Consider the following 72,089-nt stretch of genomic DNA (forward strand, 5'->3'; position numbering starts at 1 on the left):
GTTCACTGTGAACCGGGGACTCTTGACAGCACTGGCAGAGAGGTGGCATAGTGACACGAACACCTTCCATTTTGCTACGGGGGAGATGACCGTGACACCAGAGGACTGCTATCGTATCTTGCATATTCCTGTGGTAGGGGCTATATTGCCCTATGAGCAGACAGAGGAGGGCGGCACGGAGGCACTGCGCCGGATTTTTCATGATGAGAGTGTCTGCGGGTATGAGATCCCGTGGCAGGAGTTCCTGGATCTTGATTACGCACCGCTGCCATCTGTATTGGCAGGATTTATTGGAGGATTCCTTTGTCCTGATCGCAGGTCAAAGGGATTTTCAGTGGGATGGGGGCTGGTTCTGGAGCAGATGGTCACACAGGGCCGGAGATTTGCATGGGGGTCAGCGATGCTGGCCCACCTTTACAGGAGCCTGCACGAGGTAGTATACCTCGGATATGGGAGTTTGTCAGCAGGGGTGACACTCTTACAGGTATGGTGCTGGGAGCACATTCCAGCAGCGAGGCCACTGGCAGACAGGGATAGGCCCGTGGGGGCAGCTTATGCATATGGTTATAGAGGCCTAGTTGTCCAGCGTAAGCTGGGCAAACTAGAGCACTGGAGGAGAGTTTTTGATGACATAGATACGGTCATCTGGAGACCGTACACAGGCTGCGAGGTATGGGCCGAGGATGGTATAGAGATGCCTTTTGTGTTTATGACGAGGCATTTGATTGGGAGGACCCCGTTCGTTATTGAGCGGTTTTTGGTTACCCGAGTTTTGAGGCAGTTCGGGAGGCAGCAGGGTGTTCCACAGGGGACGTGCTTATATGCACGGCGGCAGCAGGATGTGGCCGATTGGGGGCCGACTATTGACAGTGCCGTTGTGATTGAGGAGTTTACTGGTTTGGCTGGGCAGATCTGGGACTATGCCCCAGAGATACAGGATGCTGGTATGACTGACGAGTTCGCTCGTTTATTTGCTGCTCGGGCTGTGGCGAGGATCTCAGATCCAGAGGAGATGAGACCAGTTTTTGATTCAGATGGAGAGGAGGGAGACGGGGGAGATGAGGGGGATGATGGGGATGATGGGGGTGATGGAGGGAGGAGGAGAGGGAGAGGTGTGCAGAGGGCGGTGCGACAGGGTCGGATTGAGAGAGGGAGGGGAGGATTGGCTATTGGAGCCGGGAGAGAGGGCAGAGTCACAGAGGTACTAGCGGCAGTAGGAGGAGAGGAGGAGGTGGGGAGGCCAGTACAGAGGAGGAGGATAGATATTCTCCCACCTCCCGTACCCAGGACAGGCCGAGTGGGGGGAGTGGCGCCAGCACAGGTACCGTTACGGGTTCGAGTGCCGGGACACATAGAGGACGCCCATATCCGGACGCTTCAGATCACTGTGCAGCAGCTGCAGGCACAGATTTTGACGTATCAGAGACAGATCTCTTAGTTGATCACTGAGAGAGATACCAAGATGGAGCGGCGGGGGCGAGCAGAGGAGGCCTTGGCGACCGTTCAGAGAGCTGCGGCGGGTGGTCCCTTGAGAGACACCCTGAGAGAGCTGACACGGAGTGTGCAGGAGGCTGCATATTACAGGCAGCACTATGAGGAGGCGGTTCCCCGAGAGCGGCGTGTAGAGAGTTTTGCGCAGTCGAGATCGAGTCGATCTCGAACTGTCGGGACACGATCGGAGAGCCGTGGAGTGACAGGGCCAGCGGGACAGGACCCTCCTGCCGATCCGGGAGCAGGTGCCTCAGGGGCTAGACCATCTCCATCAGGGGATAGTCATACTTGAGAGACATGGTCTCTATTGTATTTTGAGCAGTGTATTCTTTGTACTGGACACAGTTGTGACACATTTTGTAGTTTTTGATCATGTTGAGAGATATATATATAGAGCACCATTTTTGACCGATGTGATGTGTTTATGGATGGATGTTGTATGTGTGCGTCTTCCTTTTTACATGATGATGTAATGCTTATATATGATGTAATGTAGAATGTGTGTTTTTATATGTTATGAGACGTATCTTAAAAATGAGATGTATGATGTTAACATGCTGCTTTATGTAAGATGATGTGTAATGATGTAATAATGATAGATGGGATAATAATGAGATGCAACTAATTGTAAAATGATATGCAACTTAATGTAAAATGATATGCAACTAATTGTGTTTGGATCATCTCTCATTCTGTATTTGCCATCCGATATAACCATTTGTTTGCTTTCTTTGTAAATATCATCATTTGAGCACTGATTTGTTTAGGATATGTTGAAAATTATACAAGCACAATGGTATAATTGAACCAGAATGACCTGAGTAAAATTTACATGATTTTTAATTTTGCAAGATAGCACAAGCGTCAAGGTATAATTGAACCAGGACGACCTGAGTGCGTATTGCGTAAACATACAAGAGTAGATCATTTATAATGCGTGAAATGGGATCAAGCCTTCAGTGATATGAATCACGTCTCGAGGCAAATATTCATACAATACAAGTGATCGCCTCCCAAACAGAAGACTAATAAAATGTTGGAAGTTTTCCATGATCTCTGGCTGTGAAGCTTTTGATGAGATACGGGAAAGATTCCAATTTATTAAAAAGTTCAAAATGCAAAATAATCAAGACCTTAATACGATAATGCAACATTGAGTACTTCAGAAAATCATCCATCCTTAAGTTTCTGGTGTATTGTTCGTGTTAGGTTGTTTTGATGTAGTGTAGTTGTGTTTGTTGGATGTCATATGTCTGAGTGTGGCAATAGTTGGTATGCCTTGAATGTTTGCAAGTTTTTTTTGAATAGTCTAATGTCCCTAGATGAGCGTTTCTGCTGGATATGAGTATGTACAGTGATTTCCAAGCCATGGTAAAATGTGGTAGATGAATAACCCAAGATAGTGACTACGCTAAGTATGTCCTGGAGAGATATATGCTAAGTGTCGGGCGATGGCCGAGAGTGTTTTGATGGATAAAATGGCATGGATATAGAGAAAGGAGCCGGCCTTTCACAAAGGCGCCTGTTTACCAGGTTTTCACCATTTGTGTTTATTGTACTTTGTATCTTGACTTTTTCTGGAGTTTTGTATCTTTTTGTTTGTTTTTGTCGTTTTCCGTGCACTAGGCTACTTTAAGTATAGTACTTTTTTAGATGAATGCTATTAGTTGGATCATCAAGCACATCTCCTTCAGAATTTGTTAGCTGATAAGCACCTGATCCATAGACTGAAATGATGACATAGGGACCCAACCAGTTAGGTTCAAATTTCCCTTTCTTTTCTCTATCTTGCTGGTTTCTTGGATTTTCTTTTAAGACTAGATCACCAACTTTGAAGTTACGAGGAATAACCTTATGATTGTAGCTCCGGCACATGCGTTGTTGATATGCTTTGAGATAAGTATAAGCATGTTGGCGTCTTTCATCTAATAGTTCCAATTCTTGCAGTCGATTTACCCGATACTCTTCATCTGGAATCAAGCCTTTCAAAGAGACTCTAAGAGATGGAATTTCTACCTCCAAGGGTAAAATAGCTTCTGATCCATATACCAAGGAATATGGTGTTGCCCCTGTAGGTGTGCGGATGCTAGTCCTGTAGGCCCAAAGAGCTGGATTGAGTTGTATATGCCAATCTTTGCCTGCATCATTCACTGTTTTCTTAAGGATTTTTAGGATCGTTTTGTTAGATGCTTCTGCCTGACCATTTCCTTGTGGATAGTATGGTGTAGAAAATCGATGCTGGATTTTGAATTTTTCACATAGTTCCTGCACATCTTGGTTTTTGAAAGGTCGTCCATTATCTGTGACAATTGAACTTGGAATACCATATCTGCAGATTAGATAATTTAAGATAAAAGAAGCAATTTGTTTCCCAGTTACTGTGGTCATGGGAACTGCTTCAATCCATTTGGTAAAGTATTCTGTGGCAGTTATAATGAACTTGTGTCCATTTGAAGATGAAGGATGTATTTTGCCTACCAGATCCAATCCCCACTGACAAAAGGGCCAAGATGTGGTAAATGGTTGCAGTTCCTGTGCTGGTGCATGTATCAGATTGCCATGGATTTGGCATTTAGGACATTTCTTGGCGAAATGATATGAGTCTTTTTCCATGGTAGGCCAGTAGTATCCCATTCGTAGAAGCTTTTTAGCAACAGTAGTGCCACTCGAATGTGTACCACAAATACCTTCGTGAAGCTCGTGTAAAGCCGAATCAGAATTATTACGATCAAGACAACGAAGAAGAGTACCATCTAGACCTCGACGATATAAGGTATCAGCGGTAAGGGTGTAACGGGCAGCTTGTCGGATAAAGTTACGTTTTTGGTTGCGGGATTGGTCAATGGGTAATATATTATGCTTGAGGTAGTCATATATTGGTCCATATAACGGAGAATCTGAACCGGTTAAGGCATATATAACATGAGATTCAGAATGGTCATAGGCGGGAGAGAACAGTTGCTCTACCAGGAACTCATAACGACTCTGTTGTTCTGGAATTTGTAGTAATGAAGCGATCGTAGCCATTGCATCGGCTGCTTTGTTATTTAACCTTGGTATTTGCTCAAAAGTGATGTGCACAAAATACTGTTTGAAATCATCCACCATCCGTTTGTAGGGTAGTAGCTTATCATCCTTTGTCTGATAATTGTTGTTGATTTGATTGATGACCAATTGTGAGTCTCCATAGACTTTTAATTCTGTGATCTTCCATTCGACGGCCATTTTGATGCCTATGACCAATGCTTCATATTCAGCCATATTATTTGTACATGGAAACATAAGCCTGTATGATCTTGGCATAGTGTGTCCTTCAGGGGTGATGAATAGAATGCCGGCCCCTGAACCATGTTGAGTATAGGACCCATCAAAGTATAGGATCCATTGTTTGGAGGAAAGAGCAAAAACGTCCCTGTCTGGAAATTCAATGTCCATGGTTTGTTTTCCGGGTAGCGGCGCTTCAGCCAACTGATCTGCAATTGCTTGTCCTTTGATGGCTCGTCTTTCTGTGTAGTGGATGTCAAATTCACTGAGAATCATAACCCATTTAGCCAATCGGCCTGTGAGAGCTGCCTTGCTGAGTAAATACTTGAGAGGATCAATTTTGGCTACTAGCTTGATAGTGTGTGCTAGCATATAATGTCGGAACTTTTGAGATGCAAAAACAACTGTTAGGCAAGCCTTTTCAATGAATGTATAATTGAGCTCATATCCATTCAATGTTCTACTGATATAATATATGGCGTGTTCTTTGCCTTGTTGATCTTCTTGTGCCAATAATGCCCCCAGTGAAACATCTGTCGTTGATATATACAATATAAGAGGCTTTCCTGCAATTGGTGGTACTAGAACCGGTGGATTCATAAGGTACTGTTTAATTTGGTGAAAAGATTCTGCACATTTAGTCTCCCATTTGAATGGCACATTTTTGTGTAACAAGTGGTTAAATGGCAGACTTTTATCTGCTAATTGAGCGATGAATCGTCGGATTGATTGAAGTCGTCCTTGGAGAGATCGAAGTTGACTGATATTCTTTGGTGGTGGCATATCCATGATGGCTTGTACCTTTGCTGGATCCACTTCAATACCTTTGGCTGAGACGATGTAACCTAGTAACTTGCCTGATGTAACCCCGAAGACACACTTCTTAGGGTTGAGTCGGACTTTGAATTTCTGCAATCGATCAAAGATCTTTGTTAGGATGCCAAGATGTTCAGTTCTGGTGAAGGATTTAGCTAGCAAATCATCCACATAGTCTTCCATAAATGTGTGCATCATATCATGGAATATGGTTGTCATTGCTCTTTGGTAAGTGGCTCCGGCATTCTTTAAGCCAAAAGGCATTACATTCCAACAGTATGTTCCCCAAGGACAGGTGAATGCTGTTTTGTCTTGATCTTCAGGAGCTATTTTGATTTGATTATAGCCTGAGAAACCGTCCATTAATGAGAGCATTGCATGGCCTGCTGTGAGATCTACAATTATATCAATACTTGGTAGAGGAAAGTCATCCTTTGGGCAAGCTTTATTGACATCTCTGAAGTCGGTGCATATTCTGATACTACCATCTGGTTTTGAGACTGGAACAATGTTAGAAATCCATTCTGCATAGTCAATAGGTTGAATGAATCCGACATCTAATAATTTCTTTAATTCTGTTTTAACCATGAGTGCTATCTGTGGATTCATCTTTCGTAGTTTCTGCTTGACTGGCTTGACCCCTGTAGAGATGGACAAGTGATGCATGATTAAGTGTGGATCCACCCCAGGCATATCAGCATATGACCAGGCAAAGTTAATTTGCTGTCCTTTAAAGAAGATGATGAATGCCAATCTTTCCTCTTCGGTCAGAGATTCTGCAAGGTGAATGTTTCTGACAGCTTCAGGGGTACCAATGTTGATTGATTGAGTGGGCTCAATCAATATGGGTGATCGTTCATGAAAATGTTCAGGAAGAGTGTCAAGTCTCCCATCATTAGGTGCCTTAAAAAGGTTTTCACCCTCAGATGCGTCCTTTATTTTTACTTTTTTGGGATCCATTGCTGCCATTGACTGGTTTTCAGCATTAGTTTCATTATTTGATTCATTTTTGCGACTGAGAGACTTGGCACTCCCTGAAGAACAGACGTCGGTATGCGGTTCACTGGTAGAGCCTGTTCCGGGAATTACGGTGCATAGGTAGTGGATAATAGATTTATCATCTGGAAAAATTGGGATACCATGAGTCTCAGATTCAGTCCAGTCGATGAGATCAGGGAAGACAAGTGGTAAGGAATCATGGGGTGGGTCAAGTTCAGCTACTGTAAGTGTTAGAATAGAGTTATCATCGTGATGGGTCTTATTTTTAAAGAAATTTAGGGTTTCATCGAGGTCTTCGATGGTATCATCTTCTACATAGACTTGTTCGTAATATTGCTGTTCGCTTTCCTGAACGTCATAGATATGTTGTGGTCCAAATTCAAGAGGTCTATCTTCTGCGTTATGTTCTTCTTGAGAAATGGATATGAAATCAGTATCATCTGGGATATTTGTAGTAGTATCTGAACAGGTACCCCATTCATATTCATTTGAATCAGTCTCATAGGCATCATCCCAAATTCTATCTGTGTTGTAGACAGGTATGTTGTATGGCGAAAATAAATCCTTGATGATAGATACTATTTTGACATTTTGTGTGGATTCTGTATCTGATCCATCTTCTACATTCTGGATTTGTTCATATATTGTGCTTCCTCGGGGAGGAATGATGGGTGCTTGTGATGATAGGATTGGTTCTTGAGCCACTGGTGTGTGAATATGAACCACTGCTGCAGATATGGCCTTCTTATGATTCAGAAGCTTTCCCTGATGTATCTTCTGATCTTGACGTTCTCTTGCCTTACAGATTGTTTCTGCTGATTCAAAGAGAGCTTCCTGCCATGATTCTTCCTTGTATTTCTTCTTTGCTTTCCATTGAGGTTTTGTATTTGTATGTGGCGGCCTTTTTAATAGGAAAGTGAATTTAAAACCTAATCCTGCCTTATTTCTACTAGGTTGTGAAGGAAGATCTATAGGTTCAGTGACTCCTTCTTGGCGTTTCCCAATAGGTCCTTTACCGCCATATCCCATTTGTTTCATGATCAGGTAGCCTTTTCCATACAAGTGTGTTGGTAGAACAATGTCTAGAGCGGCCGCTCTATTAGCTTCTTCTTCATCTTTGTATAGCCAGTTAAGAACATCTTTATCTTCTGATTCATGTGCTAGAGTCCCCAATTGTATGAAGGTACCATTAAATTTAGTTATGGGCTGAGTTGCCTGATGTATTGATAGAGTAGGTAAACCATGTGATCTAGGTGATGTTGGCAATTTGGTTAAACACAAAGGCTCCATAGAGTATTCGCCCATGCCTTGGGCTTTGATTTGCATTTTCTGTTTGAAATCTCCCCATAAGGAGTTGGATTTTGCTATTGGTGGATCAGGTGTCGAAGACTGTTGCTTTTCTCTGTTATAAGGAACCAAACTGTCTTGGGCTGCCCCCATGGTATTGCAATGTTGAAATGGATTGTGATCAGCTGATATGGAGATTTCCTGTCCATCATAAGGAAATTTGACACACTGGTGGTATGTAGAAGGTACTGCTTGCATTTCATGTATCCAGGGTCGGCCTAGTAAGATATTATAAGTGAGATCAATATCTAAAACTTGACATATAGTATCCTTTTGCACGGGGCCTACCTGAATAGGTAATATCACTGTTCCTTTAGAGGACCGTTCCTCATCATCATATGCCTTTATGGTAATCTTTTTACAAGGATCAATAGATTCTTCTGAGAAACCTAGTGCACGGAGAAGCTTTAAAGTACATATATTAAGTCCGGCTCCTCCATCTATTAAGACTCTTTTGACACGGTGTTTGCAAACAATGACTTCAATATGTAAAGGAGTATTATGCGGATGACTCAATGAAGTATTGTCATGCTCTGAGAAAGTGAGGTTATGAGACTCTGTCATGTGGGCCACCATAGCTTGGAATTTGTCTATATCCAGATTTTGAGGTACATTTGTTTCTAAGAGCGCTTGCTCTAATATGTCTTTGTGTCTTGGAGATAGTTTTAACAATTCCAGGATAGATATCTGAGCCGGAGTTTTTCGCAGTTGAGTAACTAAGTCGTATTGGATTTTGGGTGTGGTGGTTGGAGGTGCAGTATGTCCCTTTAAGACATATTTCTGGGTCCGGGTTGTTACATTGACAGATTCATGATCACGTTTATCTCGAATGGTTATAACATTGACTTGATGGTCTTCAGCTGATATGTGATTGATTGTGTTGTTGTAGATGTGATTGATACGAGCTCCGCGGGTATCGTTTGAAGTCGATGCTCCATCTTTATAATTTGGTAAAGGATCTTTGAAGGCTTCGTGATCATTATTTGTTTTGAGACCATCCACTGTTAAGTCCCCTCGATCAATCATGTCTTGGATTATGTGTTTCAATCTCATGCACTCGTTTGTTCTATGACCTTTGTTTCGATGAAAATCACAATAATGGGAATCATTCCACCAAGGTGGTTTGATCGGGGGTTCATAATTGTTGATTGGAGGTAAAGAAAGAACCTTGTTTGTTAACAGCTCTCTAAATGCGGACTCTAATGATTGGCCCAATGGTGTGAAAATACGCTTATGGAAATTGTTGGTGTTGTTGCGTGAATTGTTGTTAGGCCCTGGATTCAGGTTTTTGTTTTGATTATCGTTGGCATTGTTGGTGTTGAGTTGTCCTTGAGTATTGTTGGGTGTATTGGGAGTAGCATTTTTAGGATTTTTCGTATTCTGAGTATTTCCTGATAAAGCAAGCACTGGCTGTTTAGATTTAGGATCATAGGATTCATTGTTGCCGTCGTTTTTATTTCGAGTCCAAAATCGGGTTTTGTCTAGGTTGGTATTGTTTTGGTTATTGTAGTTTGATGAGTTCGTTCCTTCTTTGTAGAATTTGAGTGTTCCCTTTTTGACACAAGCTTCCTCTACTTGGATGCCATTTTCAATTAACTTGTCAAAAGATGGGATGCATTGAAGTTTGAGTCTGTAACTCATTTCCCCATTCAAGTTATCAATGAAGATTTCCATTTTCTCTCTTTCAGGAATATCGCGAGGATATCTTGATACCATGCGTCGCCAACGTTGAAGGAATAACATGAATGTTTCATTGTTCTTTTGTTTGGTGTTGCAGATATCTAACATGGTTATGGCATGTTGGATGTTGTAAGAATAATGGGTGATGAATTTGTTGACTAATTCGTCAAATGATCTAACAGGTGGTGTAATCTTGGATAACCATTCCATTGTTTGTCCTCCTAGGCTTCTTGGGAATAACCTCATCAAATACGTGTCATTATGAGCAAATTCAAGACTCATAGTACAAAATTCTCGAACATGATCTCGAGGATCACCTTTCCCATCATATTTATCAAATTTAGGAATGTCTGAGTTTGGAGGAAAAGGTATCATGTTTAAGCTTCTGTCAAATGGATAAGGACAGATTTCGTTTATAGAATACCGCACAGTTGTCCCTTGTTGCATATCATGCATTTGTCTTTGCAACATTTGCATTTGTTGAGTAAGAGCAACCAAAGGCGCATTATCTTGCCGAGGGAAGAGTTCCTCCCTCGGATTTGTTCTCATTTGAAAAGGTGTAGCAAGTGGTATGTGTTGTTCGGGGGTTTCGAACATAGGTACTCGCATTTCTGGTATATGTTGTTCTGGAATACGTTGTTCAGGTATGCGAGTCTCTTCTTCCCTTTGTTGTTCCTGATATGTGTATTGTTGAGATCCTGTTGGAAAGACATTTGCGTCGAAATCTTCAGGAATTTTAACACCTTTGCTTGTAAGCATAAGCAGATATTTTTCTTTATCATTTTCCATGAGTTTTTCAATGAGTTTTTGGAATGAAGGATTTTCTTGGCATTCCTGAAGAATTGCATCAGTAATTTCAGGATCTTCTGAAGATGGAACTTCAAAAGGATTTGATAACCTGCGATTCATACTTGATTCCGCGGGTGTCTCGCTTTGTTTGTTTCGTTGAGAGCGAGTGACAGGCATTTCAATAGAAACTTTCAGTGATGAAAGGAACAAAGTCCTCGTTGATGTTTTGCTCTGGCGTTGGTGGTTCTGGTCTAGGTGTGTTATATGTGATGCACTCGTCGGGCAGGAATGCTGGATTGATTTTTCCTCCGCAGTTTATCTTTTGATTAAAAGCAGACTTTTGATAGTACGCTCTTGTTTTCAGGGGTTCTTTGTCAAATTCGCTGGATTTGTTTTGGATATAACGTTTGACGTGATAAAGAAATACCCGATGGGATTTGAAGAGTTGACGATTGATGTATAAAAATTTATTTCTCTTGATGAATTTGGAAAAGCTTGGTTGCTGTTTCTTTAACGTGATGTTGCGATAGAGGTTCTTCTTTCTCAGAATAAGGCGATTAGTCATGCATGAGTGATCAATGATTTCCTTTGATTGATTTGGACTCAGTTGATTCTTGTTTTGGAAATTTCAAATTTTACTTTATCAGAATGAAGGTTTAGCTATTCCTTCACGATAAAGCGTGCCAAATGATATGGATAAGAGTTTCCCGATCTGGAAACTGAATTTGACAATTTGGAAAATTTCTAGACAAGTGTTTTTGAGATGAGATCCGTAAGATATTTAAAGGATTGAATTAACACTGATGATGACAAGTTTCCGGATTATGATAGAAAAGACGTCCTCTAATACTTGATTCGTTTTCAGATTCAGACAACCTTGTTTGACGCAAATTTGACTTGAAAAATAGTTTTATGTCTTGTTTCTGTCACTCTGGTTTGATGAAAAACGTGTTTTGATAAAAAACTGTGTTTGAAACATTTTTGAGATTTTCAAAAATTTTGGTTTTTCCAACTCTCTGGTTTTCTCCTTTTTCTCACGCGCTAAAACAGTTGTTCGATGCGCTAGAAAATTACTTCAATGCGCTAAGAAAGAGGACCTACGCGCTACTCTGCCCCTGGTTACGCGCTAAACAATTGATTCTGGAAAATTTTGTGTGGTTGACTGTGAAATATGTACGCGCTAAACTGTACTTTCTACGCGCTACCTGATTTCTTGGATGCGCTAAAACAGAGATTCAAAGCGCTAAGATGTTTGTTATACGCGCTAAAACAGACTTTTCTGAAATTTGCTGTGAAGTTTTCCTGAGAATTGACGCGCTGCACTGTGACTTTGACGCGCTAACTGGTTTGGCTAATGCGCTAAAGAAGAGATTAAACGCGCTAAAATGTTTGTTATACGCGCTAAAACAGATTTCTTTGAATTTTGTTGTGAAATTTTCTTGGAATTGACGCGCTATACTGTGATTTTGACGCGCTAACTGGTTTATCTGATGCGCTAAAACAGAGTTTCAACGCGCTAAAAGGTTTGTTAGACGCGCTAAAACAGACCTTTCTGAAATTTGTTGCGAAATTTTCTTGTAATTGACGCGCTATACTGTGATTTTAACGCGCTAATTTGTTCTTCAGATGCGCTAAAATAACTGTTTGACGCGCTAATATGTTGTTCTGACGCGCTAGAATGCCTTGATTTTTCCTCTTGGTGTTTTTATGATGTTTTTGATTTTGTTGAGAGATTTATCAAGTAGGATGGATGATTTCCTAAAATACAAAATGTAAGCACGGCATACAAAGTATAATCATTTTACTTAATCTAACATAAAGTGTATGTTCTGTCGAGGATGTTTTCGAATCCCCAATGTTTTAACAGGTTGGATACAAGATAAACACTTCAAAAAGACTCTTTATTCAAGGGTCATAAGCAATATCATAGCTCACTAGTCTCGATACTCCGTCAGCTCAAACAGCCGTGTCACCCCCTAGAGGGCGCCCGTTTTTTTGCCTTTTGCCAGAAGTTAACCCAAAGTGAATTGCTTCACAGTTGAGTAGTTATCTTGGGAGATATATGGTGAGTAATCTTGTGGGCGGATTCTTCCCCACCCTTGCACTATGATGTTACAAATGTTTGGATACTGACTCAGCTCAAAGTTTCTAATGCTAAGGTTCTTAATCAGGCTTCCTGTTCGGCCGTCAGTGATAAACTCCCTCAGGAGGCTTCCCAACCTTTAGAACAAAGGCTTTACGTATCTCGAGGATACTGGGGGAAGGCTAATCGCTGCGCGTAACCGTTGAAAAGGACTTTCGTCACTTTCCACATTTGATTATAGTGGGTTGGAATTCTTGGCGTCAAAGCCGTTCCCCACTTAGGTCGTTCCCTTCACACCGGCCATAAACGGCTTTAAGAGTTGAGTGCAACTCCTCGGGAAGGCAGGCCTGCTAAAGGATTTATTGCTTGAATAAAAGAAAGCATAAGAGTGGTTTGGCTTTTTGGTCACCCAGTTAAGGGGAGAGCATATACCTTCCACTTTCGATACACGGCAGATAAGTTGTTCTTTTTAGCCTTCAAGACAATGGTTTGCTAACCTCTATTTGGAGATGTTGCTCCAATCAGCATGGTGTTGTTTTTAACCCTTTATAGCAATGATTATTTAATCTATGGAAAATAGATCGTCAACAAAGCAAATTTCGATATTCGAGGTCAACGAAAAGAAAAACGTTTTGCTTGTAAAACAAATCTCCTCGCCTTTCCTGCAAGAAATTTGTTAAAAATCCTGCAAAAGAAATTTGTTAGTTTGTTTCGGGGGACTTCCACAAGTCTAAAATTATTTGTTCGGTTACACAATCCTTTTGTGGGTTTTGTTGTTGATGCGCTACAGAACAAACTGTACGCGCTACAATATTCAGTTGATGCGCTACTGTCCCGTTTGTATGCGCTATCCTGTTTCCCCGAAGCGCTACTTTGTGGCTTTGATGCGCTAATTTATGGTCTGGTATTTCAGAGACCTGTTTTTCGGGAATTTTGGAATTTAATGCGCTAACTGTCCGTTCTAATGCGCTGGAAGATTTAGTCTAAGCGCTTCTATATTGGGCCGATGCGCTAATCTGTAAGGTAGAAGCGCTGATCTGTGTTTCGGGTTTTCTCGGAAAATGGTGGATTTCTATGCGCTAACTGTTTGCTGATACGCGCTAGTATAGGAAGGTGAAGCGCTAAATATGTGGGCGGATGCGCTACTCTGTTAAGTAGATGCGCTACTCTGTGTTTTGCCCGCGTCGATACCTACAGGACAAATTGTTAAATAGTGTCATGCGCTAAGGAAAAGGTTTAACGCGCTAAGACAGAGAGCCCACGTGCTAAACAGTAGGCTAGAAGCGCTAAACTGTTCGGCGGATGCGCTAACTTATGTCTTTGACGCGCTAATTCTAGTTTCCCGTGTACCTGCAAAACTCTTCAAATTCAAAAAACGATAGGTTATTGGGGTGCGTGCCCCACGGTGGGCGCCAGAAATGTATGTGGGAAAAATGGATTAATAAAACTAAATATGTGAAAAATTATGATAACTATACCAATCCACACACACACACAGGACTTCTTGATGCAAGCTATGGAGTAACGATGCGTTACTCAGCTTCCCAAGGAGGGTCCCATGGTTCTCTATCTCACAATGTCCCTCAAACCAATGTTTTGCTCTCAGATTACTGAGCAAAATGGTTTAGGGATGGCAAATATGAGAACGAGAGAGATTTTAACTGTTTTTAATATGAGATGTGTTATAAGCTAGATGAGATGCTTGAAATGCAATAAACTAAATGATAAGATGACGAGGTTAGTATGAATACTATCCTAGCATACTATATTTAATCTATGATTGAGTTAAAATGATAAATAAACTACTTTAGCATGCATGTTCATGATTAATTCTGATCTAAAAGAGGCTAAATGAAGAGCATAAGATGATATGAAAGCTTGAAACAATTTGAGCATAAGTGTGATGCTTCAAATTTGAAAGATGATTGTTAAGAATGGAGGAATGAGAGCTCTATTTATAGCACAAACAGGGCAATGGATGGTCAGGATTGAAAGGTTTAATCAAGGGCCAGGTTTGAAAGTTGGGGATCCATGTGCACAATTTGCACCAATGAAATGGTGACAAGTGTCAACATAGGATTGGGTTGAAAGAAGAGGTTGGAGGCATTAAAGGCCTGATGAGACCTCATGGTTATCTAAAGGCTAAGGGTCAAGTCTAAGTTAGGTTTACCCACTGAATTAGGATCTAATCCAAAGATAAACCTTTGTGCAAATGATTAAGAGATAATCATGGTCAAAGCATTAATAACCTGATGAGACCCTTGGGTTGGATAGAGGTTGAGTCAAAACAAATGTTTTAACCATGTGGGAAGGTTTGAAACAACCATTAATGGTTATTGGAGACTTTGTGGATTAAGTGGTTGAAGGTTGGAAGCCTTCAATGGTTTTCAAAGACTTTAGGGTTTTAGTGGTTGAAGGTTTGAAAACCTTCAATGGTTATCCAAGACTTTGGGCCATTTGAGAAGTGACCTCCCTTTGCTTAGGGATGTGACAAAGTTTAGAGAAGGGTTAGGTTAATTAGAATCGATTAGAAGATTCTAGAAGGGGTTAGGAAGGGGTTTGGGATTTTGCAAGTGGATGAGGGGATAATAGGATTTAATTGAATTATTTGATTTTCATTCAATTTGGTTGCAATTAAATAAATTTGATTTATTCAATTTAGGATAATTATTTAATTAAATTTGAATTTAATTAAAAGTGGCTAGGGGGATTTAATTGAATAAAATGATTTATTCATTAAATGGTATAGTGAATTTAATCAAGTGATTTACTCAATTAAATAGAAGAATGTGGATAATTTAATTAAATTGGGTTTAATCAAATAGAAAAATGAACATAAAATATTCATTTAGGAATATGGTCATTTTTATACGTCTACAGCTCTATTTCATTATTTCTGGAATAATAGGGTTAAGGGTGTCCCAATGTCAAACCCTTGGGATTTAAATATAGCAAAGTTAATTGTGCCAGATGTGTATGTTGATGTGGATTTGATCAAAGAGTTGGCCAAATGCTATTGCCCAGTATCTAGGGTAATCAGAAGAAAGAACCAGTCTACCCTAGTTTCAATTAACAGAGCTAGCTTTGTTGAAGCTTTCCAAATTACTAGTGTTGTATGTACAGATATAGATTTGGAGCAGGTTGCAGAGGATTGTGACAAATACAAAGGTGTTATCAAGAAGCATGCAATTCCTAGATACATGTCTAGGGTGAATAGGAAACTGGTTATAATTCCAGATAGTATCAAACCATCATTTGACATCACACCTTTCCACCATTATGTGCATTGTACAATCTATGGATTATGTAGAGTGTTGGGTTTTGATGGAGATTCAACACTGTCAACTGAATTACTGATGATGGCTATGGACATTCAACACCCAAATGTTAACAAAGATTAGGATTATGTGGGCTATGTGGTTGAACATATTCATAATGCTCTAGTTGAAATTTAGAGTGGTGCACTGAGCCCTACATTCAAGCATTATTCATTGCTCATGCATTTAATCTTGCTCTATAATGTTGAGTTCATGGATAAAGAATTGGAGCTTTTGAAAGAAGAATTGGGTGTCTTAATGCCAATACAAAGATGGACCCAAGCTTGGGACAATAGTTCTCCTCATTCTTCTTTCCTTTTCTTTGAAAATTGGATTGTTTTGCCAATTATGGAAATGCTAGAAATAAATAAGGAAAGACTGTCAGTTAATGTTAGGAGAGTTGTGAGACCTTACCAGTATGTTCCAAACTGGTCTATTTCACATAACTATGGGGACTTTTTCTTTTTTGATAACTTTACTATGATCAGAGTCTATGGGTGTCCTCAACCTCCCCATATTTTACCAAAATTTGTTCCAATTAGGATTGCTTTTATGGCGTTTATTTGGCAATTGACCCTAGTTGAAAAAGAATACCTTGATAAACACATGAAGGGTTCTCTTCTTCCTAGGCTTTGGGTTGTATCTGATTTTACCATTGGTAGGAGTTCCTTTGATGAAGTAAATAATTTCCTTAAACAGTATAGGTTGGTTAATGTTGTGTCTAGATTCTGTGATCTTGAACAATTTATTAAACGTGCATTGCCAAAAATGACACCTTGGGCCACAATAAAGGACCATGAACCATTGGATGATGAAGATGCGGTTAGAAATTTGCTGAGAAAAGAGGAAGTACAAGAAAGGTGAAGAAAATGGAAAATTTTGATGGGAGTTGAAGCAAAATTGAAGGTTTTTTACCATAGTTTCTCAAGTTTTTGCCCTGATAACCCATACCTAGAGAGGATTAATAGAATGCTGAGTTTATATGAAAATCTGATGGAACAAATGCCTCAAGTTCCAAAAGTGGCCGCTTAGCAGCAAGACCCCCAAGATGGACATTATTCACATGGAAAGAGGCCACTTAGCATGTCTGCTGATGATGTAGAGAGTGGGGATGAAGTTCAATATACCCGAGTGCTACCTGCAAAGAAACAAAAAACCAAAAAGGTCGGTACAATTGTGAGGAGAGACCCTGCTAAAAAAACTGTTACAGAACAATGACACTACTTTCATCAAATCAGGACACAGCTCAGAGAAGCAGGGCAAAATAAAGAATAGGGAGAAACAAATGAAGCCCTTTCTCAAGGCTTTGATGAGTGTGTGATGTTGTCAAATGAGTTCATAAAAGATGATGACTTTATTAAGTCAGATGAATTTAAAAGTTTTTTGACAAGGTTGAAATAAAATCAATTAAGACAAAATCTGATCATAGAGGAAGGAAATGTAGAAAAGAAAGAGGAGATCATCAAGGCACTCCAGGAATATGATCCTGATAGGGAGAAAATATCTGTAGAACAGGAAAGACAATTGATTAAGAGTATTGGTATGATTATGATGCCTGACTGGGATATCCAATCTATTTTTATTATTGATCAGATTAGGAAGCAAGAAGACCCAATGTTTAAAACTGAATTTGAAATTGGAGATGTAATAAGAGGATCAGGATTTAATCCTAAGTCAAAGACACTTCTTGCTTGGTCATTGGACCCTTCCACTCAAAAGCCCCACCTTCTAAATATCCAAGTAGAAAAGAAAGCTGACAGAATGATCTAGAATTTGGAGAACACAACTGACACGGAGATTGCCTCATTTTTTACTCAAGTTTCTTTCATGAATTTATCAAAAATAGAGGATTTGTCAATAAGATACACAAAAACATATAGCCAATTGATTGCTAGTAGAGTTGAAAGAAAAAATTGCAAATGAGCCCCCTCCAATACAGATTACATTAAAGTACAAGAAATACCAGCTGATGTTACAACAAAAATGGAGGAATACATAGAGAAAATTGAAAAGCTTGAAAAGGAACAAAATGTCAAGGTTATCTTTGTTGTGTCAGGAATTCTGAAACACAGGATTAATGTATTGAAAGAAAAATTGATGGTAGTGCATGATTTGCACATTTATTTGAAAGACGCAAGTAAAACATCCTCTGAGGTTGTCGCTTTTCTTGGACCTTTGTTCAATGTTTGGTCAGGAAGAAGCAAATTAATGGATAAGCTAGATACTGGAATGATGTATATTGACGAGTTCCCTCCCAAGATCAGTGACACTAAAGACATGGTGGAGGTAATGAATGCAGCTTATGCATTTTTCACAAGGAAGGATGTGCTTATAAATGAAAATTTGCAGACATTTGGGGAAGGTTATAGTAAATTGGTGTCTTCAATTTATTGTAGTAATAGAGATTTGAAATAAGTTTATGATTGGACTAGCAAATTTGATTTGATTCTGGAGGAAGAAGAAATAATCAAGCATATAGATGAACATGTTGATGCTAATTTCCTTAACGATATGCTTGATTCACTGTTCAAGGTTGAGTTTAACCATGCAAAGTTTATTGTTGAGGCCAGGGCAGTTACAAATGCCAGATGGACAAATTCAGTTGCAAAGTTGGAAAAGGTAAAGGCATTCAATTGGCCAATAGACAAAGAGGTGGACAAGTGGTAAGCCATGCTAAAGCAAAAGAAGAAATGTCAGGTTGCTACCCAAGATTCCTCACAGTAATTCTAAGCTTGTTTAATTCTCATCTTATAAAAGGATTCCAAGATTAATTTGAGAGGGATGGCCACTTTTTCTTTTTGATCGATAGAGAGGGATGGCCAGTTGGCCACTTTTATTGATGTTGAAAACTTTTATATAGTTATAATAGTTCAATTGTTCAAGAATTTGATAAGTGCATAGCTGAATCACATTTTGAATTTACTTTCTGATATCATTATGAATATAATATCAATATCATTTGTAGTTTGAGATCTTCACATAATTGTCTTTGTGTTGAATTTATGTTTTCACTGTGAATTGAATGGTCAAGGGTTTTTCAGTTTACGTGTGAATTTGGGTTGTGTATGTAATGGCATATTCATTCCTATTTATCTGTAAATGAATCTTATTATCAGGTTTTCTTTGAATTGTAAGTGACTCTATACCCTAGGATAAGGCACTGGTCTGTTGTCTTGATGTTGACTTGGTGAAGTGACCTTCCAATTATAATAGTTGATTCATTGTGGGTGAATATGTTTTCTTGTTTGCTTTGATTATGAAATTGTGATTTGTCTATAACATCTATCATGGAATTGGATCCTCAAAATATATTCCCTTTAATTGAGTTGCATGCATGTTTTACTAATTATGTTGTATTCCTACCTATTGTGGTGTTTGATACTTTCATTCTTAATACTCTTATGATTTTATATGCTATGGATGTTTATGTAATATATATGGAGGTGTAACAATGACTATCATGTACATGTTTTCCCTCCTCCATAAAGTTGGCATTTACTCATACCTATAATCCGCCCACCAATTACAATGAGGTGAATCCTTAATATGATTCCAGACTAACATAAATTTTGCATTCCTAGGCATAATAGGAAGCATTAAATGAAAAATTGCATACACCATAACAATGCAACAAATGAAAAAACTTAAAACTCATGATCCTGATCATTTGAAAGAGATAGAATTATACACTGGAGAGAAATAGACCAGAATTTAATTTCTATTGAATAAAATTACTACTTTAGTCAACCGTCACAAAATAAATTTATATATAACTCCTTCAAGAACCTGCACAAAGCTTGACACTAAATGCTTTTCATATGCTCTGTAAATGATTATACAACTTTCTCCCTTCACCTAGAGTCTAAAATCACTACTGGAACCAGAAAAGGAACCCCAATGACTATACAACTTGCAAAACTGCTTGAGCCATGCCATTATCACCCTAATGCCTTCAGATGGAATGTGAGATGTTACATTCTGTCCAATAGATCGTTTCCTTCTCAGAAGGGATACTGGGACCTGGCAAGAAGTAACTTAGTAAAGTCACCCCTAAAAATTAAAATAGAGGAGGAAGCCTTCATGCCCAGGAACAAAGAAAATGGAAAGAGGAGCTCGAGCCTTCATGTCCATGATTAGGGAAAGTGGAAAGAGGAGCTTTAGGGTAAATGTAATATGTTGGGGAGGGGTTGCAGCTTCCATGTCATCACAAAGATGAATGGCTGGCACTCCCCACCCAAACAAATCCTTATTTCATTCCTTTGTGGGATCCTTCTTCAAACCCCCTACCATCTTGTGGTAGAGTAGAAGCAGAGGATGTTCCATGCTTGGCCTTTCTTGATAAGAAAATGATTTCACACCCCCTCTGGCAATCCTTCTCACTTTCACAACCCCTCTAACAATAAACATACTCACATAGGAGAAAACAAAAATTCACCCATCCGGTATCACAAAGCACACAACAACTCTATGCACGATCCTGCTCAAACATCATCTTCCTTTCTGAGGAAAAAACCACTCTCAAAAAATGAAAAAGGTTTCTTTTCTCTTCTAACAATTAAGTCACCACTCCATTGTATTTATAACCTTTAACACTTCATTTGGTGATGCTCATTCACATGAAAAATAATCATTTTGGTGTTTTTCAACATGACTGTAGACTCTAGAAGTCATGCCTATCAAATCCACTGCATCATGCTAAGGCTCATCTATTGTGAATGATTTTGTTCTGATTTTATTCCTCCTTGATTGGACAAATTCTGCTTTAGAATCCTTGACAACAAGCAACCTAAGCTCTGATTTCTTGGAGAAATCCATGATCTCCCATCTCTAACTCAGAAGCTATCCAATCCTTTTATGCCTCTGAAACCATCGTCCTCGCTTGTCTAATCAACCTCGACTCAGGAGAAACCTTCAAACTAGTCCCTTAGGAATGAGTTGGCATCCAAGCCTTAAAAATTCCTTGTACATATTAACTTGCCACCACAGTTGTCGCTAGCTCTCATGTTTGTTTAATGTTAGCATTTTTAGGTTGCGAGCTAGCGAATAGATAGTTTGTGGTTAAGTTTTATGGTTATCGCTAGCTCGTGAGGTAAAATGTCTGAAGACGTGATCAAGTCGCGAGCTGGCGACAAGTTGGTTTGGGTTTACATCACGAGGTCTCTAGCTTTTTGGGTGTTAGCATTTTATGATACCGAGCTAGAGATTGTTAATGAAATTGCTTTGGTCACGAGGTCTCAAGTTGGTCTGATGTCATACATTATAGCCGCAAGAGTTACGAAGTAACTCATTTCATACAGTTGTCGCTAGCTCTCATGTTTGTTTAATGTTAGCATTTTTAGGTCTCGAGCTAGCGACTAGATAGTTTGTGGTTAAGTTTTATGGTTATCGCCAGCTCTTGAAGTTAAATGTCTAAAGACCTGATCAAGTCGCGAGCTTGTGAGTGAAGTGCTAGCAGTTGAGAGATAAACAGTTTTATGTTGGCAAGTACGCGACAAGGGTTAAAGTTACCACTATCTCCAAGTCGTTGCGGTGACGAGGACTTAACATTTTGTGGTCGAGAACTGGTGAGTGGCAGTTCAATTTCCCTCAATCGCTAGATCTCGAGGTTATGAAGGCTTAGCATTTTCAGCTTGCGAGTTGGAGATAGAGTCATAAGGGCTTGTCACTAGGTCATGATATTTTCTAATGGGTAGTCTTCCAAGCAGAGAGTTGATGATTGTGTGCTACGTGTTTTAATGACTTAATATCTTGAAATCGCCTATATTTTTTTTTTATGGTTTGAAAATAGCTTGAAATCGCCAATATTTTATTTTTATGGTTTGAAAATAGGTTGAAATCGCCAATATATTTTTTTAATGGTTTGAAAATAGGTTGAAATCGCCAATGCAAATATTTTTCTGGTTTTAAAAATATTACAATTCACCCATACAAATATTTTTTTGGTTTTAAAAACATTACAATTCGCTAGGATTTTTCACAAACTTTGAGCGATCACGACTAATTCGCCAATGGAGATTATTACTTTTTCTCCATAAACCACAAAAATTTGCCAAAAAAATAAAATTTTCCTCGGGAATTATACAACTTTCACCAGGTTTATACACCTTGTCCAAGGGGGGGGTTTCTTAAATTTTTCCCTGGTTAGAAACCTTTCATCAAACCTTTTAAAAGATTGATTCAGAATGTCTTCCCAAAACTCCTTATACGTAACACTTCTCAACACCACCACCCATCCTCCAAACATGAATATATATAATGTTCTTCTAAGTCATCAATGAAGAAATCTAATAAACAATCCATAACTTCCTTTTCAGTTATGAAGAAGTTAGTCAACTATTTCAAACTAACCAAAACTAAAAAAGGCTTTAAGTTCGATGCTTTTAGAAAAGAATATTCATTAATGACATGTTATCATTAATTTTTAAAAACTTCAAACCCGATTCCAACCAACTCAAACTCTAATTAATGATAGTTTTGTGTGTAGTCATATGTTTCGCCAATATGTAGATATTTTTCTGAAAGGTACCTTAATTTTGTATGCAATGGCAGATTAATTGAAAAATAATAGTAGACATCTTTCAGAAAATATGTTCATATTTCCATAGGTTACATAGTACGAGTTGAAGTCTAGTAAGAACTTAAATGGTTGCAAAGGATAGTTATTTCTTTATATTGTTGTAAGATAAATAATACAATTTGTGTATTTCTTAAATAGTAATGTTCAAAGTGTGGAAATACAGATCATTGTTTAACTCTCCAAAAGAATCCAACTTCAAAAACTATATTATTAGATCTATTGACATCAATGACAAATCCCAACACACACATCATCCATTTTTTACTTTTCTCAGTTCCCTAAATCAACACCTTATTTTTCCTCCATGTAATTCCTGACCCACTTGCAACACTAATGATATTTTGAAATAAAACATTCCAAAAATTACAATATTTCAAAAAACATTCACCCTCTACCAAGTCAATTTTGGTTTCTTGTAACATAAATTTATTGACCAATATATTTTCCAAATGACGATTGGTCGTGTGTCGCTTGTCAAGGACATTTAAACCCCTAACATTCACACCGACGATCTTCATTACCTTCCAAGTGAAGGTTTTCCTCCCTTGGATCTCAACCTATTGTAGCATCATGAAATTGTGACCCTTGCAATTGTTGACCACATTAGGGTCCTCATGCACACGATTCAAATCCCTAAGCCTGATCGAAGACCAGAGACTTGCTCGACACCTGAGAACTACATCTTGCTTGCCCTCTGCACTGCCTAAACTACATCCTGTCCTGGAAAAAAGGGCAGGACAGGGGCGTGGTGCCCTTGTCCGCCCTTGTCCCCTGCCCTATTTTGGGGTAAGACCCTTCAAATTATGCTTTGGTGGTTGTGCATTGAGAGGGAAAAATTCCCCGATGTTGGCCTACGATGGAAAATCAGTCAATTAACCCTAATTGACGAGTATATAAGTTGCATTTTCCCTCTCATTTGCATAAGTTCAACAAGTTGGATAAGTGACAAGATAGATACGAGAGATCATGCATTCAAGCATTCAAGAGCATTCAAGCATTCCTTTTCAATATTGAGCATTCTCAAGTCTCCTTTCAAGGTTAGGTGTTGCATTCAAGTCAAGGATTCAACCCTTGAAGAGGAGATTCATTGCGACATTCAACTTCATACAAGCAATTCTATCAACATTTCTATCACAACCTCCCTTGAGGTGATTTACAGTTCAGTCTTTCATTTAAATTTACTTGCAAATACTTTCTTTTATCATTTGGTTAATTCCAAAACTGGGGTTTGACCTAAAGGGAAACCCCCAATCCAAACATCTTTCCCTCTCTTTTTTGTGTGTAGGTTGCAGGTGTGCAGCTGTACTTTTGGATTCAGACTCCATTTGTAGAGGCAGAAAAACCCTTTTCATTTTGTGGATTTTTCGGAGGACCATGTACACTCTCGCCACGGTCCAAGCAACTTTTTCCCAAATTCGAAGGGTGGCTTCATCTCGACAGATTATTGTCAGATCCAGGTGCACAGATTCATCCTACGCTTCTATCTTGAGTTATAATCAGATCTTTGTCGCTTTTTTACTTGGTCATAAGTACACAATTCAAATCGCAATCTCAAAAGAGGGGATTCACTTACCATCACTCAGAATTCAATCACGTGTATTTTCCTCCCTCTTCTAATGTAATGCGTGAAAAGTGTTTGAAGGGGAATCCAAAGTGAAACTTTCATCTCTCCTCAGAGGGAAGAAAATTTTTCCTCTAAATCTCATTCATTCACCTTTTTCCAACACTACATTTTGGTGAACTTGACGTCTTACATGCTTTATTCTGAAAATCGTTGCATTTTTTTTCATTTGCAAGTTTAATTTTTATGCAAACTTAGTGGTTAATTCATTCAAAACCCTAGTTTTTAAAATTAAAATTGAACTTGTGTTTTATAAAAACTGCTTGTTATTGTCTTAGATCTGGAAATTGCTTTGTTTGTCAAATTCAATTTCTTCATTGTCTTGTTCGATTTGCAAATCAAATTCACAAAATTAAGAGGTTAATTGTTAAAACACTAATTTTTAAAAATCATCTTGAAATTATGCAAAAATTGAATTTCCATTTAATTTTCAAATTTGTGACTGTTTTCAGACTTATCTTCTATCCTACAATTCAAAATTTCAATTTCCCTCCTTTTTCAAAATTCAAAATTTCAAAAACTCAGTGGTTAGGTCATAAAACCCTAATTTTTAAATTTCATTGGATTTTGTACAAATTTCAGTCAGCTTCTTTCAAATTCAGATTTCTAAAACATTCTCCAAGGTGTCCCTCCCCTTTAGGTGTGACCCTTTTCAAATTTGTAGTCCAATTCCCTTTTTTCTTCAAAACCCTAATAGGGTCCTATTCTCACATTTGAAACTTAATTTTGCCTATCTCGAAATTGTAAAATTCACCAATTTTGGGGGGTTAGCTTTAAAATCATCATATTATTCATCCCTAAAAATTTCAAAAAAAGTTGGTTGAACCATGTACGTTCCCGCCATGCTCCTCGACTTTTTTCCCAAAATTTCGGGAGATTGTTATGACTGCATTCAATAACCTAAATCCAGAGGATTGGCTAATTTTGTCGATTTTTTATCCCTCTAACATCGAAAATACCTCCAAAATTCAACATTTTCAATTTCAAGAAATTTTTTTAAATTAAGAGGTTAATCATAATCTGCCCTGATTTTAAAAATTTTGTTTTTGTTAATTTTAAAATTAAGTTGTATCCCATTGGCCCTAATTTTAAATTTCAATTTCCTTTCATTTATCATAAAAAATTATTTTGGAAATTGTGTCATTTTCTTCTTCCAACAAAGTTCAAATTGTTTAAGCATTTTTCTCTTAAATTTTGCATTACTCAATTTTGTAAGCTTTGTTCAAAATTCAAAATTTCAATTTTCCCTCTAGTGCATGAGTTTCACCACTATTAGTCCTACCTACACTATCCCCATTAGATGAAGCATTAGAATCAAGGCTTCCCAATGTTTAATTACTGAGGACATGGAGCATAATTTGAGTGACTTCTTCAATGAGGATAATGCTAATTATTCTCATCTTAATAATGAGCCCATTTATCCAATTGATGAATCCCATGATGAACAAGAAGAAGCTTTAACTAGAGTTTCCATTGATCAAATTTCAAAATTGGACAATCAATTTGATAAATTTCAACAATGGATGTCCCAAGAATACCCTAATAGTGAAGCTCTTCCATTAATTGAAGGCCTTAAACGCATGATTCAAAGTGATAAGAATGGAATTGATATTGTGTGGCATTGCTCATATTGTTGATTCTAATGTCATGCCTATCACGAGTTGTGCTGAGAACTTAGGTTATTCACAACCTTCAAATCAAATCGATTCTTCTATTCCTTTGACCACTTCAATGGCTAGTATTCCTACTTTCACTTCAAACATCATGGCTACATCAACTCAAAATGTCATTCCTACAACCATTGGTCATGGGGGCAATCCCTCTTCTTCATTCCATCCTCCATCTTTACCTATGTCTTCCATAAGTATTCCTATTATCCCTCAACCAACCAATGTGACACAAGGGGGCAATTCATTCAACAGTTTTGTTCCTCCTTTAAGTGTCTCATTTCCTACGCAATCATCACATATGCCTACTTATCATAATGTCTCACCACCTTATTCTCAATCTATGCCATCCTTCAATAAAATCACACCACTTTCTCAACCAACCATTTCTAACATCAATTCTTCTACTGAAGCAACCATTCACAATCTTGCTCAAATCGTGTCTTCCTTACAACAACAAATTGCTTCTATGATTCAATCCAAGTTTATTGTGCCCACATTTGATGTTGCAAGCCCACTTTCTCTTGATATTGTTAAATTAGTGCAACCTAAGCATGTTGAGGTCCCTCAATTAGAACTCTATAATGGAAAAGGTGATCCTCTTACACATTTTATAACATTTCAAACCTTGTGTACTGATTTTGCTTGTGATCAAAGATTGCTTGCAAAACTGTTTACAAGAACATTAAGAGATAAGGCTTTACAATGGTATTTCTCTTTGCCTTCTTATTCCATCACTTCTTTCAACAACTAGCAAAATCTTTCATCCAACAATTTAAAAATAACATTGGTCCTAAAATCACTTTGACTGATTTAATGCATTGTAAACAAGGTGTTAAAGAAAAAATGTTTGATTTCACTGGTAGATATAAGCATTTGTGTGATCAAATTTCTTTTAATGTACCTGATAATTATATTCAATGATTTTTCATTTCTAATTTGCAAAAAGATATTAGGGAAAAGCTTATTTTGTCTGAGTTTACTTCATTTCCGCAATTGTACGCAAAACCCCACAATTATCAACTGGTTGTGAGTCAAATGGAGCAATCTACTCCTACGGGTCCAAGTGATAAAAGGGAGAGTGTTCAACAACCGTTTGCGAAGTTCAAACCAACAAAAATCTTCATCAAGTTCAATGATACAATCAACAACAACAATGTGAATGCTACAATAGGTGTGCCTTCTATTTCTAAATTTTTCAAAAGAGAAAGATAATTTACTCCTTTGAATGAATCTTTACATAGTATTATGTCTTAGTTGTTGTGAAGAAATGTTATCAAACTTCCTCCTATAAAACAAGTTAATCCTTCTAAACTTGCATCCCCTTATTTTGATAACAATTGGTTTTGTCAATTTCATCATCAGCCTGGTCATGATATTGAGAAATGTTTCACATTGAAAAGTAAGATTCAAGATTTGATTGATAACAATACTATATATGTGGAAGGTGTGAATGATAAGGGAAATAAATTAGTAGCTCCTCCTGATCAAAATCTTAAAATTTTTACTGATCCTTTGCGTTCTCATACCTCTAACGTGATTGAGACTGAGTATACTTCTTTCTCCTCTGAGGAATTCACTTCTATGGCTCAGAACTTGGTAAATATGGTAGAAAAACAAGATATGCCTAAGGATTCTTGTATTGCATTTGACCCTAGTGAGACCATTAGAGCACCCGATGGCCCTTTCTAAATAGTGGCGAAGGCTAAGGATATCCCTTGTTGTGGCGCTCTTGTTGATCCCTCTTGCATAGTTAACATCATCACTGAGGAATATCTTTTTACTTTATGATTGCATAAACCAATATATGATGCCTCTAATGTAGTTGTGAAGTTATTTGATGGCTTCTCTTGTCCTACCATTGGCTCTATCGCCCTTCCTGTTGAAGTTCATACTAAATCTATGGATGTTGACTTTGTTATCATACCCTCTTCTGAGAAATTCCGTGTGAAGTTGGACTATCCTTGGCTATCTTCCATGAATGCTATTACTTCTCCAATCCATAAGTGTTTGAAATTTCCTCAAAATGACAAAATCATAATTGTGAACCATAGCTTATTTCGTCCATTCGAAAAAATCCCTAGTGTTCCTATTGATTTCTTTTGGCCTAAGCAACTTCAATATCTTCCATCAAGGAGCGATGCTCTTTTTCAATCTTACCAAAAATGGAAGAAAGATATGATCTTATCCTTAAGTCAACCTAGATCCCCAACAATTGACATTCCTATCATACTTGAAGATGAAGTTCTTCCCCTCATGGATAGAACTAATCTCCCTCCTAAGAAAGATCTTCAATCTATTCCTATGGATGTGATTATGCCTTCTCCTAAGAAGAAGATCACTATTCCTCCTAAGGTTAGACCTATACCTCCTCCTCATGATGGACTTGGTCTTCTTCCTACACCTAACATTCCTCCTTTATATGGCACAGTTCCACCTCCTTCCTCTTATCAAGAGAAGAGACTCGATTCTCCTCTTGTCCAACCTAAAATACCTCAACCTAAAACTTCAACTATGAAAGAGAAAAACATTCCTAATTTTCAAATGTTCCTTCTCCTTCTCAGTCTTCTGGCAAGACTCGACAAAATTGTTGTGCACGAGACCGCCGACGAAGGTGTCGTGCTCGAGCTCGTGAAGTTGTTCATCACACTATTCCATCTCCTAAAACTCCAACAGTTGACATGATTCCCTTTTCTCCTAAGAAATATTTTCAACCTACATCTCCAAATCATAAGTTGCACAAAACCTGTGATGGTTTTACTCCTATTCGTGTTCTTGCTCCTCTTTCTCTAAATTTTGATGAAGAAATGAGTGAAAATGTTATTCATGATGGCAATACAACTCCTAATGCTTTTGATATTGTTTATGAATATGTTGATGTGGACAAGCATTTGTCAACTGAATTTTCACAAACCCTAATCCTAGCTCCTAGAATCAAACAAAGTGACTTACCACATGAGCATAGTCCTTGCTTGGATCTTGTGATAGATCCATCTGTTGTGCTCGATGTCGCTCCTTTGTCATGTTGCTCGCCTTCCCAAAATAGTGATCACAAGATCGGGAGGTGGATGTCGTGCTAGATTAGCAATATTAGCACTGTAGATCTTCTCTCTCTCTCTCTCTCTCTCTCTCTCTCTCTCTCTCTCCTTTCTTTCTCTTTTGTGACCATTCTTCTATGTGTATCCATGTTCTTCTATTTTTCCCTTAATGTCTACTTGAGGACGATGCAAAGCATTAAGATCTCTTTTGGTCTCTTTCATGTTGACTCGAAACACATCCTCTCTTCCCTTTCTTCTAAGGTAGCGTCTTTTCTTTGGGGAATGATGATTATTATATGCATATAAATACATGATATACATGAGTTATCATACAACATACTAACCCTGAGGAAAGTGAAACTACCTCGTGCTTTGTGTTTTGTGTTCGTTATCCTTGGGTTTATTGCTCACTTGGTGACTAAATCCTTGTGATAATGTGCTCCCTCTCTTCTCTCTCTCTTCAGTGTATCCTACATTAAAGCAATCGCTACCGATAAGGTGCACGTGATCGCTTTAACATGGGGGCATATGCTCCGCTCATATTTTCCTTTTTGATACTTAGAATTATTTAGTGAACTTGGATTTGCTTCATAATTTTGGTATCTTTTTTGTGACTCATAATGAGGGGAACCTTGCTACTTGCAGTCATAGTTTTCCCTTCTTGATCTTCCCTTTTAATTTTTCAATCAATGTCGTAAGATCCTTAGTCCACTGGGGGATTGGTGCATCTTGCCTCCTTGACGTGGTAGAAGTCTTTCAATCTTGTTCCCTTGTACTTTATCAGTAGTATTGGCATATGCTTATACTCCCGCTAAAGTGGGGGCAAAATGTAGTGTCATGAAATTGTGACCCTTGAAATTGTCAACCACATTAGGGTCCTCACACACATGATTCAAATCCCTGAGCTTGATCGGAGTCCGAAGACTTGCTCGCCACCTAAGAACTACATCTTGCTTGCCCTCCACACTACCTAAACTGCATCCTATCTTGGAAAAAAGGGCAAGACAGGGGTGTGGCACCCCTATCCCCTGTGCTATTTTGGGGCGAGACCCTTCAAATTGTGCTTTGGTGGTTGTGCATTGAGCGGAAAAACTCCCCCAGTGTCTACCTGCGGTGGAAAATCAGTCAATTAACCCTAATTGATGATTATATAAGTTGCATTTGCCCTCTCATTTGAATAAGTTCAACAAGTTGGATAAGCGATAAGATAGATACATGAGATCACACATTCAAGCATTCAAGAGAATTCAAGCATTCCTTTTCAACATTGAGCATTCTCAAGTCTCCTTTCAAGGCTAGGTGTTGCATTCAAGTCAAGGATTCAACCATTGAAGAGGAGATTCATTCCAACATTCAACTTAATACAAGAAATTCTATCAAAATTTCTATCACAACCTCCCTTGAGGTGATTTACAATTCAGTCTTTCATTTACATTTACTTGCAAGTAATTTCTTTCAACATTTGGTTAATTCCAAAACTGGGGTTTGACCTGAAGGCAAACCCCCAATCCCACCACCTTTCTGTCTATTTTATGTGTGTAGGTTGCAAGTGCGCAGCTGTACTTTTGGATTCAGACTCCATTTGCAGAGGTGGAAAAACCCTTTTCGTTTCACAGATTTTTCAGAGGACTGTGTACACTCCCACCACGGTCTGGGCAACTTTTTCCCAAATTCGTAGGGCGGCTTCGTCTCGACAGATTATTGAGATCTAGGTGCACAACTTCATCCTACGCTTCTATCTTGAGTTATAATCACATCTTTGTCTCTTTTCCACTTGGTCATAAGCACACAATTTAATCAATTCAAATCTCAATCTTAGGAGAGGGGATTCACTTACCATCACTCAAAATTCAATCTCTTTTTCTAGAGGTTGAATCTAGTGTATTTTCCTCCCTCTTATAATGTAATGCATGAAAAGTTTTTGAAGGGGAATCCGAAGTGAAACTTTCATCTCTCCTCGGAGGGAATAAAAGCTTTCCTGTAGATCTCATTCATTCACCATTTTCCAACATCACACCTATATTCCTTGATATTTTCTAAACCATTTTTTGAGGCCTCCTCCTCCCTCTTTTTCTTATTTACATCTTTTTGCCTTTCTTTCTCTCAACTTTACATGTTCGACCCATAGCCTTAGATGCAAACTAGCTAATACACTAAGGATCTATAATACCCAATTATTTAGAATCTGTGAATTTCTCTTCTAAACTAGAGTCCTTAGATCATCTACCCACCTCATCCTCATTGCAATCAAATTTGATAAATATGCATGTATCATCATTTTATTTGGCAACACAATCAATTATGGAACACGTGAAAAATGACTCGGAGCCTTTTCCTCATCAACTCCAATCACCAAACTTTTTTTTTTCAATCCTTGTTTTCTCCATCACATAATTTTTTGCTTGTCCAATGTTGGATCTAGACGGTGCTTCCAAAATTTTGTCCCAATCAATATCCCTAGCAGGATACACTTCACCATCATGATGGTGAAAATATTTTGTTTAAGAATCGTCAATGTTAAGGGAGGATGAATTCATTAATTCAGATCTCACACCCCTATGATTTATGTTTCTAACTTCATCCAAGTTGCCAACCCTAGTTTTCTCATCCAACACTACCAATACATACTATCGCATGGAGATTTTTTTTGTAGCCATCTTTTTATAGGAGGGAAAAAAACAACCATCTTTGTGAGACATGGACCAGCTCTGATACCATGTGAGATTTTGCCAAGATCAAGAGGCAATGGAAAGCACAAATAAGAGAGAACAAAATAGATGATAGGAATAAACTGTATTCTATCAAGATGAAAAATATGATCAATTGGATCATTAAGCATTCGTTGTTCAATGAAAATGAGCCTGCTTATATAGGCAAGGCTATATGGATATGTGAGCACACAAACATGACATGTGGCTCAATAAGAAACAAGGGTAGGTAGGAAATAGGTGTGGGTAGGTAGGAGAAATAATATAATATTCCACATGAGGTGGATCACCCACTAAATGTGGGGTGTAACAACAAGATCACGCCATAAAAGGTGGAAATTATCCTACACACACTATCCCAATGTGGCACAAACACCCAAGTGTCTCATACCCAAACTACTATGAAATGCATTTCCTAAGTAAACTTAAGTAAGTGTAATAATATCCAAGATGAATAATTATTTACACCAACACCCCCCCTTAAGCGCAACTTAGGGGAATGCACTAAAGCCTACAATTCAACTAAGAAATGCAAGATGAGTCCCGGCTACGAGGCCATGTTAGGTACCCATGTACAAATGCAAATGCATGAAAACCAATGCAAGGAAATCTCTCATAAAACGGGGAAAGAGAGAAAAACCCAATGGGAAAAAACCCTCCCCTAAAAGAGAGATGAAAACTAGATATAAAGAACTCTCATAGAAGTATGTGAAGGACAAAATCCCATGTGAGGAAAAAGTCCCCCCCCCCATATGAGAGAAGAAGAAGAAGAAGAAGAGAGACTAGGAAGCCCCCCCTCAATCTAGAATTTGCACCAATGATAGAAGCTCGAAGATAAATGAAGAAATTGCTCCATGAATGTCGAACAACATTCCTCCCCTTAGGAAGAAACAAAACCAAAGGTGTATCCATGAAGTCTCCCCAACCATGAAGGGAAGATGAAGCAAAAATAATCATGATGAAAGGAATCTCTGAAAACTGCTTAAGTGTCCCCATGTCGATGCTGAAAGATACCCCCTCCAAAGGTGGTAAATTGTGCCACACTGCTGAAAAAGGCACTCCAAGATCTAGTGGAGATGAATGTAGAACAATATCCAAAGACTCATATGTCTCCTCAAAAGATAAAGAGACCTCCTCCAAGTGTTGTACAAAAGTATCCACAATCATGTCAACCTCTAAAGATTGATCATGTAGAGAATGCACAAGAGGGTCAAAGTGATCCCTCACAACAATCAAAGAAGGATCATCTTCATCAAAGAGAAGATGAATGTCATCAATGGTATCTCCAAAATCTGTAATGTAGGACTCCATAAACAAACCTGCAATGTCTGTCAAGTAGGCATCCCAATCAACTGAAATTGGAAGACATGAAATATCCTGCTGCACTGAATCACAAGAAGGCAAAACTGTCGCACTAGCTGCATCATTAGGTGCAATAGGTGGTGTGATATCAATAGAAGGAGATGAAATGCAAGGCTCAAGAATGGGGTCACATGTGAGAATCCCCAAGTTCAAATGCCCAAAGTTCTCCTCAAAATCTGAATCATCAACATAGGAAGAATCAACCTTATCAATAGGCCCAAAATATGAAAAAGAGTACAACCGAGATGCATGATCAACCACCCCAGTCGCAATGATAGCTCCACTCTCCAAGTCTCTAATGATAACTGAATCAAGTGTGAACTCCACAGTTTTCCTAGTTGCCCCATGTGTGATTTGATAGATGGAAAGAAGATTATTTGTCAAGTGGGGTACACACAACACATCATTGAAGGAGTTGTCCCCAATGGAAATAGATCCTTTCCCAATCACATCCATGTATGTATGATTGCCCATCAAAATCTGTGGCATGTGGCAAGGCTCAAATGTAGAAAACATAGACTACGAAGATGCCATATGATGAGAAGCCCCTGAATCTAGAAGCCATCTCCCTGAATCATGACTTGTAGTGGCACAAAGAGCTTGTCCCTTTCCTTTATTTGTCCCAAAAGAGTGATCCTTTCCTTTATCCTTGGAAGAAGAATTCAATGTAGACATTCTAGAAGATAGGTTGATTCTATTCTTCTCAAGAAGATTCTTTAACTCATCAATATCCTTCTTATAACAATGATGTTCATCATGTCCTGACTTCTTGCAATATCCACAAAAAAGATTGTCCTTATATGATTTCCTCTTAGGTGAGAATGGTGAATCACCTTGTTGTGGAGAGGAATATTGTGCTCCATCTTGTTGTGGTTTAAACTTAGGTTGCTTTTGATTCTTTCCTTTTCCTTGATTACTTTAATTCCCTTTATTAGCCACCAAAGCTTGTGACTTTGAAGATTTGAGAATCCCCATCGTGGTCAACTTAGATTGCTCAAGTATCAACATCTCCGTGAATGAATCAAATGAGGGAGAAGTGTATGAGGAACCTTGAGCTAACCTATGGGTGTGAAAGCTAGATACAAAGGTTGCATACTCTAAAGGAAGCTTGTACAACAAGTTATAAGCCAATTGAGCATCCTTTCTATCAATTCCATAATCCTTTAGCTTTGCTCTTAGCTCAGTCGCTTTTGTGACATAATCTTGGATTGTATCAAAATCCTTGGGATCCAAAGTTGTGAGTTCACTATCAAGCTTGTAGCCCTTAATCTCATCAACTTGACCATACAATTTCTGAAAAATATCCCAAGCCTCTTTAATTGTTGTACATTTATCAATGTGAAAAATGAGGTCATCTAATACATATTTTCTAAGTGTTCCAAGTGCCATAGCATTCTTATTAAGCCATTCAATTTGAGCATTAGGATTAGTCTTAAGATCAGGTGGTGTTGTTATAGTTTCATTTACATAATGAATGAGTCCTTTTTCCATTAGTTTACTCCATGCCTTAATCTTCCATGATGTGTAATTATGAGGAGTTAAAAGTGGAAATTTATGAGAACCCATAGCACCAAAATGAAAAAACACAAGATAGAGAGAGGCACAATCACACAAGACACCCCCCCAAAATACTCAATCAAGAAATCCCTTCAAAATGGTGATTTTGGCACTTTATACTTAGTGTGTATACAATGGGCCATTTGCAAAACAAGGCAAAGTGGACTTCTGATTTCAATTTACAACTTCTCAAAATGAGATGTAAGAGACTTCAACAAATACTGCTAGTGATCTAAACTGAGATCCAAGCAAAATACAAGTACCAAATATACCAAAAATGGCCAAATATAGAAAGTACAATTTCTACTTAAAATCACTACAAACATATGGCAAATTATGAAAGTAGATGAAAAAATATGCACTTTAAAAAAAAACGACACCTGAAAAGGAGTCCATATGAGCCCAAACAAAGCCTCCAAAGTTGTAAAAAATCAGGATTTCATGATTTCCAAAAAACTTGTATCCGAAAATTAGAAAAGTCTTGCGCCATTGTATAGATCACGAAATTTTACCCCAAAAGAAAAAAAATTGCTCGAAAAAACGAGTCCGGATGAGTGAGATATCGCTATTTGAAAAATTGCCTGCAAAATTATAATTTCTGGAAAATTTCCGCTGCAACATCAAACTTCAAATGCCTCTAGATTTGGCTTCTGAAGTCTGATTTGGATGAAACAAAAGGCAAAAGTGCCTTTCTTGGACCTCCTCAATCCAATGGTAACCTCAGATTTGACCCATCAAGCTTCAATAATAACCTGCAATAGAAAACTCCAAAATACACAATACCAAATAGCATCAAATTTCTCTCAATTAGCAAACCAATGACACTCTAATGGCTCTGATACCATATGAGACATGGACCAGCTCTGATACCATGTGAGACATGGACCAGCTCTGATACCATGTGAGATTTTGCCAAGATCAAGAGGCAATGGAAAGCACAAATAAGAGAGAACAAAATAGATGATAGAAATAAATTGTATTCTATCAAGATGAAAAATATGATCAACTGGATCATTGAGCATTCGTTGTTCAATGAAAATGAGCCTGCTTATATAGGCAAGGCTATATGGATATGTGAGCACACAAACATGACATGTGGCTCAATAAGAAAAAAGGGTAGGTAGGAAATAGGTGTGGGTAGGTAGGAGAAATAATATAATATTCCACGTGAGGTGGATCACCCACTAAATGTGGGGTGTAACAACAAGATCACACCATAAAAGGTGGAAATTCTCCTACACACACTATCCCAATGTGGCACAAATACCCAAGTGTCTCATACCCAAACTACTATGAAATGCATTTCCTAAGTAAACTTAAGTAAGTGTAATAATATCCAAGATGAATAATTATTTACACCAACAATCTTTAAAGTGTGATATGCTTCCACATCTTAAGAAAAAGAATGTCTTTTCTTCCATTTTTCCAACTGATGTATGAAGCTAAATTATAGATGAAATCCTTTGGATAGAGATTAGCCCGATTCAAGCAAATAAGATCAAGTTAGACCTCCCCATGTCTATGTCTAGGGTATAACCTAGTTGGTCTCCAATTTGATTCTATCAGTTTCTAGATCAGTATTCAAATGGTAAATTGTATAACTCAATCTGAAAAGGTTCATTAGATGGAGCTATCTACCTTGGGTTGAAATTGGGAACCCATTTTTGCATGAAAACATAGTTGTCTCCAAAGCACTAGAGTGCCTTATCTAGAAGCTCATCTTTGTCTTTCTCATGGTCAAAATCTACTAAAAATTATTTTTTTGAAAGAAAATTTGTGACAATTACCATCTTCCAATTTTATTTGCACCTAGTCTTTGATCTCCTTCCTATTGCATAGCTTTCCAAACACCCTTCCAATTAATATTGTATGTTGAAGCACTTCTTATTCTTCATCCACCATTGAAGAAACATCAATATCGACAATTCTTTGCCAATTTGTATTTTGCTATGGGGCAGCAAAGAGTTTTTATTATCACCACCTTGCTTGTTATCAATTTTTTGCATCCACTCTACTTTGCTATGTCAAGAAATGTTTTCTTTCTATCCTTATTATAATTTTATTTCAGACATTATTTATTTTAATCTTAATTGAAATTTTATTTTTTTTAAACTATTTTTAAACATTAAATGGAAACACAATATTATTTTTAAAATTTCAACTATTACTTTGCTTGCCCCCTAAAAATTTACAAAAATAAGGTGAGCAATGATGGAGATGATAATCGACATTATGAAAAATGTGAATAGTTTCCCTAATTTGATTATAGATATATACTTTAATGCCAACTGCGAGACCATATTGGTTTGACTTGGGTTACTGCTTTTGAAAAAGTAGGGGAATAAATTGTGGGTGTTACGACAAATAAATTAATGAGCAACAAGATGATGACAAGTTTGATCAAATTATATGAGAAGTCTTATTCAATAAATAAATATTTAAACTAAAAGTAAAAGAAGAAACATATTGTGATAAACATAGAGTTTTAATTGCATTATCATAAGAACAAAAAAATCAGATGATTTATTGAAAGATAATTTTATTAGATTCAATTGCTAACCTCAAGGTTTTGTCACCAATATAGTTGTGAATGAATGATGTGTGACAACATGAAAATACATAGTCTCTCCATAAGATCAATTGTGGCTAGATAAAAAAAAAAATTGTAATTTGCAAATTTAAAAGAATTTGGAAAACTTTTCAACAAACTCTTTGGATATCTATCAACATATTTTTAGGTCAAGAGGCATTCCTATGTAGTCACAATACAAATGGTAGGAGTTTGTGTACAAAAAAAAGATTTTCTCAATAGTTACAAATGCATGCCAATAATCCTTTGGTTTAAATTGATGTCCTTGCTGGGAAATGAAATGGGAAATGGTTGATGATTCAAGTGGATTTCTTATCCATTTTGTTGCAAATTCTTTGGCTATACAATTTATAAATAATACTTTCCCCTTCTAATTTCCTCCATAGAGAGTGATCTTTGTTTTTTCTTTCCTCTCTACAAATGCCACACGTGTTTACATTCATAGAAGTTGTATTTAGTTGTTTGGAGTTTCATTGCGGAGGTAGATGCACCCATTCCATCTCTAATTAGAAGCATTGCTTATTTGACAACCATCTTTAGCAGTTTGTTTTATATAACAAGTTATTTGTATACCACGTTTGGATATTTATAGAATGAATATACACTTTACATTGTTGGGTTATTTGTATGAAACGTTTGGTGGATGTTTTTGGAATGAATTACATCCAACATTATTAGGTTATTTGTGCGACTTGTGCTAGAGTTTATTGTTCTACTTTCTACTCTTCTAAAACTCTTTATGACTATATTGTTACTTGTATATTGTTGTCAATTTGATGGCGTAATCTTTTTCCAGCTACTTAGTTGTGTGACTTGTGTTGTCAATGATTTTGCTATAGAAATCTTAAGTATGTCTGCTTTTGGGTAAAATTGGATTTTTCTAGTGCTATGGTTGTTGTTTATTGTTCTGTACAATTATTGTTGCTTAAGAGGAATAAAAAAAGATCAAATTTTTGAAGACCCACAATCTTCTTTACATTATTAAATACAGTTTATTTGATTGCCCATTAACTAATATTTAAATTCCCTTCTTATTTGTGAATCCAATTTAGGATGAAGAGTAGGCAAAATTAAGTCTATGGTTTTGAGAGAAAGAGCATACTATCAATAACTTTTTCATAAATAGATAATTTGAGTTTTAAAAATCTTTATGATCATGCAAGCCTTTAAGGTTTTTGAAAGTGCCAATTTATGTGGCGAGTGTATTTCCCCTTATGAATTAGACACTTTTATGTCATTAAATTTTAAATTTGATTATTGATATTTTTAGCATAATGGTAACAACCTCAAGTAGGTTAATTAGTAAAACTTTTAAACTATAGAGATTAAAACAAAATGTAGTTACAAAATTGGATGCAGGTTGGGATGTGATGGGTTGAATTGATTTTGGGTGTGGATTAGGATGGATTGGATGATGGTTGATTTAATATCAAATGATTTTAAGTCGATTTGGAAAAACTCTAATATTTATGGATATAAAGGGGATTAGAGGTGATTAGGGTTGGTTTTGGGTTTGATTTTTAATGGGGTGATAAGGGGATCAAGACTTTTAGATAATTCAATTTGATTGAATTTTTTTGAGATTATTTTATAATTATGTCAATAGGTGTTCTTATAATGGTAATTTTTTAATTTGAAGTTCCTTGTAGTTTCCTATTGTCCCATTGCATCAATGTATGAGTTGAGTGCAGTTCTTCTAACTTTCTGACCTCTATTGAGATTTGTTTTCATTAATCGTACCTATTTGGAATTGCAAAACCCTAATTTTTTATGTGGAATATTTCCATGTATTGATGTTCTCATCATTGAGGGATGAGGCTAACTGATTGTAGAACCCTAATTTTATTTTCTATTTTATACGTTTTCTATCATTTAATGATATATACACCATCTAAAGATATCTCTTAACATATTTTACATACTTTTTTTTAAAATATAGGTATGTTATAGTAGATAAACATTTTCATTGATTTTATTTTATGATAAGAAAAGGAGACAAAGATTCAATTTATGATAACATGAACCATTTTGTTCTTTACTCTCTTTTTGTTGTGATTTACAAGTCTTTTATTCTAGTAGGAGAAATTGTTTGTTTCCTTTCTACATGTATGAAAATATATACTTCTTTGGACATGAAGAATTGATAAATCGTCTTTTTGATAATAAGATAAAATGTTACATATATTTTAGTTAAGCTAATTCTTTTATTTAATTAAAATATTAAAATAAACATTGAGAATGCTCTCTTTCTACATATTCTACATATATTTCCTTAAATATAGATAAATTAATTAAAGATTAAATGAAAATAAATAATTATTTTTTAAAATTTGAAAAGCTTTTTAAAGAATATGATAAATAATACAATATATAAAAAATAATTAAATTAAATAAAGTGATAAAACCCTAATATGACTTTAACTTTGATGGGAACAATGCGACCACAACTTAATTAATTTTATTTTTAATTATAGAAAGTTACTTGTATTATATTTATTACTATATATTAATTTAACTGCCGTCAAATTTAAAATATATTTTTAAGCTCAGTGACATTGTTACAGTACCTTTGACAGCCATTGTTGGTATGCGTAAATACCTTACCAAAAATACATACTCAGTGTTTTTTGTCACACATTTAATCTCCTTATCCAGCCAAAGACAATATTCACCCTAACTGCACACTTGTCATAATTCAAAATTTTAACTATGGGCTTTTCTAACTGATATATCCCACCTTGCCTGCAAACAATATGATACTTAAATTTTTTTAATGCAGAACATGGCACATATAAGGCGAAAGATCTTTTTATCACGTTCATGTTTATCAACACACCCTCAAAGAATTTACCACCCGCAGAAAAATATTCCAGTTAAACAGATTCCAAAATTGCTGGGGATTATCTCAGGAACTCTAATTCTAGAGAATAGAGGAAGAACAAATTACAGCAACAACAGCAGAGTGCAAGATTTAGCGGCAATAAATAATAATAATACAAGGTACTTTTTTTCTTCCCTTCCTCCTCACCCACAAGGGCATGAACCAGTTTTCTCAGGTTCCTCTAATTTGCACTCAAAACCCTCTTCTTGGGTTTCTAGGGTTTTAGAAATTTTACTAAATCCTGATTCTAATTCTATTTTGGAGACTTCTCTGGAAGAGTTGTGCGCCGAAAGTTCCCTCAGACTGTCGCCACAATTCATTACACATGTACTTAGAACGCCCAAAGTTCAAAAATCTCCCAAAATTGCATTTAGGTTTTTCAACTGGGCCGGAAAACAACAGGGCTTTGATCATGAATTAGCCTCCTATGTTGCTGTGATCGATTCCTTGGGAGCCGTGAAGGATGTGGACAGTATTCGTGCTGTTGCGCCTGCATTGAAAGCTAAGATATTCGAGAACCATGAAAATGTGGAAGATACCAAAAATTCTGGAAACCTTGAAAACGGGGAAAACCCAAAATCTAAATTAGAGCTCTATGCGTGCAATATTTTGATGAAGAACTTTGGTAGGACGGGAATGGTGGAGGAAGCATGGGACATTTGGCATGCAATGAAGGAAAATGGGATTAAGCCCGAGATTTTTACTTACAACTGTTTAATTGATGCATTGGTGAACGGGGATTGTGTAGAGAGGGCTGAGAGAATTTTGGAAATGATGATCGAAGAAGGTAGAGTTGGGTGTAGGGTTGGACCAGATGTTGTCACCTATAATATGATTATCAAGGGGGTTTGTAAAGCTGGAAGACTTGAGGCAGCCATGGACTATTTGAGACAAATGGAGGTTAATCAGTGTTTTCCTGATCAGATCACATATTTAACCCTTATGCAGGCCTTTCATGCAGAGGGTAGGTTTGAGCAGACTTTGTCACTTTTCCAGGAGATGCCTGACAGAAAGTTAGCAATCCCTTCCCATGCATACAATTTAGTGATTTGTGGACTATGTAATGAAGGTAGGCCATACGAGGGCAATAAGCTTCTAGGTGATATGTTGAGGAAAGAGTGCAAGCCTAATTTGGCAATTTATACGACCCTCATTGATTCTTTTTTTAAAGTGGGTGACAAGGAGAATGCCCTGAAACTTTTGGAACAGGTGCAGGAAAGGGGATACAAATTGGACAAGTTTACATGCAGCACGGTTGTTAATGGACTTTGTAAAGTTGGTGAAGTGGAACAGGCTTGGGATTTTTTGGAACGGTCTCAGGTGCTTGGTCTTGATGTCAATGCATTTTCTTACAGTGCAATCATTGATGGGCTAAGTAAGGCTGGTAAAATAGGGGAAGCAGAAAAGGTTTTTAGGGCAATGTCTGAGAGGGGATGTGCTGGAGATGTATGCTGCTTCAATGCAATCATTGATGGGCTTTGCAAAGCTGCAGAATTACAGAAGGCTATGAGGATTTTGTGTCGCATGGAAAGGGAGGGCTGTGAACCAACAGTTTACACCTATACCATATTGATTGATGGACATTTCAAAGTACGCAATTCAGAGGCAGCTTTGAAACTGTGGGATGAGATGATTGACAGGGGTATTTCGCCAACTGCAGTGTCATTTAGGACCCTTTCGACTGGTCTTTGTCTCTCAGGTAACGTGACTAGAGCATGTAGAATATTGGATGAACTAGCAACAATGGGTGTGGTTCCTGATACAGCATATGCTGATATGATAAAAGTCCTATGCAAGGCTGGCCGTGTGAAACAAGCATGCAAGTTAGCAGATGGAATTATAGACAGGGGTCGTGAAGTTCCTGGAAAACTGCGCTGTGCATTCATCAATGCTTTGCGAAAAGCTGGAAAGGCAGACCTGGCCTTCAAAATGGTGCACAGCAGGATTGGCATTGGGTACAATAGATCAGGAAGAATAAAAAGGCGAATTAAGTTCCGAACACTTGTAGAACCTGACAGGTAGATGTGTTGGTCATATTCTCTAGTAGCAATCCAGATGCTTGGTGCAATGCAAAATTTCGAAGACTCGTTTTGAACAAAGGTGCCCAGGCATTTTGGCAATTTAATAAAAATAGTCGACTTCAACTTTTGGCCCTCTTCTTGCGATACTGAGGTGAGGTGCATGTAATTGAACAGTTAAAATTTTCTATTACTTTGTAGAAGCAAACTTTCAGGGATTGTCTATGGGATTAGTTGTCTGACTTGATTTCGGGAATTGAAAATTTCAAAGCAACATGCAATGGAGTAAAAACCATTCCCGGCCATCATAACTGATATCAGTAGTGACAAACACTTTTCATTGTTATTGCAGAACAGCAATACCCTCTTGGGAAGGTCAGACAATATTGTGCCATAAGTTAGCCCTTACATTTCATCCCAAAAGAAGGCTAGTTTGCATTGAGAGGCCAGTATCATCTAATCGAGCAAGTACATAGACATATGTGAAGTTACTTTGCAGGAATTCAATGCATTCAAATGCAAGCTGTAGTAATTTAAATAGTTATTTGATCTTTTCTTTTCTTTTGAATCAGCAAAGCAGTTCATGATTCAATTGCTGTATTAGCTCACTCATTGTAAGTTTACTCTGTTCTGGTTGGTAACTATTTTATGATTGTTTAGTTTGCTTATTGTGTCTCTTTTTATGGGTTATAGAGGCAATAAACCTCTAGCCCAACTTTGTTGGAGAATTGCTCAACGTCAACCTTTTTCAAATGCAATTTATTCCTCAAAGATGTTCCGGGAGGTCCTCTTGAGGTTACAGTGTGCCTTTAAAGGCATGCTATTCTTGTTGGTAAGGTTATGTACTGAGTTGTTTGATTCATCAATTCACCTTTTATGATCTTTTGTCTGTTTGTCGTATTTATTTTAAGTTATGTATCCCTCTTGATGCTAGAGATATCCGGCTATATACCGTTGGTGACCAACAATGCTTTATGGTATGAAGATCTGGGAATCATCTCGTTGACAAAGAATTATCATATTTGAAGATCATCAATGATCATGCTCCAGCACATTTAAAGCTTTTTGGATTGATCATTGGCATGACAGCGAGTACATACAGAAAGAGTAAGAGGATTATTTTTGTATGTTTATTGTCTGCAAGCTAATTCATCTTACAGCCATTTGGTCCAAATCACGTATTCTTGAAGGATATATCTCTTATCTTGATAAGGACTTATGCTTGAAATAACTTGAAGGGATAAAAAGCCCTATCTTGCTCCTTGATTTTAGAAGAAATAGCTGCCTTGTATCAAATTGTTTATACTTTATAGATCCAATTGGTACTCACATGTTTATACTTTGTGCAAATTCATAAGCATCTTGATATATACAGCCTTAAGCTATTTTCTTATAGCAATGCTTTTCTTTTCCCCCCTGCTGCTGGGGTTCCAAGGGTCACCTTCCAAACTATTAGCTGTTCTCACACAATGGAGCAAGTGCTAAGCAGCTACAGTTGACTCTGAGATAAGGTGATTAGAGACAAGATTTACTTTCTAATAGCAAATGGCTTCTTACCTTCAGAATTGTTATCATCTTAACGCCTCTCACAGCTCCACCACAAGTTTTATGTGATAAAAGTTACTTGATTTTGTAAAGAAATTTATATAGGTTGATAAAATCATTTCCTAATTCCTACACAACCCCATGAGATCAAAGACATATGCAAAGATCAAAGATCAAAGACAAGCTTACAGAATAACCATATGCAAAGATCAAAGACATCACAAGATAGCACAAAATATGCCTTGGGAAAACTCTCAAAAGGGAAAAATTCAGCTTCCAAACGCATCCGCACTCAACGTGTTATTCAGCAATGAAAATGTTACAATGCACTTATAGAGTCTCTATGGAAACATCTGAAACACCAAGCTCCTCCAATGCATCTTCCATGTGTCCAAGCATGTATCCACACATCCCATGCCATGCTTCATATACGTATTCTTTAGAAGAGGGCTCAATACAATGACAACCATGCCCAACATTCTAACCGGCCAATCTCAACCATTAAACATGTGCTTGTTCTTAGAGTCAAGCTCACACAAAACAACCAAATGATAAGGTAATTCCATGTGCCTCAAAAACACTAGTACACAAAACCATTGGGAAAATTTGAGAAAAAATCGAATTTAAAAAAAAAAGTAAAATTTATAGAAAAGAGTCAATAACTACTTGCTTTTTAAATTTAAAGGCATTTCCATAGCATAGAGATACGAGTAAATAAAATAGAGAGTTTAACCCATGAATTGTAGAAATAGATATTTGTTGTCTATATTTATATCTCTGATTGCGTTGCTTTGCACAAAGCTGTTCGCAAAACATTGTCATTTATGTTAAATACATTTCATTGTTATTCAGATTTCATATGAGTAAAGTTGAAGTTCACATTGCTGCACCTTGCTATGATCCTTTCCAGAATGCTTATCTTTGGCTGAAGGACGAAATGTTGTATTTTGCATTTCCAGATTCATTATGGTTATCGTCTGGTTTTAGATATGATCACGAGATTTCTGAAATCTGTCTTTTCACTGCCTAAAGAAGCCTTTATAACTTCTTTCTTCCACGATTTTGATTAAGATTCAGTTGTGATTTTGTTTAAGCACGACCCATTCTGTTGAAACTTGAAACCAAAATGCTATAAAAGCAAATTAATTTCTATCTCCAAACAGTGATCAAGTTTATAGGAAAATAATTGTTAGTTGACAGTTGATAACTAATGGTTAGTTGACAGTTGATAACTATTGGTTAGTTGACAATTTTCAACTACCACTCATAACTATCACCAAAGCAGTAAGCAGTTAAGAGTTTGAACTGACTCATACAACTTCTTTGGAGATAACTTATTATATATGGTGTCATTGATGTGTTTTTAGGCACATGCGAACACAAAATAAAATACCATAAGTATCTTATTCTCTCTTGAACAAAATCTTTTGGATGCTGAAGATTTGCTTAAGGTTCATCCAAGAAAGACTCCAAGGTTCATGAATGTAGGGTCTCTATGTGTGGATAAGCTTAGTTGGTTTGATGTGATTATGTTGGAATCACAAGGGGACTTACATTCGAATGCCTGAATGCTTGATTTGCTGGACTTGATCATCTGATGTTTCGATTGGGCGATGCTCTTTGTCCTAGACTAACTTGAATTGAAAAAATGGCAAAAGACAAAGGGTTGAGAGAATCTATTCTAATGTAGGAAGATGAGTGAATGATCAAATGAAATCCCACTGAGCGAGGTCTCACCATCAAACTAAACAATTTGACACAAGCTCAGTGCAATCTTCTAAGGATATTTCAAATATGTTCGAATCAATACCATCAAACATTGATCACCATTTAAGTTAATTCATAAACAATGAGTGTAGAACGATTCGAAGTTAGGCTCATATCATTCCAGTCGACTATTCAAGGCGCACTTACAAGCAGCAAGAGGCTAGTGGTATGGATAAAACGGATTCCACGTGAATGTATTCAACAACTTCTTACATTCAATCTAATTAACATGAAAATAAATTGAGAAGTAGAACCATGAAGCTTGTTGAAATAACAAATTTCACCATAACTTCAATGAAAAGAGTATCTCATTTACAAGTCATACCAACAATTCTTCCCTCTCCTAATCTACTCTATTCTAATTGCTATTCTTCTATTAAGACTATGTATTGACTATTAGCTATTCTACTCGTTGTTTGCTCACTATTAACTCACCATTAGCTATTTGCTAACTATTAACTATTAACCCTTACAAATGAAGAGCCAGAGCTTCATATAGAGAGTTCCTTACATTTCAATGGCTCTGATTGATTTACAATCAATGGCCAAGATTACAAGATGGAAACCCTAATTAGGGTTTGTTACAACAAACTCTCTTAGTCAATGAGAAAATTACATTCAATGTTTGTGGACCAATAGATGTCAGGGGTAGGTACATTGGAGTTTGAGTCTTCATGTATAAGCGTGGTTCACTGAATCTGGACATGCTGATGTGGACCTTTCTGATTGGAGGAACGGTGACTGGGATGCCACCTTGTCTTGCGTTTGTGCTTGGTCAAGGAACGCTGAGCAATATCTCTTGATACTCAATGTGATGATGATGAGAAGAGGACTTTGATTAACTCTTTTGAAACTATCTGCTTCTTCGATCATGTTCAATGTACCCTTGCAATGACCTTGGTTGATCCTCCTTCGTCCTTGGTATACTTGATGAATGGTGTACCTTTCCTTGACTCTCTTGTGTTTGATCGGTCAAATCATTCCTTCTTCTCTGGTAGCTTCTCTCGCCTTGAAGTGTTTGTAAAACCTCTTTTTGTCATCTTGTGATTTCTTCATGTGATAGAATGAGGACTTTGAGGATAGCTTGCTTTATTGTTCGAAGTCTTTCAACTTAGTAGCCCCTTGAGTCCTCTTTCATGCATTCAAGGCGTCCTTGATTCTGATGAAGCATCTTCAAGATGTCCTTGAGTATGATGAAACTTGAAGAGGTCCACCTTGTCTTTGCCCGATCTCACTTGGAAGGTTCTTGAGGCAATTTTGCTCTGGACCCCTTGTAAGGTACATGACCTCAAGGAAATTCGCTCCTATCCTTTGGCAAGGTACATGAGCGAATTGGCCTTTTTAGCTCAATTCATACTTGAACTTGATCCTCATTGCTTTGCTCCTTGATTTTCAACCCTTCTCCTATGAAGATATTATCAATTTGACCTCCAAAAGGTTTCAATGAGAGGGTTTAGCTTAGGTTCCATAGGAAGGTACAGGGCCTTACGGAAAATTTGCTCCTGTACCCTTGGAAGGTACATGAGCGAAATCCTCATTTGCACTCAAACTTCCATCACCTCCTCAAATTTGCTGATTCAATCTTCATGTTTGTACATGTTCGAAGGCATGGTCAAGATGATACCTTGTTAGACGAAGCCTTGAAGTAAGGATTCCACCCAACCAAAAGGCAAGGCACTTGCTTTAGGAGAATTCGCTCCTGTCGTCTTGCGAACTAGGAGATATCTCTAGTTTTCTCACCCATTGATGAGGACACACTCAATTGTCATGGTTATCAAGATTATTAGAATGTTGCAAGGCTTAGATCACCTTCAAGGAGGCTTTTGAATCATCTCCATTAGCAAAATACTCATCTGCAATATATTTCGCTCTTGTACCCTTGAGAGGTACATGAGCGAACTTCTTCTTCTAGGCTCAATTCATACTTCTTTCTTCATAACTTGCCTTAGACTTAACTTTTCAATTCTCTTCTCATCATGATCAAGTTCCCATTATTGTACAAAGTGATATTCATTTAATGCTTTAGGGGATGAATTAAGGCTTTTCAAGAATTTCGCTCCTGTACCTTTGGAAGGTACATGAGCGAATTAGGAGCATGAGGCTTAGATGCTGATCAAAAACTCACTCGTCACCTTTGCTTATGTTGCTATGCTTAGAAGTCACCTTTAAGGTTTGCTTGCTCAAAATTTTGGATCAAAGACAAGCCTTGACAAATTCGCTTGTGTACCTTAGAGAGGTACGGGACCCCTTAGTTAATTGGCTCCTGTCCCTGTCTCCTGTCCCTGTGAGAGGTACAGGAGCGAATTTAGCAATGTTGCTCAACTTCTCCACCTTTCGTCATCAATCTTTGCTTGAATTCACTTCTAAAGGCATGCACAAGTTGGTAATACTGTGAATTTTTATAACAAAAAGAATAACAGACTGATTATAATGAGATAATGACAATAAGTGGTTAATACTGATGCAAAGTAACACTAACAGAAAACTTTGATGATAATCCAATACACAGCACTATTATAATGTAATGTAAAATAGTAATCATGTCAGAAATAACTGATTATCATAATGGATGAATTGAATAAATATAATAAATGATTCATTGTAAATGAGGGGCTCTCTTAAGTGCGCCACTCCATAGTGGATGCCTAACACCTGCCACATGGAGCCAAGAGGGGTGAAGCATTTGCTTTTGGGCTTAAGAGAGAAGGTAGTTGTTATGAGGGGGAACGGCGATAGAACACCTCGCTGGGTATGCCACTCCATGATGGATGCCTAACACCTGCCATATGGAACCTAGGGGGATATGGGTATTCTGCCCTTGGACCTAGGAGGGATGGTTTCTTGGACACCCTATCCAACTAATGGACTAAAGGAATTGATTAGTAACTGACTTACAAACTGACTTTATATAACAATCTGATCTCATCTAGGAAATATTGTTAATGATTTGTAGCTCGGTCGGATTACTCCTATCGATGAAATCAAATGTATAAGTGGCCTATTGGCCTTGAGCATTTGATTACTATCTTTTCTTTGTATTTCACTATGATTATTGATTAATGATTATCATAATACATGATTAATAATAGTAAGATAACTATCATGTATATGTATATATTTAATATTGTACATGTATATTATATATACATATATACATGATTGAAATATAACCATTGTTAATCTTGCTAATGATGTAAATCATGCTGTTATTCATACTATTTAATAACAATAATCATGCTGACAATACTTATCGCATTGTTGATAATAATTCATACATAGATATTGAGTATCGATATCCATACTAATGATATCGATATCACACTATCCTATCAATGACAGCATACTATGATACCGATATCATTAGTAATGCCTTGATGTAACTATGGTTCGATAATGTGTATTGAACTTAATTATATTGCAATGTGTATCGAACTTAATTATATCACAATGTGTATCGATGTTAGTCATCGATAATAAACATCTGATAACAATTCGTGGACATGTCTACGTAGAGGCATGTCTCTACGTGGACTATGTTCGTGTAGAGACATGCCCCTACGCTGTTGTATATATAAAACCGATTCAATATGACTTAGGAGGTACCGTAATCAATAAGTGCCGAACAAGTTACAGCAAAATATATATTTTGGAATCGTTGGGTTAAGCATACATCAGCAGCATTATATATACCATTCTGATCTGCATTACAATATCTTTATATTGTTTACTTCTCCATATCATCAGTATTGATATTATAATTTCTGCAAACTGACATATATATATGTTAATATTCAAGAAGAAATTATAAAGACTTTGTGATCAATATCTTATATAAAAAAATTAAAATACCATAACCTCTAAATCTGATCAAACCTTAACAAATTCAATAATTTGATTATATTCAACAAATATAATTCTAACAGCCGTTAATATAGCAGATTTGATATCATTTAATATAATTCATATTTCAGTTTAAGTATTATTTCATATATGTTCTCTAATTTTGTTTCAGGAAAACAGTATGCAAAGGTACGCCTATAAAACCCAATTACTTATTTATAGATTTGGCTAAATTTAGGTTAATTTAAAGTATAACTAATTAGGGGATATTACAGTCCTGAATGAGTTATGATGATGTTATCTCTCTTGGTTCTTGTAGTGAGCAAATCACACATCATCTCAGATGGGGACCCCCTACTTTTTAGGCCCTCTCGGTTATTTGGTTTTGTTTTTTGGGGTCTTTTGGTGGCAGTCTCATCAGTCTCTTTGCTTTGCAAGTGTTCGGGGGTCAAATTGATTAAGTCTACTTTTCGTTTGAGTGAATTTGTTGAAGTCTAGGTTATGTTTTCTCAATTTTAGGGTTTCTGCCTTTAGTCAAAAATGGCTAAGTGTTGGAAATCCATTCCTGAAAATGAAAGCTCAAAATCATCTAAGTCTGGAAAGCAACGTGAAAAGTGAAGGAGTCTGGCATCAAGATAGGGAGAAGCGATAAATTTCCTTCCCTCAAGCATTCCAACGCCCAAGCTAGATGGAAGGCGCCAAAATCAATAAGGCATGGAGAATCCAAAGATAAGCGAAATTCCTCCACACATGGAAAAATCCGCCCTACTCCTCAGGAGGGCGCCAAAATGGTATGCTCAAGGAAAATGGACAAAACAATGAATTCCTTCCTCGGGTGAAATTTCCGCCCTAAGGCATGGAAGGGCGTCAAAGTGGAGTAGTCAGGGAAGGATATAAAAGTTGTGAATGCCTTGGCTTAGGTAGATTTGCGCCCTAGCATTGTGGAGGGCACCAAATGAAGGGAGCAAAGGAAAGTTTCAAAATGTTAAAAATCCATGCCATATGGAGAATAGCACCCTAGCAACTAGGAGGGCGCCAAACAAGGGAGATAAGGGAAAGATTGCAAAACGAGTGAATTCCTTCCTCAGTGACAAATGCCGCCTAGGAATGGTGGAGGGCGCCAAAGTGGAGTGGTTAGGGAAGAATTGAAAGAAGCATGAATTCCTCCTTCAATGTGAAATTTCGCCCATGTACATGAAAGGGTGCCAAAATGCCTAGGCTTTGGAAAATGTGTAAAGGATGAAATGATTAATTCCATGCTTAAGCCTGAAAACTTAAAAAATTGTCTAAGGCATGAAATTCCAAGGGTCAAGGAGGAATGAAAAAGCAGAAATCCCCTTGGGAAATTTCCATTTTTAGACACCAAATCTTTTCAAAATACGGAAATTTTTTATAGATTTGGAATTGTGAGAGATTTTTCTCTCTAATGGGACTCGAGTCCTAAATTTTAGGGAGATCCATAAAAAATAGGAGATGTTGGAGAAGCATGGAAAATTCCCTCTGGAGTAGGAAAACTCAAGCTAAGATGATGAATCAGATGAATCTTGAAGAATATTCCAATTTCCCTCCAAAATTTGAAAGAATGGAAAGTTAATGAGTTGGCAAAGGGAATATTCTAAGTATGACGCATGACTTAGTGCATTAAGTGAAATTTCCAAATTCGAACTCAACTACAAGGGAAGTTCCATTTGCATGGTGTAGTGATTGGGAAAGTGACACATAATAAATTCAATTGCCAAATTAATGCCTCCCAACTTAGCAGCACGATTTGAAGAATTCTATATAAGCATGGAGATGCATTTCATTTCTCATGTGTAGGATTTAAGAAAGAAGAATTGGAGAATTGAAGAAAGGTCATACTTAGTGAATATTTTCATCATTTTCAAGGAGCTTTTCAGGATGGTGAAACCAAGCAAGGCGGCTACTATCACCAGGCAAGCACTGATTAAGGCAGAGATGAAAGGCTTCCTTCCTATTTTCCAGATGAATTCCAGGTGGAAGGAAATCAGCGATACAAATTTGGGCACATTCAACCTGGTTGCCTTCAAGATCAGATTGTTCAAAACAGCAGGATATAATCCATCACCAACAGCTGTCAAGTTTGTCAAGAGTGGAATTGTTGCGCCAGCTGGTTTTCTTCCTGCTATTCAATGTCCAGATTTGATTCTGGAATGTGCAAAGCATTACAATCCGGAGCGGAAGACAATTTCAATGTCAGATGGTAGGCTGTTGGCAACATTGACTGTGGAATCAATTGGTGAAGCTTTCAGAATTCCTTCACACCATTCCATGACATACAAGACCATTAGCGGAGCTCAAGCAGTGTATGATGCGAGTCTTGCCAGGTGTGCTGACATGATCAACAAACAACCGCTGCTGAAGCCTAGGCCACATATCTCCAAAATGCCAAAGACTCACTATCTTTGAATTCAAACAGGAATATGTGAACTTGATAAAGATGCTGAGCAGGGTAATGGGATGTTCACATACTGTGAATTTTGAAACATGGATGTTCTTCTACATCGGCGAGATCATGAATGCAAATGGGTTAGTCAATTGGGCTAGATTGATTAGCCATTACTTGCACGAATAACTAAGGAACTTGAAAGAAAGGAAGTCTCAATCCTTCTTCATGAGCTCCTACGTAATTTATATGCTTGCACGAAGGGGAGGATTTGATGGTCTATCAGCAAGTGGAATCATGGGTTGCAGACCAGCACAGCTGAAAGTGCATGAGTGTTATCCTCAGCTGCATCTTCACAATGTTAGTTCTTACAAGCTGGCGAACAACACCTTCACTATGTACTTGACGCAACTTATGCACAAACAATTGCACATAAGGGTGTCGCCACAAGCAAGGGCCTTGGTTCAGAAGTATGGAGCCACGTTCTTACAGTTTCTAAAATTCACCTACATTAGGACGCAAGGATTCTCATTCTAGTCATACAAATCGCCAAGGTATCCATCGAACAAATTCATACTGCTGGAACTCATGAGGCAGTTAACAACCTATGATCAACTACAAAAGAAGAAGAAGCAGCAGTCTATTGACTTTCTGGTTGTCCTAGGCGATTTCATGGAAGTGTGCTTAGGTTTGGAAGCAGTTGAGAATGCAGCGGAGGAGTTAGCTTTCTATCGCCTGCCATTTTATACATCCTGAGCTCAGTATGATCCTTACCGCCAAATCAGAAAGGTTGCTGGTATGAAATTCATACACAAATTTCACTTAGAAGATTATTGGGCAAGTGTCGAGGATGACCTTGAAGTCCGGAGGAAAATGTATTCCAGACTGCCCCTTGACACCATCAGGATAAGTGAAATTTACAAAGTGCCAAATTAGGTGAAAGAGGATTTGGACTTAACGCAACCTGAATTTGAGAAAGTGAAAGATCAGCCCATTCAATTGCCAGATTGGTCGAAGACTGAAATTGATGATTTGAATATCAGATGGCTAGACCAGTGCTTAAATTCACTAAACACTGGGTTGATTGGCAGATAAGGAAGTTGACAAAAGAAAATGTTCATTTGACATATCAGTTGATGGGAAGTCTAGATTCCCATAGTGAAACAACTGAAGGATCTTCGCAGGCCCAGGTAGAAGGAGAAGTCCAACTTGATAAAGGAAAAAGTGCTCCGAAGAGGTCAACGGCAAGGAAGAAAGATATCCAGCAGGGAGTTCATCATGAAGCTCGATTGAAATCTATCAAGAAGTTCCTCAGGAAGTTCAAGAAATGCAACAGGAAGAACCTCAACAAAAGAGAGCAAGGGTAGAAAGGGTGCAGTCACCGGCAAGTTCTTCCAGTGTACATGAGGTAGAGATGTTTGCACAGGAAAATTCAACAGATCAACCTCCAAGCAATACTCCAGCACCAGATATACTCAACATTAGTGCTTCACACAGACCCAATCAGCCAAGAGGTCAAAGACAATAAAGTCCTCCACACCAGGAAGAGACTCATCAGGGTAGTTTCGTAGAAGCCATCGTTGGTGAAATAGAGGAAGAATCACAAGAGCAAGAGCATATGGAAATCCATAGTCACTCCATTCCCGCTCCCGATTGGCTGATAGATAGCCTGAGGAGGGAGTCGGAAAAAGAAATTGATCTAGCTCGAGAATTAGAAGAGTTGTTGAAGAGGATGGATCAACTGATAGAAAAGAAGGCTCCCCGAAAATTTTCCAAGGTCGTGAGGGATGAATCTGGATCCTGGACCGTGCACATAGCTAAGCCTGCAGTGGATAAGAACAACAATGAAATTAGGCAGGAAGATTATGTTATCAGACAGGTTGATCTTGGTCTTGCTTCCACGGGACAAATAATTGGAGACTTCGAAGGATCTTCCTTAGCCATGAAGGAAAAGATGCTAAAGACAAAGGCAAAATGTAAAAGGCTGAGGGAAGAAAATAGAACTTTATGCGAGTACATTAGAAGTCTTAAAAGGCCACTCAGGGAAGCAAGTCCTTCATTTATTCCTCTTCCTTCCCTCCCTAAGGAAGTCGTTGACGACACAAAGGTAATTAGAGCAATGATGCAAAATTCCAGGGAATCGGTAGAGGATGTCTACATCGAAGCAGGAAGATTCATTGAGGATTTGGCTCAACTTCATTCAAGGTTCGTAGCCCTTTTGAACAGATTGGAGGTAGTGGAAGGATTATGGGAAGATGTTCACATATATCAAGACTTAACCATTCCGCGGCTTAGGGCTCCTAACCAAGATTTCGAGGCAAACACTAATTGATGGGAAAGTAATTCAAGAGAATGAGGTCTATGACTTTCCCCAATGGTTCTGCGATGTTTGCTCAGGAAAAAACACCTTTGATAAATTCAGCATGGAGTCTTTAACTTTGAAGGACTCAATCAAAAAGGTGCAGGAAGAAATCATCAATGCAATTGAAGCACCGTTCGCAAAGAAGCTCAATGAGAATGGAGTAACAATGAACTCCCTGAAATCTCAGTTGCACAAGTTCCTCTTCGTAGGTTCATTCACTAATGTTTCTTCATTTTCCAATACAATGAAGAGGACACAAGAAATCATGATGGAGTGGGAAAGCTACTTTTCCAAAAGTGAGGAGGAAATTACCTTGATGGAGTTTGATATTGAAAATGTACCAAGAGTCTCCATCGGAGAACTAGAAGTCGTCATCAGTAAATTCATTGCCTATGCAATTAATGAACGAGATAATGGTTGTCCATTCTTGGACGACAATCTTTTGACTGAGTAGTGGCGGTGCATTTACTATTGGAATATTTTTTGACTTAGTGGTGGCCCGGTCAATGCATGAGGAATCTTTTTGCATGCATCTTATTAATGGTTTTATGGTAGATTCTCTACGCATGTAGCCGTCACATGGGGAATGATGGGCATTTACTTCCTGTATGGGAATATTTGTTGTATTTTGGGCAAGCTTAATGTAATGGGGTGCATTTAATGCACAAATGGATGCCATTTATGGCTATTTGGAATTAATTGTATATGGACTTAATGGGTGTTAAATGCTGATTCCCACCTTGTTGCATCTTGAGTGGAGAATCTTTTAGGGAAAACCCTAATTAGGGTTTGCATGTAGCCAAAGCCAGAAGCCTATATAAAGGGGTGATCCCCCTCATTTGTAAAGGAGGAGAGATTGTTGCTAAGAGTTTTTGAAGCAAACACTTAACACATTGTTCTATTGTTGGTGTGTTCTTGTGTTGTTTTGGAACTCGCATGGTCTCACTCTCTTCATAGATTAGATTTGCTTTCATGTTGTTAGATGAACTGGATTTGATAGGATTGCTTGTTGCAAAAATTTGGGTTCATACTTTTGGTGTGCAGCTGATTGTTGCATACTGTGCAAAGTTAGCTTGAGCCTCCGCAATATGTGTATGTTTAACTTCGATTATTAGTGGAGATTGTTCGATTTGATGGTTTCTATTGGTTATTTGAAAATCTTTAACACACCCTCTAAAGATTGCACAACCTTCGTGTAGTTGTGCGTTGCCGGCAAAGCGAAGCGTGGTTGGATTTTGCGTAAGTAATCTCGTCTCCTTGTTCATAGGATTAGATTACTCTTAGCCTAGTTTTCTAAACACGTCACCCGTTTACTTTTCTGCATACTCTTGAATCCAAAAATCCAAAAAAAGAGAGCTTTCATTGGAAATCATTCGCATAGAAATCCTTGAACTTACATAAATTTGTTATCATCTTCAAACGAATGTGTAAGGCCCCTTGGGTTAACGGCAAACCCATCAACTAACTGAGTCACGTCCATGTGCATAAGGAACCTTGGAGTTAGCTGTTTGAACTTTCTTGCAATCTTAGCATACAGTATAACTTTGATCAAGAAAGAATAGAGTGACCGTTGGTAAACTTTATTTTGTGTTCGGCGTAGTCCTAAAAAACATGTCAACAGTTCTGATTTGGGTATATTGGTCTTTTGTCTTTTCTGATTTCTCTGCTAGTTGAATATGTAGTAATGGCTTCTTCTTGTATTGAAGGCGGCCTTAGGGTGGTAGTGAAGTTATTTGGATCTAGTTGAAAAAGAAAGGGGTAAGAATGATGATGAAATGTCATTGGATAATGAATGAGCCTACTAAATGATTTCTTTACTAGTCTCTAGGCTTCACACTGAAGCTGGCATTCATCCTGTTGGTAGCAGTACTCCAAATTTACATTGATATATAATAAAGAATAGACACTAATTATTTGGCTGGAGTTGAGTTTTGAAACTGCAACAGCCAAGTATGTATTATAAAAGTGTGTCCTTAAAATTAAATTTCTCTTTCAGTAATATATTTCTAACTTTCTATGCAAGAGTCCCATTTTCTTTGGATGCTGAGAGGGCTATATTCTTAAGAGACAAAATTACTTGCTTCTGTTATTAAATAATTTCTGTGATTGGGATTGCTAAGCACCCTTTTAAGTTTTATAATAATTTCATTTCTAATTTTTAAACAGATAAGATTGAATGGAAGACCCCATGTCTAACTATCTTGAAGCAAATAATGGCTCTTTAAGACAGTTTAAAAGGTCCAAGTTTCTTATATATTCTAGTGAAAGAACAAAAAAAAATTACAGCTTTGTTGAGGATATATCTAATATCAGTCACATTATACGTACACGACAACATGACAAATGAAAAGCATAAATGGAATTCATTTGCACGGGTTCAAAACAGGAAAAATATGTGAACAAAACAGCAAATTAAAAGATGCTAAATACTCATTACAACATGGGGAAAAATTGCAAAGTTTATAGGCAAAACTCATGGCATTTTTAACTGGGAAAACTGCCACATTTTCTTTGAATAAATATTATAATATATAAAGCTAAAATTATGACATAATATAATTTATTAATATAGAAGCAAAAAACCTAAAAAAATTGTGATTCCATATTCAGAGCTGTTTGTAATGCTTGCCAAAAAACCTCTATAAATTTGCTACAGATGCATTCTTTTCCAATGAGGAAAATAAAATCTGCATGCTAAATCAAGGTTCAATGTCGCTTACATGCAATTTGTTGAAGAAATCTGATGAAATTTGGGGAATCCGTGATTGCTAACCATGTCCCGTCAGCCAACCTCCTTTGTTTCCAGTTCTCTGCTTGAATTTTTTGCAAAAACCCAATTAAATAACACTTTTGTGGGAGTAGGGTTCTGTGGTGGGCTGGTGGGAGATTTAATATGATTTTTGGCTGACTTCTTTGCTATTTAAATGTGATTTCAACACAATTTTTGTGCCATAAATTGTTGAAAATTGCAGGTCAAAAATAGTAATTTTTTTTGCAAATAAAATCATGCTGGAAGCTTACTTTTTAAAATTGTGATTTATCGCTATTTTTTTCAGGTATTTTGCTTCTATGCACAAAACCATTGACCCAGCATTTACCTTGGTACTAAGTTTATCAATATCAAATATTTTTCCCATGTGCAACCCACACATAAAATGTCTAATCAATGTTACATACAACTTTACAAGTGGACCTAAATAATTGTTTTATGTGGCTAAACACACATCCTAAAGATGCACCACAAATAAATATTTATTTACATAATTGAAATAATACTTTCTTGCGCAAGCTGTACAACATCCTATTCCCAACAGATTCAGATTGATTTTGTTTGGTCACAGGATCTGAATTTTCTTCTGCGAGACTTACATATTGAGTGTTGGAATTTGCATTGTTCGGTTAAGATCAGCTTTCTGCTTTGAGAGCATTTGCATCCATTGTGAGCATGTTTTTCTTTGTGCTGGCGACAAGTAGTGGCACTGAATAGACTACATTTTATGTTGGTAGCAGCCCTGAACTCTGCTCAGCTTGTGTTTGAAGTTGAACCTTTTACTGTCTTGCCTGCTAGTTTTGGAATAGCTAAGGTGCCTCTTAAAATTCACAGAAAATCTCCTGTCAAGGCTGCTTTTGTATTTGAAAATTCAAGAAATTCAAATTTCTCCCTAATGGTAGTCTTAGGTTTTTTTTTTCAGCCAAAAAAATAATTTACAGGTCTTGGATTCTGTACCCCAAATTTCAAATATGTGGAATATTCACATTCTGGGAATAGACAAATTTGATCATTTTGTGATAAACTTAGTCAGCCCCAATTTATAATTTCCTCAGTGATATTGTTGTAAAGTCCAGAATTGCAGATCTTATTTATAATCCTTTTGTAATTTTATATCCTTTAAGTTTTATCCATAGAATATATTTCTTTTATAAAAATCCATTTGATAGAGTATTTATTATCTTATGTCTCTCTATAGATGTTCTTATTTGTAGTCCTTTTGCAATTTTATATCCTTTTATCAATAGAATATATTTATGCATTTGATATAGCATTTGTAATCTTATATCATTCTTTAAATGTTCTTATTCTCTAGGGGAACAAAAGGCATATAGGTGAAATGATCTCAAGTCATTACATCCTCTAGGAGCAATATGTCTTACATGGATATTACTGTACTCCACATCCAGTTTTTTGCTGAGAACTCTCTTTTGATGGAATTGTTCCACATTTTCAATTAGATTTCTGAGATAGCTTTAATCCTGGAGCAGCATGGTGAGTGAAGTTAAAGAAATGGTTCTTTAAGAACATTTGTATTGTTTTTGCTAAATGTAGAAGGGCAAGATTTTATTTTAGAAGAATGGTGCTCATTCATGCAAGCCAGCTCAAATGAGATTGAATGTTTAATGCTGGTGGATTAATGGGTTCTGCAAAGTGCTGCACTTGTGATTCAAGCAAGAAGGCAAGGTTGTGAACTGCTACAGATTCATATAAGAAGGGATGTGAGCAATAGAAAAAATTAAATTTGAAGACTTGAAAGCAGCCTTAAAGTTAGCTCTGTGGCAAAATTTGAATCTGATGTTCAAGTGGAAAGAAAATCTCTCTTCTATTTTGTTATCTAATTGTTGACGTGTATTTTGTACACAGCCTAACACAGAATAAAATACCCAAGGGTACTGTTGACGTGTATTTTGTACACCATCATACACAGAATAAAATACCTAAAGGCATCTTATCCTCTCTTAAATAAAGTCGCTAACTGCTGAAGATTTCGCAAGAAGGATCAGTTAGGATGACTCCAATGTTCTTTTTGGTAGGGTCTCTACGTGTGGATAAGCACCAGTGGTCGTTGTGATTTGCTGTGTCCTCAAGGGGCCTTATGTTACCGAAGATTTTGCTAAACTAAACAAGCTTTTAAAGAAAAATGACAAAAGAGTAGGGTTTGCAAGAGGTCTAATCTAGTCTAACCCTAAAAATGACTCAATGCGGACAAGACTTGGCAAGATTCTACCAACTTCAATTTTGCCATAAGCCAACAACTCAATTGAAATTGATGCGATCTTCTAAGGTAACAAATGATTTTCAATACATCAAAGATCAAAGATACTACCAGGAAGGTACATACCCAAGATACAACAATGATTGAAGGTTAAGTGATTCAAGTATCTCCAGTTGACCACGCAAGGCGTTCCTACAATCAGCAAGAAGCTAGTGGTTTGGAAAGCGAATCCTACCAAAGATCAAGTCCCACACTTTGTCCTTCGAATTAACACACTACTTTGATTGAGAATGATTCAAGTAAATTGAACAACCATGAAGATAACCAAGAAAGTTGCAACAAAACACCATAACTTCAATATTTCATTGATTTCAAAGCCATCATGCACAACAATTGTTTGAATTCTTTCCTCAAAACTCAATCTTGCTACAAAAGTAAATTACTTCTAATCTCTCTAATACATCAATAATCTAATCTTCTTCTCACATCTCCTTCTTAAGACACCTTAGACCCTGTGCAACCTTGTACAACCTTGACTTGGCGCGATTTTTGGAGGAATTGGCTAGTATGATGATTTTCGCCCTGGTCCCTGACTGAGGGACAGGAGCGATCCTCAATGTCCTGGGCTCATCCTTGCTTCCATCAACTTGCAATTGCTTTCATTGTATAAAATGAGGTCCTTTGATCCCCCTTGGACACTTGAAACGTGATCAACATTCAAAATCTAAGCCTTCATGAAGATTTCGCTCTAGTCCCTGACTGAGGGACAGGAGCGAATATGAAGTTATAGTGCAATTCTTTCATCATCTTATCTTGTAATTATCTTCAAGGCTCAAAATGATGCTCTTCACTTCCTTACGAACACTTAAAATTTGAGTGGCACCCTAAATTTGGACACATTTGAATATTTCGCCCTGGTCCCTGACTGAAGGACAGGAGCGAACTTGGGCATTTGGTGCAATTCCCTCATCCTTGGCGGTCCTTGTAACTTCGCTCTTCATCAAGACGCTTCAAAATGTCCTTGCCTCCTTGTATCCTGACTTGGAGTGGTCTAAAACTTGGGATGAAGGCAAGATAACCACTATTTCGCCCTGGTCCCTGACTGAGGGACAGGAGCGAATTTTCATGTGCAAGCTCATTTAAACTTTGTCAACTTCCAAATTTATCTTCAATAGACTCGTTATTCATCCTTTCATTCATCCATGGCCGGGAATTTGTTCAAACTTAGCAAAAAATTGACCTAAGGCAAAAATCGCTCTGGTCCCTGACTGAGGGACAGGAGCACCTAGGCCAGTTTGGAGTTCATTAGGTGTCTTGCAATCTTCAATATTGTCTTCAACGAATCCGTTACACCATCTTTGCTTGCCTCAAACCAAAAACTTGCTTGCTTTTTGCCCAAAACATGCCTCATGAGGAATTTCGCTCTGGTCCCTGGGAGAGGGACGGGAGCTAACACTGAATTTCGCCCTGGTCCCTGACTGAGGGACAGGAGCGATTTTACATTTTTGGTCCATTTTTCCTCATGTTCGTGTTTCCAAATTATATTCAACTGGTAAAATGCACTTCCTTGGTACTCCTCAAATCGTCAAGTCGTTCAAATCCTGCAAGGACAAGGCAATGTTTGATTTTGAGCTCCGGTCCTTCACTGAGGGACAGGAGCGATTTTTTAGTCCTGGAGCATTTCCGTGTTCATGAAATTCTTCAAATTATATTCAACGGAAAGATCATGCCTCCCTTTATCACTTCCAATTCGAAATTTGTCTTGATCCTGCAGAGACAGTAAGATTTTTGAAAGCGAGCTCTGGTCCTTCACTGAGGGACAGGAGCGATTTTGCTCCTACAGGCCAAAATATCATGATTTCACAAGTTTAATCACTTCACAAGGCAAAAACAAATCATTTCCAATGCCCGGGATCAAATATCAAAAACTCTAAATTTGGTCAAAATTACTCAATTGGATAAAACTCACAATTCCATCATCAACACTTAGACAAATTTATTCAAAATTCCAATTGAAAATAGACCAACTCACTAAGCCTCTGGCGAATTCACTTTATTCAAAAAACTGCATCCTATGAGAGGAAGCTCAAAAAGCTCTCAAGACTGACTGGACTCTGGCCTATAAAGATCAAAACGGGAACCCTAAGGCTTGACCCTAATCCAGACAACTGACAAACTACCAAAACCCTAAAAAGCAAAGCGAAAAGCGAGCAAAAACGAGCAAAAAGAGGGGGTCCTCATTTTAATGGGGCGATGTGTGAAATGGTCACAACATCTGGCAACACCACTGAGAAATGTTGAAAAACATTTGGGAATCAATCTTTCTAGAAGAAAAACTTAGAAAACCTCCCTCAACAAAACCAAGAGTTAAGAAACACTTACAAGAAGAGACCATCATATTGAGACAAAGTATCAAGTCCACAGTTACCCATGTGTGTGCAAATGCGTTAATTCCCCTCAACAAGACAATCATGATCTTCAGGTTTCCCTGTGATAAGCTACGTAGTTTGCCTAGACTCCAAAAGCATCCTGGATAGAGCCTCGCTGCCAGTCAGACGTCCATAGTCCCAACGAGGTTATCGCCGCAAGCTCACGAACATTGCTCCATTGCCAGCCAGGCGTCTATAGCCCCGATGGAGTTACTCATAAATTCCCTTTTAGCCAATTTGATATTTCTTTTTAGCTCATCTTCTTTCTTTTTCTCTTTTTTCATTTTCTCATCTTTTCTTTGATACTGCTTTTCAGTTCCGTCAATTCTTTTGGCTTGTGAGCAGTGAAGCTCACTAGGGTTTGAGGATTGCGGTGGCGCTGAAGTCAGACTTTAGATTTTTCACTGGTCACAGCTTTGCCTGGAAACCATAACGACTCGGAGATTATAAGTGTGTAAAAATATAATAACTGGAGGACAAAAATATGTGAGTTCAATAAGCTAATCTTGCTTCAATGCAAATATGTCCTGACTCAAAGCTTTATTAAAAGAAACTCCCTTTGTAATTCCAAAAGACCTCATGATTTTCCAAATGCAACCAACAACCTAGCGGGAAGTCAAAGCGTTACATGACAAAATCACCCAATATCAAATGGATACCCCTCAGGACAAAACAACTAACCTAAAACAAAACACCTAAACTAAGAAAACGAAAAACAAAACAAAGGCAAACCAAAGCGAAAAGAGAAGCGAGCGAACGAAAAAACAACGAAAGCAAACTAAACTAACTATGTACAAGGGAAGGCCTGGGCATCTCAGGACTGGAAATAATGTTTGAGATACCTCCCATTGATAGGCAACGAGATGTCTTCTCCAGTTAAAGTCTTCAACCTAAATGCATTTTCTCCCAATATCTCTGAAATTTGATAAGGGCCTTTCCAAAGCTTATCAAACTTATCATGTTCTCCTCTTTTCTCGTGTGCTTTGTCCTAGTACAGGACAAGATCTGAAATTCGAAATGCCTTGACTCTAGCTTGTCGATCGAACCATCTTTTCACCACTCCTTGGTGTTTTGCAAAGTTTTCTAACGCTTGATCTCTCTTTTCTTCCAGATTCATTAACTGTGTCAATCAGGCTTGAACAGCATCAGTGTCCTCCATGTACTCCTGAATAAATCTCAAAGTCGGGATCCTGAGTTGCATGGGGAAGACTGGGTCTTGACCATAAACCAGAAAATAAGGTGAAATTCCTAACGCGTTCTTGGTCCTACTTTTGTCCGCCCATAAGGCGAATCTCAATTGGGTATGCCATTCTCTCGGACTTCTTTCTAGCAATTTCTTGATAATGCTGAGTAAATTCTTATTGGTTGACTCAGCTAACCCATTACCCTGAGGATAATAATTTGATGAAAACTTGAGAGTTATTCCATATTCAAAAGCCCAATTCGAGAATCTCAATGATGTGAATGCCGAGCCATTGTCGCAAACTAACGCATAAGGACATCCAAACCTTGTGATTATGTTTTCCTCCAGAAATTTGATTACAACTTCAGTGGTGCAAACTTTAAGTGCTTGTGCCTCTGACCATCTGGTACAATAATCAGTAGCTGTGATGATGTACTTATGTTGTGCCGAGGATGCGGGGTTGATAATACCAAAAAAATCCATTCCCCATTTGGCAAATGGTCTAGCTTCAATCACTGGATTTAGTGGCATAGCAGGATTCCTTTCTCTAAAAGCTGCGACTTGGCATGTGTGGCAAGTCCTGATATGATTAAATGTATCTTTGAAAAGTGTAGGCCAGTAATATCCTGCCCTTAGGATCTGGTGTGCTGTAGCGAGGTTGGCTCCATGTCCGGTCCCAAACTTGGAATGGAAATGTTCGATTATCTGTTTTGCTTCATCTTTGCCAACACACCTCAAATATACTCCTTCATGATTTCTGCGATATAGAACAGATCCTTGAAGCATGTAATGTTGACATTTCATTCTCAGTGCCCTTTTCTGTGTGGGTGTCATGCGAGCAGGACATCTGTGATTAAGCAGGTATGTCACAATATCTTTGTACCATTCATCATGTGTGACGTCTTCTAATTCATAAACTTGCTGAACTAATCCTGGTCCATCAATTGCCAATGTCTGCGCCAAAGCTTGTCCTCGAACAAGTTTCATGGGCTGGATTTCAATATCAAATTCTTGGATAATGGCGACCCACTTACCTCTTCTTTCTCCTAATTCATTTTGTATGAGAAGAGTCTTGACTGCTGCATCTGGCACTATTGCATAAATCTTGGCCCTCAGGAGGTAATGTCTGAATTTCTTAACGACCTTTACCAATGCGTATGCTTGCTTTTCAATGTTGGGATATCTGAGTTCTGCATCTTTCAACGGGGTGCTCATGAATGCAATCGGATTTTCATCCCTTTCTTCACTTCTTTGGGTGAGAATGGCCGCACAAGTGTAGTCAGAAGCGAAGGAATATAAATAGAAAGGCTTCAGGTAATCGGGACTGATTAATACTGGCGCTTCTGTGATTGCCGTCTTTATTTCTTCAAATGCCCTTTTGGCTTGTGGAGACCATTCAATCTTTGCGTCCTTCTTCAACATTTCATTCAAAGGTCTGACAATCTCGGCAAATCCGGTAATGAACTTTCGGACAAAGTTGATCTTGCCAAAAAATGACTTGAGTTCCTTCTTGCTAGCCGGCAAATTGATGGTGGATATGGCTTTCACTCTTTCAGGATCGATGGATATTCCTCTTTCTGAAATGACATGTCCTAAAAGCTTTCCTTCTGTTACTCCAAATATACATTTCTTTGGATTGAGGGAGACACCGTATCTTCTACACCTTTGGAAGACTCTTCTTAAGTCATCCACATGATCTTCTCTTTGCCTAGAGAAAACTGTGATGTCATCCATATATATAACAATACATTTACCAATTAAGTCCCTGAAAGCGATATCCATAGCTCTCTGGAATGTGGCCCCGGCATTTATAAGTCCAAAAGGCATTCTCTTGTATGCAAATGTTCCCCATTTGGTGGTGAAAGCGGTCTTTAATCGATCTTCAGGTTCGACTAGAACTTGATTATATCCTGAATATCCATCTAGAAAGGACATCATCTGGGACCCATTGACAATCTGCAACACTTCATCTAGTGATGGTAGCGGATAATTATCTTTCTCTGATGCGCGGTTGAGATTTCTGAAATCAACACACAATTTGATCTCTCCATTTTTCTTTCTGACAGGTACCAGGTTGGCGACCCACGTCGAGTGTCTCACTGGGAAGATGATCTTGGCTGAGAGCAGCTTCTTCACTTCTTGGTATATCAGGGGTTCCAATAAAGGGTCAACCGGTCTTTGTCTCTGCTTGAATGGCTTGCTTCCTGGCTTCAAAGGGATTGTGTGAGTAATAATTGTAGTGTCGTAGGTTTTGAGATCTTCATAACTCCATGCAATGACATCTAGAAAATCTCTCATGTTTTTCAGGATCCCATCTCTTTCGGTTGTTGTACAATACTTTCCAATGGACACATTTTTAGCTTGTATATCATCACCTAGATTGATCGTGTCGCACATGTTTCCTTCCATGCTGTGGTTTTTCTTTTCTTTAAACTTGTCAGGATCAAAAATTCTCTCCAATTCTACCATTCCTTTTGGAATAGTGTTTGTCTTTAAATTCAAGACACCTTCTGCATCAAATTCTGCTTCTCCCATTTCTTCTTCATCAATGATCTGGACTATGAAGACATCTGTGTTGGTTAAGAAGTCCAGGATGTGCTTGTCGTCCTCGAAAACTTGGAAATTGGTGATGTTATCTGGGACCGAAGGAACTGATATTAACTCAACTGTGAACTTCTTCAATCCTTCCATTGCTAATGGTATCAATAAACTGGCAGCTTGTGCAAGGGAATTGGCCACTTGATTCTGATGTCTGTATATAGAATTGATATTGAAAGCTTCAAAACTCTCAATGAGATCCCAGACTCGATTTCTGTATCTGGTCAATCTTTTGTCATGGCAAACATACTGCTTCCTGATTTGCCTTATAGCTATTTCTGAGTCTCCATATACTTGCAGTATTTTCGCCCCCTTTTTGATGGCTAATAATAGTCCATGAATCAAGGATTCATATTCAGCTACATTGTTGGTGCAAGGAAATTGCAATCTGTGGGCGGCGAGATAGGTTTCTCCTGTTGGGCTAATTAATTCGAAACCGGCTCCAGATCCTTGTTTAGACTTAGATCCATCGAACCTTAATGTCCATATTTGATTTTCTTGATTTTCTGTCTCTGGACCTTCCTGACTTTCAGTTGATGCGTCGAATAAAGTTTCATCTTCTGTAGAGCTTTAATCCTCTGAATCTTGAATTTCATCCATGATTAATGTCTGTGGGGCTCTTTTGTATACTTGTTCTAATGCAGTTTGACATAAAGCACAAGATAGTTATGAATGGACGGCATTGTGAATTCTACACCAATTTGGAAGAAGCAAATCTCAAACGGACGCTAAGTTGCCAAGTTGCACACTTTGCTGGATGTTTCTATGTACGAACCTCCTGAAATTTTCAAACATTCCTTCATCTTCTTGGTCGGATCCTTGGTCACTTTCAATGACCATTTCGGTAGATTCCATCACTTCTTGTCGGCTATCTTCGTCCTGTACGTTTTGTATCATCAGGATTTCTTCCACTTTAGGCTTGTATGTCCCCAAATCGGATTCTAAAAAACAGGACTTCATTGTCTTCCCCATATTCAGTTATCATCAATCTCAACCTTGGAGTGCTATCGATCTTGATTTGATTCGGGACTCCTCTCCATGGTAACCACATATGTGCGAAATCAGTTGACACATATCCATTCAATTTTCGTGACCAATCTCGACTCAGGAGCATCCCATATGAATCAGGAATATCCACTACTGAAATGTCTATGAAGTTTTGAACTCTTGGGTCCGCGGCCAACTGCATGTGGATGTTGTTCAATTCGCCCATGACTGAAACTTCGGTCTTATCTAGCTGGGTGACCTTCCTCTTGGTAGGAGCGGGAGTTATACCTAGTCTTTGACAGACAGCTAGGGGCATCACATTACTGGAAGCTCTTGAATCATAAAGGCAATTGTGTAGTAATTTTCCAAAAATTCTAATTGATAGTAGGAACGGGGCTGGTTCGTCTTTTCCTTGAGAAGGGCCTGAAGAATCTTCATTGGGTTCTTGATGTTTCACTTCATTGACCTTTGAATGATCATCCTTTGCTAGACTCTCTTCTTTTGAGTGATTTGTTTTGTTTGTGGATTTTCCTTTCTTGACCACATCTTTCTTAATTGCGACTTCCTTTTCTGGAAAAGTCTGGCTAGTGGCGAGGCCTTCTTTGATAGTAAACTGAGTTTTCTTAGTCTCGCCCCTTTTGAGTAATACCTTTCCTTCCAACATGTCTTCCTTTTTAGCTGGGAAGGTTATGGTTTGGACCATACATTCATTCAGTTCGGATTGTCCTTGGTCAGCGGCTTCCTCTTGGGTCACATTGATGGTGGCTTGAGCTCTGTTGGTCGAGTCCTGAATATTTGACCTTACTGTACTAGGCTCGTTTAGGCTATTGATCACTGCATCTTTGATTTCTGACACTTTGAGCAACTTGTAGAGTGGTAGACTCACTTTAACTTTCTTAAGTTCTTCTAACACCAACGTGGCCAATCTTTTCATTTCATTGCCCGCGAGGGGTGCAATATTCCTCTGTTTGTATTCTTGTGTGTTTTGCGGATACTCTGGATTATTGCTGGCTTGGGGATCCGGCGGAGTAGAGAAATTGTTTGGAGGGATCGATGTAGTTAGAGGTTCTTGATTCCTTTGATTTCTATGATAGACTCTTTGGTTCACACCTCCTGAAGATTGGTGAAATACCTCTTTTATGCCTTCAACCAAGACACTGTTGTTCAATGGTGGAAAATAATACTCTGAATCCTCTATAGGTCCATTTGCGGATGCAGGTGGGAACTGGGATCCTGGTGGTACCATCGGTCCATTGGCAGATTCTGGTGGAAATCTCCCATTTTGTACTTGACTAATTTCTTCTTGTGAATACTTGCAGGTTTCAACAATCATGGCTTGACCGTACTATGTGGTTGGGACCATTTCGTATCCTATCGTGGGCGGATTTTCGGGTGGATCAGTGCTGCGCATCTCTTGTTGGAAAATGTCAGCCGCGATCTTAAACTCAGGACACTGTAACTCAGAGTGTTGGTTCGTATTGTGGAGTCTGCACCGACTGGATAAGGTCGCTTCTGCTAGAAACACTTTGCTAGTAGAAGGATTTTCTTGATTCTGCGAATTTGGTGGGTTATCTAGTGGCATCACCACATTTCCATTGTTGGGAGCCGTATTCCATGGTCTCTTCTGGAAGCCTTGGTTATTATTTCCTTGATAATTGTTTCTGAAACCTTGATTGTTGTTTCCTTGGAAATTTTGATTGTTTGCATGTTGGCCATGGTTGATCCTTTGCATGCTTTGGAGTTGATTATTCTGGTTCCTCAGGTGAGTCACCTCGGTTGATAGCTTCTTGACTTGTTCAATCAACTCTTTCATTTCATCCTTTTCTTCTTGCGTCCTTGACGAGCTTGTGGCATTTTGCAAGTACACAGGTTGTGCGGGTGGAGCTTGTGAAATTGGAACTCCAGGGTGAAGGACCAACTGGTTTGCTGGCTGTACGTTCGGATATGTTGCTTGTGGAATTGGATTCATGACTGGAGTTTGGTTGGCCAACGCCGTACCAACTGCCTGCATCTGGTTTGGTGCTGCGACAGGTCCCATGTGTAGTAGTGGTCCAGTGATATTCTGTCCCATGTGCTTACTAACTTCAATAGCCTTTGCATACGCTGCATTTAGATCATTCGGGGTCGGATGCGTCCTTACAAACATAGCAGTGAGATGATCTAAAGCTCCATAGTAGATTTCCCTTGGGTCTGCAATAAGATAAGGATGTCGTAGCATCGTGTATGCGTGGTGAAACCTGTTGTTGAAAGAAGTGATGGGCTCATGTTCTCTCCTTCGGACCTCAACAAATTGTCTATATAACTCAGCTGGTATAGTTGGGATACCGAACTTGGCAATAAATGCATCTTTCATCGCGTCCCAAGTCCTGATTGATCCTGTAGGCAAGTGAATGAACCAAAAGTATGCTTCTTCTCCCAATGAGTAGGGAAAAAGCCTACATGCTACATCTCCATATTCAATTTGTTTGTTACGAAGAAGGTCCTCGAACATCTTGATATGATCTTCTGCTGTGCGATGGAAATCACTGACATTGAACTTGGAACAAAAATGCTCTGGATTTTTTGGCATATCATGATAAACTGCAAATTCCAACGGTGATGGATTGTTGACTAGCCAAGTTGCACCATTAAGTATATGAGGAGGAGGAGGAGGAGGCGGAGCCCGTTGAGCCATCGTACTCTTTGAAGCTTGAGAGTTTGAAACTGAACTTGATGAACTAACTTGGCCCTTCGTTTGAGAAATTGCCTGGATACTTGATTGGATCGCCGCTTGTACTTGTTCTTGAAGAACTTGTGATGACTCAGGAGATTCCTCCAATCTTAATTCAAATTCTTTGGGAGTGTCCTCTCTTTTAACTCGCTTTGCCTTAGAAGTAAACTGAAGTTCACTTAGATTCTTGATGCCTGGTGTCGACCTCAATAATCTTTGATGTTTCTCGGGCGAGAAAGAACCAATGCAATCCAGCGTGAAGTCTTGCGAAAATTATTGTGGATTCCTTTGGTTGCGAAGTTCTCTAGCTACGACCCTTTGGTGTTCTTCGGCTCTATCTTCTTCTTGTTCCAAGATGATTCTTATTCTGTTATACTCAACTTGACCTCTCCTTACGTTCCACGCCTCTTGATTCAATCCTGAAACGATATCCTCTTGAGTGTTGCCTATCTGCAAATTTGGTTGCACTACTTGATTCAATCCCTCATGTGGCAACACCATCGTGATTCATGATCATGTTTGAAATGTATTCTGCTTCAAAATCTTTGGACTTCGGAAACTAAGGCCCTCCTTCTAGCGCCAATTCTGTCGAGCATAGAGGAGGGTAAAAGGCTCTGGATAATTTCTTCAAATGCGATGTGACTTGACAGGATCTGACGTTCAAATGCTCTGCCCTTCTTCTAGCGCCAATTCTATTGACGTGTATTTTGTACACCATCATACACAAAATAAAATACCTAAAGGCATCTTATCCTCTCTTGAATAAAGTCGCTAACTGCTGAAGATTTCGCAAGAAGGATCAGTTAGGATGACTCCAATGTTCTTTTTGGTAGGGTCTCTACGTGTGGATAAGCACTAGTGGTCGTTGTGATTTGCTGTGTCCTCAAGGGGCCTTACGTTACCGAAGATTTTGCTAAACTAAACAAGCTTTTAAAGAAAAATGACAAAAGAGTAGGGTTTGCAAGAGGTCTAATCTAGTCTAACCCTAAGAATGACTCAATGCGGACAAGACTTGGCAAGATTCTACCAACTTCAATTTTGCCATAAGCCAACAACTCAATTGAAATTGATGCGATCTTCTAAGGTAACAAATGATTTTCAATACATCAAAGATCAAAGATACTACCATGAAGGTACATACCCAAGATACAACAATGATTGAAGGTTAAGTGATTCAAGTATCTCCAGTTGACCACGCAAGGCGTTCCTACAATCAGCAAGAAGCTAGTGGTTTGGAAAGCGAATCCTACCAAAGATCAAGTCCCACACTTTGTCCTTCGAATTAACACACTACTTTGATTGAGAATGATTCAAGTAAATTGAACAACCATGAAGATAACCAAGAAAGTTGCAACAAAACACCATAACTTCAATATTTCATTGATTTCAAAGCCATCATGCACAACAATTGTTTGAATTCTTTCCTCAAAACTCAATCTTGCTACAAAAGTAAATTACTTCTAATCTCTCTAATACATCAATAATCTAATCTTCTTCTCACATCTCCTTCTTAAGACACCTTAGACCCTGTGCAACCTTGTACAACCTTGACTTGGCGCGATTTTTGGAGGAATTGGCTAGTATGATGATTATCGCCCTGGTCCCTGACTGAGGGACAGGAGCGATCCTCAATGTCCTGGGCTCATCCTTGCTTCCATCAACTTGCAATTGCTTTCATTGTATAAAATGAGGTCCTTTGATCCCCCTTGGACACTTGAAACGTGATCAACATTCAAAATCTAAGCCTTCATGAAGATTTCGCTCTGGTCCCTGACTGAGGGACAGGAGCGAATATGAAGTTATAGTGCAATTCTTTCATCATCTTATCTTGTAATTATCTTCAAGGCTCAAAATGATGCTCTTCACTTCCTTACGAACACTTAAAATGTGAGTGGCACCCTAAATTTGGACACATTTGAATATTTCGCCCTGGTCCCCGACTGAAGGACAGGAGCGAACTTGGGCATTTGGTGCAATTCCCTCATCCTTGGCGGTCCTTGTAACTTCGCTCTTCATCAAGACGCTTCAAAATGTCCTTGCCTCCTTGTATCTTGACTTGGAGTGGTCTAAAACTTGGGATGAAGGCAAGATAACCACTATTTCGCCTTGGTCCCTGACTGAGGGACAGGAGCGAATTTTCATGTGCAAGCTCATTTAAACTTTGTCAACTTCCAAATTTATCTTCAATAGACTCGTTATTCATCCTTTCATTCATCCATGGCCGGGAATTTGTTCAAACTTAGCAAAAAATTGACCTAAGGCAAAAATCGCTCTGGTCCCTGACTGAGGGACAGGAGTGCCTAGGCTAGTTTGGAGTTCATTAGGTGTCTTGCAATCTTCAATATTGTCTTCAACGAATCCGTTACACCATCTTTGCTTGCCTCAAACCAAAAACTTGCTTGCTTTTTGCCCAAAACATGCCTCATGAGGAATTTCGCTTTGGTCCCTGGGAGAGGGACGGGAGCTAACACTGAATTTCGCCCTGGTCCCTAACTGAGGGACAGGAGCGATTTTACATTTTTGGTCCATTTTTCCTCATGTTCGCGTTTCCAAATTATATTCAACTAGTAAAATGCACTTCCTTGGTACTCCTCAAATCGTCAAGTCGTTCAAATCCTGCAAGGACAAGGCAATGTTTGATTTTGAGCTCCGGTCCTTCACTGAGGGACAGGAGCGATTTTTTATTCCTGGAGCATTTCCGTGTTTTATGAAATTCTTCAAATTATATTCAACGGAAAGATCATGCCTCCCTTTATCACTTCCAATTTGAAATTTGTCTTGATCCTGCAGAGACAGTAAGATTTTTGAAAGTGAGCTCCGGTCCTTCACTGAGGGACAGGAGCGATTTTGCTCCTACAGGCCAAAATATGATGATTTCACAAGTTTAATCACTTCACAAGGCAAAAACAAATCATTTCCAATGCCCGGGATCAAATATCAAAAACTCAAAATTTGGTCAAAATTACTCAATTGGATAAAACTCACAATTCCCTCATCAACACTTAGACAAATTTATTCAAAATTCTAATTGAAAATAGACCAACTCACTAAGCCTCTGGCGAATTCACTTTATTCAAAAAACTGCATCCTACGAGAGGAAGCTCAAAAAGCTCTCAAGACTGACTGGACTCTGGCCTGAAAAGATCAAAACGGGAACCCTAAGGCTTGACCCTAATCCAGACAAGTGACAAACTACCAAAACCCTAAAAAGCAAAGCGAAAAGCGAGCAAAAACGAGCAAAAAGAGGGGGTCCTCATTTTAATGGGGCGATGTGTGAAATGGTCACAACAGGTACCTTATCCTCTCTTGAATAAAGTTTCCGAATGCTGAAGATATCGCGAAAAGGATCAATCGGAGAAACTTCAAGGTTCTTGTATGTAGGATCTCTACGTGTGGATAAGCTCTCTGTTGTATGATGTGATTTGCTGGAATCACAAGGGGACTTACATTTGATGATTGAACTTCTGATTT

General features: G+C 38.1%; 1 protein-coding gene across 5 annotated transcripts; it reads left to right on the plus strand.

Moving 5' to 3' along the window:
• The first annotated feature begins 39,458 nt into the window (after window positions 1-39,458).
• LOC131042438 (pentatricopeptide repeat-containing protein At1g03560, mitochondrial) lies at window positions 39,459-58,266 on the plus strand. Of its 5 annotated transcripts, none has more exons than XM_057975721.2 (4): window positions 39,459-41,959; window positions 42,158-42,637; window positions 42,740-42,912; window positions 57,809-58,266. In XM_057975721.2, the coding sequence occupies exon 1, from the start codon at window positions 39,680-39,682 to the stop codon at window positions 41,807-41,809; it is 2,130 nt and encodes a 709-aa protein (XP_057831704.1). In that variant the 5' UTR covers window positions 39,459-39,679; the 3' UTR covers window positions 41,810-41,959; window positions 42,158-42,637; window positions 42,740-42,912; window positions 57,809-58,266. The 5 variants fall into 5 exon arrangements, with proteins under 5 accessions (XP_057831704.1, XP_057831707.1, XP_057831695.1 ...); XM_057975724.2 differs by lacking the exon at window positions 57,809-58,266 and having other exon boundaries at window positions 42,158-42,273; window positions 42,499-42,637; window positions 42,740-43,142; XM_057975712.2 differs by lacking the exon at window positions 57,809-58,266 and having other exon boundaries at window positions 42,740-43,142.
• Window positions 58,267-72,089: the final 13,823 nt, after the last annotated feature.

This window comes from Cryptomeria japonica, chromosome 5 (genome assembly GCF_030272615.1).
Source record: "Cryptomeria japonica chromosome 5, Sugi_1.0, whole genome shotgun sequence".
Lineage (NCBI taxonomy): Eukaryota > Viridiplantae > Streptophyta > Pinopsida > Cupressales > Cupressaceae > Cryptomeria > Cryptomeria japonica.

What these genes read in the sequence shown, in the direction of transcription:
- LOC131042438 (XM_057975721.2), top strand. Translation starts at nt 39,680, where the DNA reads ATGCAGAACATGGCACATATAAGGCGAAAGATCTTTTTATCACGTTCA.